This window comes from Rousettus aegyptiacus, unplaced genomic scaffold, assembly GCF_014176215.1.
Source record: "Rousettus aegyptiacus isolate mRouAeg1 unplaced genomic scaffold, mRouAeg1.p scaffold_m13_p_1, whole genome shotgun sequence".
NCBI lineage: Eukaryota > Metazoa > Chordata > Mammalia > Chiroptera > Pteropodidae > Rousettus > Rousettus aegyptiacus.
Window position 1 is genome coordinate 16,750,345 of NW_023416284.1, and position 67,920 is coordinate 16,818,264.

The following is a 67,920-nucleotide window of genomic DNA, read 5'->3' on the forward strand; positions in this document are numbered from 1 at the left end:
TGGGAACTTCTTTGGAAAGGAGGTTAAAAGGCTGGAGCAGCTTCTCTTCATCAGATGTGGGAACAGCAGTACCTCCACCAGTCTCAGATATATCTTGTCTCTCCCATCAGCCTGAGGGTTGCCAGCGTATGTGTGGCTGGCTCCCCTCCAGGCCACTCCGTGTAGAATCGATTCCCTTTTATTCTCTTCCTTCAGGCCCAGTAGACAAGAATGAGGAATGTGCAACCTCCCAGAGCAGGAAGGAGTAAGCTGAGCCTGGCTCTGGGGGGCCCTGGGACTCCATTCTGAGGGTCCAACAATTCTGGAGCTCCGAGGAAGTTATGAGAAGGCTCTTAGGAGACTGTGTTGGGCTCTGGAGGGGGCAACGAGTGAGTGCGAGGTTTCTTCCAGGTAAAATGTGAGAGAGCATTTACGTGGATGAAGGGTGAGAGGTGCCTCTGGTTAACTAGTGACAACTGGGTGGGGTGGGCCCACGCTACAGGATCTCTTCGACGGAGAAAAACTACGACTCCCAGGATGCCCCAGAGCTTAGCCCAGCTCTCCCGCCTGCCCACTGGTTGCGGGTCTAGCGAGCGGAGAAGCGGATTGGTTGCGCCGGTGCGGGACTCCCCCACTAGCAGGTTAGTGGGCGCCGCCAGCAGCAGACGTTGACCGGGCGCGAGGGGTTGGGGGGGGGGCCGGCTCGCCATTCTGGAAACGGCCGGGCGCTCTCTCCGTAGCTTAGCCGCGGGCTGGGAAGCGCGGGGCGGGGGCGGAGACTGCGTGGCGCAGGCGCGGTACTGGGCTTCTCCTGGGTCCCCAGACAGCTGGAGGAGATAAACAGAGCAGGAGGAGGGAGGGGAGTGCGTGTGTGAGAGCGCGCGAGGGAGTGTGAGTGTGTGTGAGCGCGGGTGTGAGGCTGTGCGCAGGGGCGGGCGGAGGCGCTGTCCGGCCCCGGCCAGGCGCCAGGCGGGGAGCATGGGAAGGGGCTAGAGCAGCCCGGGCCCCCCAGCCCCCTCCCCGGGATCCGCGCCCCCCCTCCCGGGAGAGGGGCCGGGCCCCCCGACGGACATGGGCTCCTGAAGTTACGCCGCCGCCGGTCCTGGGAAGAGGCCTGACAGGTACGGGGAGCCTCCCCCCGCTGCTCTCCGCGGGCGCGGAGGCGAGCGCTGGCGCCTGCAGCCCGGGCACACGGGCCGCTCGCTCCGGGCCGGCCCCAGCCCTGCCGGCCCGGGGGCCTGCGCTCGCCCGCCTCGGGGCTCCGGGCTGTCCCAGAGCGGATCAGGCCTCGCCGGGGTGGAGGGCAGAGTGGGCCGGGGGCGGGGTGGGCGCGGGGGGCTGGCGGAGACGTCGGGGGAAGGCTCTGCGAGTCCAGGGAGGCTCTGCGGCGGGAGAGGTGGAAGTCTTCCTATCCCGGGACTTTTCTGCGGACTTTTCTTTCTTTCTTTTTATTTTATTTTTTTTTTTGACATCTGATGTGGCGCGGGTGTCAGGAAGAAGAGGGCAGGTGGAAGTGCGGGGAGGGCAACGTTGATCTGATCTGTTCTCTTAGTTTCCTTCTCTCTCTTTCTCACTCTTTCACTCTGTACGCGCGCGCGCGCGCGTGTATGTGTCCGTCCGTGTCCAGGCTTCTGGCAGCCGCAGATGCCTTCCGTGACCCATGCTGGCACCAAACGGAACTCTGCCGAGGTGCTTCCACCAGGCGATTGTAGCGCCCGTACAAAGGGCCTTTACTTGGGACCGGGATATTTGGTACCAGTTTCAAAGGGTAAATAGGAAGTGTAGAGTAGAAGAGAGACTGCGAACCAGCAGGATCCAATTCTTGTTACCGAAAGCCAGTGGGACGCCCCCTTGCCAGCCAGGTTCATTTTGCCTGGTGCCCTCTGTGTCTCCTCTGCAGGTGTGCCACCAGGGTCTCTAGAAAAGAAGTATCAGAACTTATGACTAATGTCTAACAGTCTTATTTGACTCGTTCCCCCAAAGTCTGTTTCTTCTATGACTTTTAAAAAACTTCGAGGTAGTGGGTGAGCAACTTTAAAGTTTTCTTCCCAAGTTTGTGAGTTCAGAAGCTCGGTAGGATGGCTGTAGCTTCCCCATTCTTCCCAAGGGTGAAAAAGTTAAGCGTTTCCTTTTAACAAAGCCTGAAATAGTTTTTGAGAAGAAAACTGTTCTCAGGGCACGTCTTGACTCAGAGACGTTTTGAAATCCACACGTAGGGCACAGGTATGCCCAGTGGCCTGCACTAAGCTTTTCTGTACCCTACAGCCCTCCTTGAGTGTTGTTTCTGTTCACTAAGGTGAAGGAACTACTTGAGGCTATTTCTGGTTTGAGTTTTGGCTTATTCTTCCTTGTAATTCTTAGATTTTAAGAGATTGGATCAAATCTTGGCTGTTGCTAGATCCTCTGTCACAGACCAAGGAGTAACTAGTAGAGGTCCTTAGAGCTGAGTCTGAGACTAACAATGGATTTCTTCGTTGTGAATTGTTGTATTTCATTGGCAGGTGAGAAACATCCTTTTCTACTACGTTTGTGATCATGCTGCTTTAATTCTGGGGTCCTGCTATCCTTCCTTCTTTTGACCTATGTGGGGCACTTCTGTTCAAGTCAGCTCTATAGAATAGTTGAAAAACAATATGTATTTCTATCCAAGGCGCCTACCTTTGGGGTTGCTGAAGGAAAGAGAATGTGTGTAATGATTATGGTGATGGAGTTAAACATTTACAGTTTGCCAGTTTTGAGTTTTAGAATTGTCACACAGCTGACAATTTTTCTGGCTAGAAGGAACTCAGTATTGACTCATGGGACATCCTGTGTAAGGTATTTTCACACACCTTTTAGCATCTGGAAGGATACAACTGGAAATTTCGAAGCCCCTGCCTAAACGTGTATGGATCTTGAGGAGCAAACTGCTTGGAAAGACCCCACACTGTGGCTTTAATTATTTTTATTTTCTTCTCTCCTTTTTGAATTAGGAAATGTGGCCCACATGTGGAGCCCTGGGTGTCAGGAAGGGAATCGTAGACAACATGTAATACAGTGATACTTAACCTTTCCTTTTGGGTCACTGGTTTAAGGACACATCCTGTTTTCTTCTTTCATCCTCACCTTTTCAGATGCTCCACTGCATCTTTGGGCTGCCGTTGCAGATGGCCCACATAACTCCTAGGCTGTGCTTTCTTCTTAGCTGTCTAAGAAGAAAGCGCTTCAAAAACCTAAGCCCTGGAAGTTGCCATCAGAAACCCATCCCTTGGTATTACTTTTAATTCTGACTAATTTACTTTGAGAGAGATATACTAATTGGCATACATGCTCAAAAGTGACTGATATTTATTGGGGGCCTGGTATATGTTAGGCCCCTGTCCTGGGTTGTGTTTTTACTTTAACCCTCATGATTTCCCTGTGAGGTAAAAATCATTTTCCCTATTATATGTATGAAGATACAGATATCAAAGATGTTAAATAACTTGCTTAAGGTCACACAGCTAGTAAGGAAAAGGATCAGGATTCGAACCCAGGTCTGTCTCCTCTGGGGCTGTGACACGTGAGGAAGAGCTTAAAGGACCAAAGCTAAGAGCGGGGGTGGGGGAACATGATACTTGCCTGTAGATACCTGAAGAATTGTCATGTGGAAAGGGAACTGGACTTTCTCTGTGTGATTCTGGAAGGCAAACTAGGATCAAAGGATGGAAATTCCAAGAGGGTAGACAGCTTGATAGGAGAGAATTTGGCTCTCTACAAACAAAATGAGCTGCCTTGTAAGGGAGTGAGTTACCCATTTTTGGAGGTATTCAAGCAGAGGCTTTGCACTTTTTATAAAGGATGTGGTGGAGCATTTCGTACTTTTGTAATTGGACTAAGCGATCTTTTAGTATTTTAAGTTCTGTCATTATGTAAAAATTATATCAAACTCCTATCATTTCGATCTGCAAAAAACTAAAATATTTAATACGTTGTGCTAGGCACTTGCTAGACACTTTTCCTGTAATATCTCATTTAATCCTCAGAAATCTCCTATGAGATAGGTATTATCATTATGCCACTTTACAGATGAGGAAACAGAGGTTCCAGAAAGTTAAAAAAAAATATATGTCATAGGTTACACAGCTAGTAGTAGTAGGGCTGACATTTGAACCTGTCTGTACTTTCTTAGCTCTGTGACCTAGGGCAAATGATGTGTCCTCTTGGAGCTACAGCTTCCTCTATGAAATGAAACTTATGACAACAGCTACCTTACAGTGGGTTTTTGAAGACTAAATGATGTCATATACGCTTTTCCTCGACCTCACCGATTGCCCTCACAGGTTCATATTTGAGGGTAAAGGGGGACCACTTTGGTTTTTTCAGGATGAATTCAGACCTCACTGAAACTCTGAGAGTTCTGGGTTCATTCTTTATGCTATTAGTAATGGCTGCTGACTCCTCACGGGGCTTTGTGGCCTTAGTGACTAATACCTTAAAAACTTGAGGCCTGAATAAGAGGAGGATTCAGCCAACAGGTTGGAGTATAGGAGGCAGTGCCAGAGGCCTTGTGGAAAGAAAATTCTCACCCTACTGTAGAGTCAGATTCAGGGATCACTGTTTGCATTTTTATATTTAATGTCTTATTTTAGGATGAACAAGGTCATAACTGCTAGAGCTGTGACAGAGCTGGATGCCAATAATAATAACCCTTAATCCTCCCTGTAGCCATCTGGGGAGGTATTAACCCCATTTTCTTGGGGGGCGGGCAGAACAGGATCAGGCCTTGCCTAGGTAGCTGTACAGGGGCTTTTCGGCGGCAGTGTTAGGATCAGGAGAACCCTGGTAAAATTTTATTCTTGTTTATAACCTCCAGATTCTGTTTTCGGAAAGCATAAAACTGTGCTTATCCCTGAATCTTTTAGGGAGACTTTCTCAGAGTGGGAACCAGGCATTTCTGGTCGGGTAACTTCATCAGTCGAGGTCTGAGTGCTGATGACTTACCTGTTCCCTCTTGAGTCATACATCTATATGTACACAGCTGCAATTGAATTAGAAGGAAGCATTTCCAATGGATTGACTTAGTTTTCCTTGACCTTTCTACTAGAAGTAAAGTTACAGGGCGAAACTTCCAAGGCTTCCTTATGAGAGATACTTTAAAGTGTGGCAGGATTTGGACAGATGCAAGTTAAAGACAAAATCCAAGACTGTGGATGCTCTTAAATATAGTGAGAAAGGACAGCATTATTAAAATGTGCTCACTTTTCTCTCTTCATTCCCTTTCTTTACCAAAAGATAATTATGGCCCTAGGAGAAGGAAGGTAAATTAGCTATGATCACTAAAAAGGAAAATTCCGAAAACATCAAGGAAATTAATTTCACAAAGCTCAAATGGCAAAACAGAAGTCGTTCAGGCAGAGAAAACATCAAGGTGAGTTTTCCATCCAGAGTCTCCCACAAAGTGAAGGATTTCTTAGGATGGAATTCCACGGAGAAAGCTTCAGTCAGCCCCATATGGACTCATTTTAACCCAGAGCCTCAAAGATGACAAAGAACTTTTCCAAAGATGTTTAGCTGATGGGCCTGTCCTACCAACCGTACCTTTGCCAGATGCCGCCCTTTTGCCATCTTAGTCCATGACCCCGAAAAGAACTCTTTAAATTTGTGTTTGAGACCAGCAGAGCCAAAATGATTGTGATTCCTTAGCCTAACTCTAAGGAATGATAAGGGGCAAAATTTCTTTTAGGCAAAGCTACTTTGGCATAGTCTGATTAAAGGTAATATTAAAGTAATGTTAAAGATAGTAACTATTTTTTAATGGTCAACAGCCTGGATCCTGGACTTTATCTAATTTGACCCTCCATTTAATAACTCTAACTTTGGGCAAGTAAACTTCTCCATGCTTCAGATCTTTCATCTGTTAAATGGAGATAATAATAGTACCTGTCTTGAAGGGTTGTTATGAGGAGTCTTGTCAGATAACACTTGTAGAATGCTTAGAATGTTCAGTAAATGGTATTTGTCAGGCATTTTGCATGTGTGGCTCTTCCATTCCTCATCACTCCTCAAAGGTAGGCTTTACCATCCCCGTTTTATAGATTAGGAAACGGGGGTTTAGAAATACTGTCACGTAGAAAGTAGGTGGCAGAACTGGGATTTGGACCTCCACAGCCCAGTTCTTTTTATTTTATTATGTTAGTTCCAATGACTTTTATGCATTGGAAGTACATTTTTTTTCCTTTTCTATAGGATTGCTCCAATAGGAAAACCACCACAAATAGAGTGAAAGGAAACCCGCCTATATATTTTTGCATAATTCAGATGTTGAAAAGGGGTCAGTTGTCTCTCCTACTCGGGGCAGCTCCCTGCAGTGGGAGGCAGCATAGCCAGAGGAAAGAGAATACAGATGACTTGGGGCCCATCCCCACTCTGCTGCTACCTAGCAGTGTGTCCTTAGAATCGTAGGATAGTGGCATTGGAAAGGGTTTCGTAGCTCATCTCGGAATCGACCTCTCATTTTACAGATGGGGAAATGGGCTGAGAGAGTGAAATTCTCCACTCAGGGTCATACAGCTAGTGAGGGGCAGTGAGAGGCTGAGCCTGGCCTGGCCTGGCCTGAGGCGTGAGACCCTAGATCCCAGTCCAGTTCTTCTTCCTCAGTACCACACAGTGTTGCGCTTCAGCTCTCCTTTGTTAAATGGGGATGATAACAGCTTTCAAACTTCCTCACAGAGTTGTTGCGAAGTTCAAATAAAAAGCTTGTACAAAAGCACTCTCACAGGTATAAAACACTATGTATGGAAGGTAGTCAGTCATGTTAGTGTTCATTCTTCAAGTATTTACTGGCACATGTTAAGCCCACATTACTCCTCAGAGACGTGGGAGGATCAGTAGATAAATCAGATGAAGAGCTAGCCCTCAGGATGCTTTTAGTCTTTTAAGAAAGAGGAGTCACACAAATAACTACAGCTCAAGGTAGGAGACAGACAAAGGAAAGGGGAGAAACTAAATTTTCATAAGTTGTGATTGTGAGGTAGAAAAGAAGAAAAGGTTTGGGAACTTTTCTTTTTTATATCGAGATATAATTCACCATACCATAAAACCTAGCCTTTTAATTTATACAATTCTGCAATTTTAAATTTATTCACAAAGTAGTGCAACCATCACCATTATCTAATTCCAGAACATTTTCATCCTCTCCTCAGAGAAACCCATACTCTTTAGCTATCACTACCCATCCCAATCACTCCCATCTTCTCCCTCAGCCCTAGGGGCAACCAGTGATCTACTTTCTGTCTCTGTAATTTTTCTTGTTCTTGACAGCTTATATAAATTGATTCTAAAGTATGTATCCATTTGTGACTGGCTTCTTTCACTTAACATAATCTTTTCAAGTTCCATTGATATTGTAGCATGAATCAGTACTTCGTTCCTTTTTATGGCTGAATAATATTCCACCGTATAGCTATATACGACATTTTATTTACCCATCGATGGACATTTGGGGGCTATTACAAGCAATGCTGCTATGAACATTCATGTACAAAGTTTCATGTGGACATATGTTTTCATCCTCTTGGTTATCTATGTAGGAGTGGAATTTCTGGATCATACGGTAACTCTGTGTTTAACTTTTTAAGGGGAGGCTTTTCTTTAACTTTTTTTTTCTTATCGGAAATAATACTGTCACACTTAGTAAGTATTTACAGTGTGCCAATTATCCCGTGTAATTCTCACAACAGCACTGAGGTCGGTACTGTTATCTCTGTGGAACAGGCGAAGAAATAGCCAGTATTTCTTGAGCATTTACCCCATGCCAGGTATTGTGCTAAGTGTTTTACAATTCATTATCTCATAAAGGATCCCAGTGATCCTATGAGATAGATAGTAAGACCTATTCCTACATTGAGGTTTAAAAAAAAAAAAAAACAGTAATAGTTTTGCCCAAGATCACACAACCTATTGTGTAGTAGAGCCAGATTCAAAGTCAAGTTTCTTTCTGTCTAAAGCTGTTTCCTAATGGCTATTTCTATATTATTATAAAAGCAGTAAATGTTTACAATAGAAACTTAGAAAATACAGAGGAACAGAAAGAGAAAAAATCTCCTTTTGTCTTACCAGAGAGATGACCACTGGCTAACATTTTTGGTGTGTATCCTTTTTGTTACAGCGTTATAGATATGTGCACTTTCTGGTTTGTCTTTTTTTTACCCCCAAGGCTGAGATGGCTGTATGTATATGTCTTAAACCTGATTTTTAAACTATATATAATTGTTTTCCATTTCATTAATCAGTCTTCCATGTTTTGAATGACTCTATAATAGGAAAAAAAGATCTTCAAGAGGACTTTATTAGAGAGAAGTCCAAATATATACAAAGAAAACAGAATAGAACAGAATAATGAACGCTCGTGCACCCATATCTTATTTCAATAACTGTTAACATTCTGCCATGCTTGTTTCATCTGTACCTCCCCTGCTTTTCACTCGCCCCATTACATTTTTTAGGCAAAATTTACAAACATTAAAATACACTAATCTTGACTGTACAATTTTGACAAATGGAAATACCCATATAACCCATAGCTTCAATCCCCATGTAACCATACTCCCATCAATTTCTGGAACATTTCTTTTACTCTAGAAAGTTCTCAAGGTGTCTTTTCCTCATCAATCTCCATGCCCCTAGACCACATTTCTGATTTTTTTTTTTTTTACTATAGTTTTGCCTGTTCTAGAACTTCATATAAATGGAATCATACAGTATGTACTTTTTTATGTCTGGCTTCTGTTGCTCAGCATCTGTGAGATTCGTCCACATTTTTGTCTGTATCAGTAGTTCCTTTTTAAAAAATGTAATAACTTCATGGGGATATAATTCACATATACAATTCACCAATTCAAAATATACAATTCAGTTTTTAGTATTCTCACAGATATGTGCAACAATCATCATAGTCATTTTAGGACATATTTATCACCTCAAAAAAAATCCCGAACCATAATGAAATACTATTTCATGCTCACTAGAATGGCTATAATTTTTTTAAAAAGCAAGTGTGGATGAGCATGTGGAGAAATTGGAAACCTTATACACTGCTAGCGAGATTGTAAAATGGTGCAGCTGCTGTGGAAACCAGTTTGGCTATTCCTCAAAAAGCTAAACATAAGATTGTCATGTGACCCAGTGGTTCTCCTCCTATATATACCCACAAGAATGAAAACAGGTACTCAAACAGATACCTGTGCACGAATGTTCATAGCAGCACTATTCACAACAGCCAAGGATGGATAAACACAGGCATAGCAGTACTAACTCAGCCATAAAAAGGAATGAGGTGCTGATACACGCTAGGACATGGATGAACCTCAAAACATCATGCTAAGTGAAAGAAGTCAGACACAAAAGGTCACATATTGTAGAATTCCATTCATATGAAAAATCTAGAATAGGTAAATCCATAGATACAGAAAATAAATTGGTGGTTGCCAGGTGCTGGGGGGAGGAGGGAATGGGGATTGACCATTTAATGGGTATGGGGTTTTCTTCTGGGGTTTGGAAATGTTTTGGAACTAGCTAGAGTTGGTGGTTGCACAACATTGTGAATGTACTAAATACCACTAGATTTTACACTTTAAAAGGATTAATTTTGTGCTATATGAATTTCACTTCACTTTTTTAAAAAAAGGAAATATATATCCTTTAGCTATGACTTCTCTATCCTCTATCCCCCTCCAGCCCTAAGAAACCAGAAATCTTTCTATTTCTATAGATTTGCCTATTCTGGACAGTTTATGTAAATGGAATTATATGATAATGTGGGCTTCTTTCACTTAACTTAATGTCTTCAGGGTTCATCCATGTCGTAGCATGTATCTGTACTTCATACCTTTTTATGGCCGAATAACATTCCGTTGTATGGATATACCACATTTTGTTTATCTCTTCATCAGTTAATGGACATTTGGGGTTTCCATCTTTTAGCTATTATGAATAATGCTGCTATAAATATTCTTGTACGTATTTTTGTATGGAGTTCCTTTGTTTTCGACAGAGTTACTTTTTTTTCCTCCTGATCTCGCATTTCAAAGCAGCCAGAGGTGATTAAGACATCCTACACTCTGTGCCCCACCATCCTTCAATGGATCCCAATGTCAGCTTTGTCTCTCTGGTAGGGAGAAATGTTGCCATTGAGCATAGATAACAAGAGTTATCAGGTCTTAGTGGAATTCAGGTTTAGCTAACATCTATTGAGCACCTACTATGATCCAGGTACTATTTTGTACTTTACGTATCTATTTCATCATTTATTCCTCAAAACATTCCATTGAAATAGGTTGGCATCCCCATTTTACAAATAAGGAAATTAAAACTCAGGTTAAGTAACTTGTCTGAGTAGGTACTAATTGGTACAACGAGGGGTTGGAATTCAAGCCAAAGTATTTTAAGTCTGTTTCTCTTTTCTGCCACATTATCCAGAGCCCAAACAAGGACTATGGCACACCTGAAATGGGTGGTTCCCGATGTTTGTTTGGATATTACCGTTCAATCCTTGGTTCCAGATGAGTAATCTTTGCCAAGTATACTTTATTCTCGGGCTGATTGACCTCAGGCTATTATATTACTGGTACCCTTTGTGTTGTAAAGTAGATTAATTCCTCCAAATTGAGCTGTTAATTGAACTTTATTGTCTTATTAGCTTCCTTTATAATGGCAGAGTTCATGGAAGACTGTTTCCCAGTAGCCAAAGTTAAATGTTTGTGGAAAGGATGGGGTTAAGGGTGACATATTAGGCCTTGTAGGACTGCAGGAATAGATTACCTTTTGGGAGGTATGACATCTGCGTGGCAGCTTGCATTTTCTTTATAACATTATGTCACATGTTTTCCTCTGTGCCTCAGGTACTTTTATATTTTTCACATACTCAGCTCCCAGAAACTGGCTTCCTTTTTCCTCCTTTTCACTGAGTATCAACTAGAGCTGGCCTGCAATATCCTAAGTTACAGTAGACGTCATTCTTAAACCTTTGTACTCTAGTTAGAGAAAATTTTTATTGAGCTTTCATGTTCTGCAAAAAGATTACCCCTCAATGTTATTAGAGCTTTAAGTATGAAAATAAGTGTGTATCCAGTTAACTGTGCTCCCTTAGAATGAAGAATATACATTAGAAGTTGCTTGTGGTTAAAGTCCTCATTTTTCATTAGAGATTTCCAAGTCGTTTTTCTTTCTTTACTGTAATATGTTTAGTTGGTTTCCCCCACTGTCATTTTTATGCTTTCTTCTGAGATGTATGAATGAGTATAAACAATATTTATTTTTCCATGTTGTTCCTTCTGAATTTACTGTCCTAGATATTAATTTTGGTCATTCAGTTAAATTAGCCTTTTTCAGTCCCTTTATGGAGCTCTGATTACAATAGCCTTGGTGCCATTAATATTCAATCAATGACAACTATACTGTATGCTCTTGAAGACAAGGGTCTGTGTTTGGCTCATTCTTTGCCATATTTTCAAAGTGTAGCACAGTACCTAGCAAATAGGCATTGAAAATTTTATCTTATGGATTCTCGGAGTCACTTAAGTCTCTTTGCCTCTCAGCAGAACTGAACAGTATGTACTTGGCTGCACCAGAGGCTGAAATCTCCTTTATCTAGTCTTTTTTAGTGCTTAACCATATGTATAACTTCCTTTTGTTAATTCCAAATCATTCGTATGATTCCATACCTATTGCGTTCTTTACTCTGTAGAATTGACTGTTTCAGAGCCCTCCTTAAAATAATGATTTTAAAGTTTAACCATAATTAAATCTTCTCATATTCCAATAATAATATCCAAATAATCATTCATTGATCCGATTATATTTGAGAGACTTTTGGACTGAACTATGAAACTAGTTAAGCCTCTTGGTAGATGTGAGGGTATTTCTCTCCTAGTGTTTACCTTTTAAATAATCTCTATGTAGACGTGTTTCCAGTTCTGATCATCTGCCTATGAAAGTTTGCAGAAAGGCACTAAATTGCTGTTTTCCTTGAGAGAAGAGAAGGTGGGCTGTGCTCCAGAATGAGCTATCTGCCGTTATGCTATCACTTCTCAGGATGGGAACAGAAATGTCCACCAAAATGCCAACCGAGTTATATTAAATTTGATGTTTGGTTTTCTAAACCATCTCTATACTAGCCTGATACTGCTTTGAATCCCAGTTTCCATTTTGCCATTTGCCTGCATTATAGTGGTCTTTTGCTTGTCTGATTTCTCTGATTTTTCCTCCTCTCATTCCTTTTAGTACTTCCAAGCCACACACCAGCCTTAGTTAAAGCCCCTTGCCTTTTACTCTGTGCTCTTAGTATAGGTACTTAGTGTAAGTACTGTGTCTTTTATCTCAGTATTCCCCCATGTCTAGCACAGTGCTTGATACTTGGTAAATCCTCAGTCGATGTCTTAAGAAAATTAACGAACAAGAAGTAACAATTTAGTTGGCTCCGTTGGTCGATTCTCATAGTGATCATTACTCTAGAAAATTACCTACCATGGTAATTAAGAGTGCATACAGCACTGGGTTTGAATCTCTGCCCCAGCTGCAGTATTAGCTGTGTGACCTTGTGAAATTTGTTGTGAAAATTGTCTCTATGACTCTATACTTCCTCATCCATAAAGCGATAGTTATAGCATCTACCATACAAGCTCTTTGAGCCAGTTTTTCTCTATGGTCTTAGCTCTGGTCTCTCTCCTCAAAGGCATCCTTCCCTAGTTCTTTGTGATTTCTTGTCACTCATGTTTCAGCTTAAATGTCACCTTCTCAGGGAGCCCCTCTGTTACTGGGCGGCATTTGTGGTTGTAAGCAACGAAAACCAACTTTGGCTGATAATTGAAAGGATATTAGAGAAATTCACAAAATATCATGGAAGGCCGCAAAGCCAGGTTTAAAGAATGGTCTGGAACAAAGAAAACTGAGTAGCATCCAGGACCCACAGCCAGAATCATTCACAGAACCAGTCCATGAGGTCACTGCTGCTGCCACTTAGACAGTTTACACCACCACTACCAGCCGACTGGACCTTATAGCCGCCCCTTGCTGCCAGCATGGACTCTCTGTGTCCTCCGATTCTTCGATACCAGATCCCAGTTGAGTTCTGGGGACGATGTGTCCAGTTGGCATAGCCGGGGCCACCGGGGCCATAGACACACAGTTTAGCTTCAAGGGAGCCTCAGAAAGAAAATCGTAGTCTCCACCACTCTCACTTCGTATTGGAGGGTGCTCTGCCTCCCGCCAGACTTTTTAGATGGAGGACTTCCAGAATATATAAAGGTTTCAAATTCTGAGCAGTCAGGAAACTCCACAAATGTGCACTACATCTGATTTGACCTCAAGTCTAGCCCGTCAGTCACTCTCATGTCAGCTTGTTTTCATCATAGCGCTTTTCACTACTGGATATATTCTTATTTTATTTGTATTATTGTTTGTTATCTATCTCCTGCTAGAATGTAAATACCGTGAGAGTAAGGAACTCGCGTGTTTCGTTCACCGCTGTATTCCCCGGGCTTAGAATAGTACCTGACATACAACAGAAGCTTCTTTTGCTCATGTCTTGAATAAATAAATGAATGAATAAATGTAAAGCATTTAGCACAATTCCTGGTGTATAATAAGTGCATTACATTAGCCAATTTCCTATTTCTTAGCAGATAAATTATATTATTTTTCAAATAAAATTTTAAAATGTTGTACTACGTTATTTAATTTGACCCTCCCAGCAGTCTTCCAAAGAAAAGGGTGTTGGGGGGTGGGGGGAATGAGCCTTTTTCTGCCGAAGTGTACATGGCCCCTTCACTGTTTGTTCCTGTGCTTCCTGTATCTGTGAGTCACAGGAATGAGTGCTTACTTGGGGAAATTAAGAGACTTGATCAAAGCCACATAACTGGTCTTACTTAGTACCAGATATACTTGCTGAGTTCGGTGTTCTTTCCATTATGATAAGCCTCACCTATATTCTTGGTAATTGTGGGGAAAATTACTGCTGTTTTGGTTTTGATCATTATGTCACGAACCAGGGCCATAAACACAGTTGCAGGCCAGTGTTTAGTTTCTATCAGTTTGTTCAAATTCACATTTTTAATTTGCTGGCCAGAGGCCCCGACAAAAGCCCTTGTGAAAATGGCATTGTTCTCAGTTGATATCTCTGAATATTCTTCATGCTCACAGGTTTTGTGATCTTAAATAGTGCCAGTGACTTCCATCCTTGGCGATGCTCAGTGAGATGCAATGCTGGATGGCTTCCACATCGTAAGGAAAGTTCTTATCCTTTTAAGAGCTTGTGATCCCAAAATAGATCATGGAGGCATGAGCTCCAAAGAACTCTGGCTAAATGGGAATAGCAAATCAGGAAGCAAGGGTTTTCATTGTCCTACTATGTGCCTGCCACTAAAGAAAAAAATATATATCTGCAGTAACATAGTGTATATATAGTTTCCATTCGTGGTTAAATGCCAAAGGAAAGAAAAGAGTACACGCACAGATCAGATGGAGAAGGTGTGATTTCAAGAGCGTGTGTTAGGAATCTGCAAAACATTGAATTACCATATGATCCAGCAAAAAAACTTGAAAACATCTGCAAAGATAAATGCACTCCGATGTTCATAACAGTGTATTCACGGTGGCCAGGACATGGAAGCAACCGAAGTGTCCTGTGATAGATGATTGGATAAAGAAGATGTGGTACATACATACTATAGAATATTACTTAGCCATAAGAAAAGATGGAATACTGCCATTTGCAACAACATGGATGGACCTCAAGATAATCATGCTAAGTGAAATAAGCCAGGCAGAAAAAGTTGAAAACCACATGATATCACTCATGGGAGATATAAAACTGAAAGTAACAAACAAACATGACAAGCAAACAGAGACTCATGGACAACAGACAGTGGATTAGTGGTTACCAGAGGGAAGGGGGAGGGAGGAGGTAAATTAGGGGTAAAAAGAGTCAAATAATTTGGTGACAGAAGGAAATCTGACTCTGGGTGGTGAACATACAGTGCAATATATATACACACACACACACACACACACACACACACATACATATACATACATATATATATACACACACAACTTTCTGTTGAATGATATACTTGAAACATTTGATTTCATTAATGTCACCCCAATAATTTTTAATTAAAAATTTCACAAAAAAGATTTAGGTGGAAAATAATAAGGGGTTGGGAAGAAAGAGACCTCCTGTGTGGCTCCAGTGGTGGAACGAGGACCAAAAGGTAAAAATAACAGGAAGCAGAACTTTGTTTTAAAACCTAGGGCTTCATTTTTTCTCTAGCGTTTGTTTTACTTACAAATCGAATGTGCTTTTGTGGAAAAAATTTGAAAATGTCAAAAAGTAGAAGAAAAAAAACTATTATACAAAGGTAGCTATTATTATTATTATTATTATTATTATTATGGTAATGCTGGTTAATGAAATCCAGTAAGTTTCAGGTGTACAAATAATCAGCGAGGCATATATATATATTGCATTGTGTGCTATTATTATTTTTAATATTTCCTTTTTAAATGTAACTGTGATGTTTATTGAAAGAACATGTTATATAAACATTTGATGTAATATAAACATTTTTCCTTCATAAGTAGCATTTCTAATGCTACATAATTTCACTTGGCTATACATTATTTAACTTTTCTTTCACTTGAGTGGCTTTAACTTTTTTGCTTTTACAAAATCTGTGATGAATCTATTTGGGCATGGAACTCTTTTATTTTTTATATTTTGTGTTTTCTTATGGTAAATTATCAGAAACGAGATTACTAGGTCTTCCTAGCCATCAATTGTATTACAGGAATAGGTTACTTCAAGAGGTAGTAAGATCGAAAGCCTACCTATCAGGATGTTGAAGAGGGAGTTCTTTTTCAGATTGGATCTTGGACAGCATTACATCTCCTGTCCACTCTTCGATTCTCTGAATCTGTTTGGGGGTTGTATGTGCTGTCTGTGATACTGATTTGGTTTGGAGGCAAGCCAAGCTGAGGGTCAGGGATTTGAAACATAATTAAAAGCTTCAGACCGGTTGTCACAGTTGCATACTGAGCAAGTGAAACATGATCTCCTTCTTGCTGTGTGCCCTGTTCTTACTTTCAGGATACGCTTCCATCTTCCTTCATACTCGTATCCAACTCCCCATTTTCTGGTGAAGCATACACAACTCCTTCAATGTTTGTTCCAGTACTTGTGTGGTTGTGAGTCATTGTCTCCCTACCACCACCCTTTCCACCCTCCAGAGGTTCTTCATCACTGTAGAGCAGGGGCAGCCCACCATGTTGTAAATCAGAGGCAATATAGCCAGTTCACTGATTAGGCTGGTGGGCTATTTTAGGGTTGGAATCAGGGTTCCGAAGCCACCTTACTCCATCCCATAAGCTTTGATGATTTTTCCCCCCAGGTAATTAAATGTGTGTCGTGTGGACCTGGGCTTGGCTGGAATGCTCAAGGGTCCCGAAGACCCTTCTATAGCTTCCTTCTTTTGAATCCATTAAGAGAAGATGGCAAAAGTCAACATAACTAGAGACCTCATCCGTAGGCAGATCAAGGTAAGCAGCCCAAACCGTCTGAACTAGAGCATGATCATGGTCTTTTCTTCTCCACAGGTTCAGTTTATAGCCAGAGACACAAGTCTAGAGTCAATGAGTTACCTAAAGTTACATAGCTAATTAGTGGCAACTCCAGACTAGAATCAAGCAAGGCCTCTTGACTCCCATATTCCTTTACCCAAGAACATGGAATTCATGGAGATTCCTCTAGCCAAGTGCTTGTACCTGGGCCGCTGAGGTCAATGGAGGCTGGTGAAAGAGGAGTCATCCATGAGTTGTGTATGTGTGTGGGCGGGGGGAGAGCAGCGGGAGTAAATATAGTTTCTTCCTGTTGCTCCAGCTGCTAAATTAAACATGTAACAGAACCTGGGAGTCTTAGTCCCAGTTCAGCTTAGGCTCCCTTTTCTTTGAGTGTCTTTTATACTAAAGCCTGCACCTGACCTCTGCAGGATATACACAGAAGACACTCCAATACTGTGAGACGAATGGATGACTGGGCAGTCAAGTTCGTTCAGTGAAGTAGCCCAGGCTTTGTTGCAGAAACCCTCCACTAAGGAGCACAGGGGTTTAATGCAAGAGGTTCATCCAAGACATGATACACTTCTCTAGTAAGAACCCCAAGCTGGGGTCAGGAGCTTAATCTCACCATTACCCTAATTAACTACCAGTAGGACTTGACTTATTTTATCTCGTGTGCCTCCATTTTCTGTTAAGTGATGTTGTTAAGTGATGTTAAGATAATAACGTCTGTCTGCCTGCAGACAGATCTTGAGAACGAAATCCAAAAGAACATGAGAAAGTTCTTTGAAAAGGTTAAGTGCTAAAAAAAATTTTAATTAAAAATCTTTTAAAATTGAAATGGCATGCAGCATAAGCTGTGGTCACCATCCAGAACGCCTGAGTGTATGCCTCCGTGTGCACCAGGTCCTTGGTGCACGTTAGTCTGTTTCGCATATTTTTCTCTGCGTCCCTGAATCTTTTTGGAACTTTGTCTGTGTATGGGATTTTTTGTGATTTCATTAGACTGGTGGCCCTCAAGGGCAAGGACTGTTTCCTTGAAGCACAGAATTACAGAGTTGGAGGGACTATGCAAATTATTTTTTTTCCTTCGTATATCCCTCACCCTACGATTCCTAAATATTATGCCCACCCTTTCCAACCTAAGTATGGAAACATTCTCTATTTTTTGTTTCCAATTTTTTATTTCCCTTTTGTCAATTTTTATTTTTTATTTTTTTTTTTTTTTGTGACTCAACAGGCTCAACTTAGTGTTTAATTATATACCGTTCTGTTATTCTCTAATTCCTGCCCAAGAATAGTGTAAGCTCCGGCAGGCCAAGGCCAATTTCTTGTTATCGCTCCCGTGGTGCCTGGCTCAGTGCTGGGTCTATAATAGGCACATAGTAAATCATTTTGAATTAAATCAATGAAACTGCGCCATTTGTTTCTGTTCCCCAGGAGCGCGGTGCCCTGAGCTTTGAGCGGCGCTACCACGTCACTGACCCCTTTATCAGACGGCTGGGCCTGGAGGCAGAGCTGCAGGTAAGAGATCCAGGTCTCCCTAGATGCAGGTAGCCAGCTCTCCATTCTCTGTCTGCAGACTCCCATTGGCATTCTTCAGATCATAAACAAGTTTTTCTCTGCAGGCCAGAGCTGAAAGTTAGCTCTCCTTTCCAGCAGTTTTATTAGGCGGGTAAATCTGAATCAAGATTAGTGATTGATACGGTCACACAGGAATTATTTCGTGGTGATATTATTTGCTTTTTGCTTGGAAAAAGTTGTTGAATTACATACCACTGTTTTTACTATTGGCTTGGACAATAATAATTCTTAACTTTATACAAGAATTTAGTTTCCAACATATTTTCTTACACATACACACATTTTCTCATTTGAGCTTCAGAGAAAGGCTATGGGGAGGTAGATAGGGAGTAGATATTACGAAAACAACAGTAACAACAAAGCAGGTTTTGAAAAACCAGGCACCTTGTCCAATGTCGTCCTTTCTAGTCCATGGAGAGCTAGACTTTCAGTCCAGAAGTTCCACTTCTTCACTGTTTGACACAGAGACACTCTGTTAGTTCCGTCTCTTTTTCTTCCTCAAGATCATGTTTTGAATCCAACTTTTAGCCCTCCTTTACAACTTAACGTTATCTGCTTGTTGAGTAAGAATTCTCTTTGCTTCCTTCAGGTTAGTGTTTTTAAATGCTTGTGTAGGTCTTAGAAAAAGGCTAGAAGGAAATTTAGTGAATGTTAACAGTGTTATTTCAAGGTAGTGAGATTATACGTGATTGTTATAGCTTTCTTTTAAATACAAACTTATCTATTATAAAATATAACTACATTGATAGTAATATGGAAATGATAAGTAAAAATTACTCCTTAGTGCCACCTCCCTAATAAAATTACTCTTAGCATTTTGCATACTTCCTTTTATTTCCTGCACATTTTTACATAAATATAATCATAATTAATAATTGAATTTTGTATCTTTTTTAAGTTAATGCATAATAATCCTTTTCTCCATATTACTAAGTAGCCTCCACAACTTTTACTTAAAATTTTTTTCTGATTATAGAAGTAATAAATACCATAGTAGAAAATATGGAATAGACAGAAAAATATAAAGAAGAAAACAAAAGCACTTTTAATTCTATCATCTAGAGATAAGAATTGTTAATGTTCGATGCACTACCTTTATATATTATGAAGCAGAATGCCTGTTAAGAGGTAGACATTGGAACTTGGTAAATTTGCTTTCAAGTCCTGTCTTCTCCGCAGCTCTGTAGCCTTGTGCAAGTTACCGCTCGTTTCCTGATCAGTAAAATAGAGCAATAACTGAGAATTGTTGTGATGATTAAATGAGAAGATTTATTTGAAGCACTTAATACCGTGGCTGGATCATAGCAAGCTAATTCAATAAAATAACAATTATGATTGTTAAGTCTTCCAGTTTTTTTTTCCCCATTGTTATATAAAATTTTTCCCTATAAAATGGGACTCATAACATTTGCACCAGTTGTCCCTAACCATTTTGGCACCAGGGACCGGTGCTCCTACAAGAATCTAATGCTCGACGATCTGAGGTGGAGCTGAGGCGGTGATGCTAGCACTGGGGAGCGGCTGCAAATACAGATGAAGCTTCGCTCCCTGGCCCGCTGCTCACCTCCTGCTCTGCAGCCTGGTTCCTAACAGGACACAGACTGGTCCATGGCATGGGGGTTGGAGAACCTTGATTTCCACAGTTCGGTAAACTCTTTTATACTTTTATATCTTGATGATTTTTCCATATCTCTAAAAATTCTTTGAAAACATGATTTTTTGATATATTTTTATTATTATTATTATTATTATTATTATTATTTGAGTTTTTCTCCATATTTCCTTCAGAACATAACTCAGAGTACTTCCCTGTAAGTGCAGTTGGATCTGGGGCCTGGAAGATTTTACCTCCAAGGGGATATTCGGTAATGTCCAGAAACAATTTTGGTAGTCAAAAACTGGAAGGGTACAACTGGCACATAGTGGGTAGAGGCTAGGGATGCTGTTAACCATCCTCCAATGCATGGGACAACAAAGAATGTGCCACAGAGAATTATGCAGCCCCAAATGGCAGTCATGCCGAGGTTGAGAAGCCCTGTGCTGGTGGGTGCTGAGTAGACACTGACCCCTGGCCGGCAGGGCTTCTTTTGCCTGTGCCTCCACCCAGCCCATATTATCTTTACCATCTCTTCCTGGTTTGATAACTTTGTCCAGAATGGACTTGGAAACTCTATGAATACAAAACAGGATCCCATGTATTGTTTCCCAAGGTCTGGAACTTGAAAACAATTATGTGAAGGTGAACTGTTCCTAAAGGCCACCTTGCCAGGACCTGCAGGAGCAGTGTGGAATATAAAGGGATGTACACAGGTTTAGCTGTTAAAAGAGAGAGAGAGACAGAGAGAGACAGAGAGAGACAGAGAGAGAGAGAGAGAGAGAGAGAGAGAGAGAGAGAGAGAGAGAGAGAGAGAGAGAAACCTAGTTTAAATCTCAGCTTTGCCTCTTATGAGACTTAGAGAAGTGAGAGCAGATGGAAAGAAGACTGAGAGAAAAAATAGGTTTAGAAGAGAAACAGGTTAGACATGTTAAGTTTGGGCACCTGTTGGATAGCTCTGTGGAGATGTCAGGGAGGCAGTTGGTGGTAGTAATCGGGAGAGAGCTCTGGACCATAAGGAGAACTCTGGAGACTTCCAGTGTCCATGGAGCCTTCAGGAATAGAGTCCAAGACCTAGCTCTGAGGCACTCCAGCTTTCAGAAGTTGTTTACAAGTTAAGGAGATTTAAAAAAAAAATGATCAAGAAAGAGCAGTCAGTGAAATAGAAAGGAAACAAAATGAGCAGAGTGTAAAGGCAAAGTAATGAAAGTATTTCAAGAAAGAAAGAATGGTTAGTTGTACTCAGTGCTTCTGAAGCTGTGTAAGATGAGGACAAAACATGGACTGTGGGCTTGAACAGAGCAGTTTTATTGGAGTGGTGGCAAGAGATGCTAGATTGGAGGGTTGAAGAGTGAGTTGGAGGTGAAGAAGCAAGGGTAAACAACTCTCTCTTTTTCTTTGTTTTTGTTTTTTTTAAGGGGGTGACGGAAATAAATTTATTGCAGATTTTTTTCCCCAGATGAAAGGAAAGATAGACTATAAGCAGTAAAAAGAGTAAACCACAAGAGTTCCCTTCTCTTGCCCCTCTACCTCTGCTCTTTACCTTTCTTCTGCTCACTACCTGGGCAGCCGAACCTGCATGGATACATCAGTATTCTCTCTTGTCCTTTGTCTTCTGGTTGGCTTTAACCACTGGGGAGTCATTATAGGAGATTGGAGAAATAACGACTTTTTTAAATTATTATTCTTTTTGCTTCCTCCCTTCAAAGTCATTTTGTTTTGTTTTGTTTTCCAGCTTTATTGAGTTATGTAGACAATTCTTGAAGAACTTTGTTTGCAAAAGGAAGCAGAGAAATGGCACAGTAGCTGGAGGGGTCTGTGAGCCCAAAGGAGGATTTATGAGAATGAGAAGAAATGCTAGAGCATGTTTGCATGTTGATGAGAGAGGAAGGGGATTGCTGATATAGGAGAACAGACTAGTCGAAGGAGCAAAGACCTGGGGGAAGCTGGCAGGAATGGAATTCAGAGTTCAAGCAGGGGGCTTGGCCTTTGATGCGGGCAAAGACATCTGTCATTGTTACAGGGTTCAGGAGGTCTGGGATCAGGAGAGAGGCATAGACTGGGATCAAAACTAGAGAGTCATTGATGTGAAGATAGTCTGTAATAGCAGTTCTCAAAATGTGGTCTGCAGACTCCTGGGGATCTCCATGACCTTCTCAAAGGAGTCCAAAGGATCAAACTACTTTCATAGTAATACTAAGACGTTATTTGGGGGAAAAAATATTTAATTCCTTTAAAAATTTGCCAAAAAAAAAAAAAAGTAGCAAGTAAAACTACCGTCACCTTAGCATGAATCAAGGCAAATAGCATCAAACTGTCAATGAATTATTCACCCATGCACATGAAAGTATTTAAAAAGCCAGTTTTACTTAAAGTAACGTTGATATGAAGCAATAAAAATTATTAATTTTATTAGACTTCAACCCTTAAGTACACATCTCTTTAGTAATCCATATTTTGGGATGGGAAGTACCTATAAAGTACTGCTGCTTCATGTTGAACTAGGATGGTTGTCTTGAGGAAAAGCACTTGTTTGAGTTGCAAGCTCAACTAGCCACTTTTTTCACGGAACACCATCTGAAAGAATGACTAGCAGATGAAAACTGTGGTTATTCAAATGTGGGTATTTGGCACACATTTTCATAAAAAATGAATGAAATGATCTATCACTGCAAGAAAAACAACTGACAGTATTTGTTGCCAAGGATAAAATTTGAGCTTTTAAGTAAAAAAAATACACACACACACACACACACACACACACACACACACATAAATGAAAATGTGTCTCTGCTACCATAAGCTTGGTAGATTCTCAATACTTAAGCTTTTCTGTGGTGATGTTAACATATGTCAACAATATTATAAATGAACATTACCAATGGAAGATCTTCAAATTCAGTGAGCAGCTGTTGAAAATAACCAATGTATGATATAACAAAATCATATATGTAAAAGAGCCATCTATAATGCAAAACAGACCAATGTGTTTTTATGTAGCAAGGTAACAATAGTTAGTTCATTTATGTGGTTTCAGATTCTACATTGTCATTTTAAGAAACCATTGTTTCTCCAAGTTTCTGTGTAGTATCAAAGAAAGATATCTACAATTATCTGAAAAGGCTATTGAAATACTCTTCCTTATTCCAGTTACTTATTTTTGTGAGGCTGGATTTTATTTATATATTTCAATCACAATAACGTATTGTAACAGACTGACTATAAAAATACATATGAGAAACCACTTGTCTTCTATTAAGCTAGATATTAAAGAGATTTGCATAAAAGCAGTGCCACTCTTTTAATTAAATTCTTTTGTCTTGGAAAATATATTTATTTTTCATTTCAAATGTGTTAACTTATCATTTTATTAATATTTGAAATGAAAATAATGCGGAATATTTCAGTTTTAATTTCTAATATGATAAATAGCAGTTGATATGATCCATATAAATAAAAGTTCTTTAGGGATCCTCAGTAATTTTTAATAGTGTAAAAGGGTGTCGAGACTAAAAAGTTTGAGACCCACTGGTCCCTAGAGCTATAAAATGGATGATTGGATAATATCACCTGAGGAGAAAGTAGAGAGAGGATAGGGCACAGGACCAAGAACCGAGGTGTTTTAGCATTTGGAGATTACCTATTTCTTCTCTTCTTCTGTCCACAGGAGACAGAAATAATAGGCATAGAGGTGGGAGAACCCGAGGAGAGCATGGTATCATGAAAGCCAAGCTCAACTGTACTGATTTTTACAATCTTAACCCCCAAAAGGCTATCTTATTTCCCACTTTCCTAGTTTGGGGATGGAGGGGGTAAAACTTTTTGTAACTTCCTCCTCTCAAAAATAGTAACAAAAATGGCATATAAATGCCATTATAAGCCATATGACCTTGGATAAGTATTTAACTTCTAGCACCTATTTCTCTAACTGTAAAATTACACACACACACACACACATCCTGTTTGTCTTTTAGGTTTACGAAGAGGGATAAATAAGTACTTAACACAGTACCCAGCATACTGTAAAATTCGTGGTATGTAGTTCTCAAATATTGGCCGTTATTGTTATTTAGAAAGCTTTTAAAGTTTTCAGTTTCTTATTTGATGGCATCTAACTTTTTAAAACACTTCAGCGCATTTCCTTCCCTTGTTTTATTTCCTAACCATTGTGGACCCCATGTTGGTTAACAGTTGATCTTTGGCATTAAAGTGTTATTAATAGGAGTTGGGAGCAGCATAGTAGAACTAAAGTCAACAGTGAAAGCTCTTTTCTTTCTGTGGTTATTGATTGTAATATTTTCTTCTTTATTATTCGGGGGAAACTTTTTTCCTGGATTTCCTAATTTACTACTTTGTATGCTTTTGAAAAATGCAAAGGGAAACTCGAGGAGAACTTGTAGGTCACAGTGCTGAATATTTAGTAGATGCTCACTAAAAACTCGTCAGTTGGGTTGGCTTTTTAAAAAATTTTCTGCACTAGAGTTAACTTTCTTAACCTTGTTCAACCATACTGTTTCTCTGCCTCCCATCTTAATAATCTGGCCAGATTTTTACTTTTTGACTATCTAGTTTCCATTTTGAGTTACTCTAAAATTCAGAATTTAGCCAGTCTGGTATCTTGCTACCTTTCCTGTATATTGGTAGAATGTATACCCACAGAGAAGCCTATTTAAAAAGCATCCAAGTTAATTTGGAAAACTTTATATGTTCTTTCCATTGTATTTATCCTACCAGTTCTCCACACCTCTGAAAAATCTACTTTTCTGAGCTAATGTTCTTTAATTTTCATATATCTTTCCTAAAAGTCGCTGTCTTCCGGTTTTCTATGACCAATTTCTGTTCACCTTAATTCTTTAATTGTTGTGTTCCTAGTTCTTTCTTCCTAAGGAAGATCCGAATCAAGAAGTACATCATCCCAATGCATTCTTCCCCCTTTTATATTAGAAAATTGCCCTTTGTATTCTCAAATCTTGGCACTTCAGATTTTTTAACTAAATAATGATCTAAAACCACTCATTGTACCAGAATCAAAAAGGCTCCACTAGCATCTCTTTTTTGACCTGGAGGTTTAGATGGATGACATGAATGATACCTCTTAAACATTTTTTCCCTTAACCTAGCATCTGACTGTTAGAGCCTTTCCTTTTTTACTTACTTTTTTTTGATGAGGTAAACATTCATCGTTCTAATTTTAAAAGTTTAAAGGATGGCCTCCTTCCTATTCTTTTTTTCAGCCACTTACTTCCCTGGAATCAACTAATATAATTAATTTGAGTATCCTTCTAGAGGAATTTTATGCATAAAATTCTCACCTTTCCTCACAAATGTTAGCCTATCATATTAATTGCTTTATACCTTACTTTTTGAATTCAGAAATGTGCTTTTATGATTTTACTGTATCCGTAGATAAAGATATTTCTAATTTCCAATTCTTTCATAGTTTCAGAGTATTCTGTTATGTGAATGTACCATAATTTATTTAAACTGCCCTAGTGATGAACATGTAAATTACTTACAGTCTTTTATATGTACAGCATTATTTCTTGCAACATCATTTGGCACTGTGTGTATATATCTATAGAATAAATACCTATGAGTGGAATTAGTGGGTTACAGTGGGTCTGTGATTTTGACAAATATTACCAAAATTGCCTTTCATAAAGTTCATACCAGTTTATACTCCTGTCACACTACTTCGCTCTCATATCAAACAAAATGCTCAAGAAACACTTGTTCTCTCCCCAAACTCAATCTCTTGTCTCCCATGTGTCTGTCATTCTGAGAAATTTCACAGATTAGTGAAACATGATGCGCTGGAGTGATCTCAGCTCAGTTTCCTAAGAAAAATGTAGTCTAGGTTGATATCTGAACAATGGATGGAAGGAGCTAGCTAGATATGGGGCCGGGTCGGGGGGGGGGTGTTACATAGAGAGAAAAAGTTGTAGGCTGAGGAAATAGCATGTAAATGAAACAAGAGAGAGTAAAGGGTACTCAGTTCAAGAGAACAGATGGTCACAGAATACAAGTGGAAGGGTGACAGATGAGGGTGGTAAGGTGAGTGTGGGTGGGATGTTCATAATAAAGAACATTGTGACTATGTTGATGACTATGGACTTTATTATCATAAGGGCAGTAGGAAGCCAATGAGTGGTTTTTATCATGGGAGCAATATGATCAAGTAAAGCTTTTTTTTTTTTTTTTAATTAATCTTGGCTTCAAAATGAAGACTGCCAAGATTTAAACTAGGGAGAGGCAGACCAATTCAAGACACTATGGCAGTGACTTAGGAAGAGGTGATGGGTTGACTAAACTAAAATAATGGTAATTTGGATGGAGAGAAGTCAGTAAACTTGAAAGGCATTTAAGCAGTAGAATTAACAGAATTCTTGGTGACCAGATGTGGAAAGTTAGGAAAAGAGAGTGGTCAAGGATAAAGGCCACATTTCTGGCTTGAATGAAGGAGTAAATGGTTGTGTCATTCACTGAATTGGGGAGCACTGGGGAAGGACTCGGTTTAAGGCGGGGAACGACGAACTTGGTTGTGGCTGTTCTGGAGCTGCAGGCCGTGTGTTATCTAGCACTGTCTAGACAGATAGTTGGAATACTTGGGTCTGAGCTTAGGATAGAGGTACACATTGAAGATGTTGATTTGGGAGCAGCGAGCAGCATATAGATTGGAATAGTGAAAGTGAGTCGTGATTGCCTTTGGTGAGTGGGGAAAAAAGTGCCTAGGATAGAGTTATAAAGAAGACCAACATAAGAGCCAGGTGGACAAAGAAGAGTATGCCAAGAGCATCGAGAAAGCAGCTAGAGGAATAGGAAGGAAAACAGGGCAATGCCGCAGAACCCAGATGAAGAAAGTTTCATTGAGGAGGAAGTGGTCAGTTCTACTGCTGGGGCAAAGTAAGATAAGGACTAAGAAGTGTTCATTGATTTAAGGCAAGGAAGCTACAATGGTAACCTTGGCAGGAAACATTTTTGTGGTGTGTGGTATAGATAAATTAAGTGGGTTATGGAATTATAGTCATGTGCCACATAACGAAGTTTCAGTCAACGACAGACCATGGATACGACAGTGACATGTACCATATAGCCTAGGCTGTACCATCTAGGTTTGTGTAAGCACACTCTGTGATGTTGCACAAAGACACAGTCACCTACTGATGCCTTTCTTAGAATGTATCCCCATCAGTAAGCAGCGCATGACTGTACTGGGAAGTGAGGATGTGAAAATAGCAAGTATTGGCTTCTCTTTCAGCCTGGCTATGAAAGGGAAGAGAAATGGAAGCCTACAACTAGAGGTGGGTTTGGCATCAAGAAAAGACTTTCTTAGGTTGAAGACACTTGAGCATATTTAATCACACGGGGGAAAAATCAGCAGAGAAAGGGAAAGCTGAAGATACAGAAAAGCTAGAAGATCATCTGGGGTTGGGGTTTTGTCAAATGAATTGTTGCAAGAGAATGATTGTAATAATGAGTCATGGATTCTTAGCGGGGATAGAGAAGGAAGTTAATATATGAGGATAGCATGTAAGTAGAGAGTAGAGGGGTTTACTAGACTTGGAGAGGACTTGTTAAGAATGAAGATGAGGTGTGGTGAGTGTGTGTGTGTGTGTACTCTTTTTTCACTTACCAGTATATCTTGGAAATCACTCATATCAGTTCATAGAGTCCTTTTTCACTGCATACTACTTTATTATATAAATGAACCAAGATCCATTCAATGAATTTCCCATGTATGGATCCTTAGAGTTGTTTCTAGTAGTTTGTAATTACAACATAATGCATAACCTTGTGCACATGTGCTTTAGTATTGCTGAAGATGTGTATTCTGGGTAAGAAACCTAAAACTGGGGGTGCCGGCCAAAGATAAATGGACGTGTGGTTTTGTTAGATGTTGCCAAACTTCCCCTCGTGGGAGTTGCGCCATTTTGCCTCTCCAGTGTGCGAGAGTGCCTGTTTCTCCACCATTCACCAGCAGCCTGTGTGCTTAAGGCTTTTTTTTGTTTGTTTAAATTAAGTTGATTGAGGTAACATTGGTTAATACAATCATATAATTTTCAGGTGTACATTATCATTTGACGTCTGTACATTCTATTGTGTGTTCACCACCCAAAGTACAGTTTCCTTCAGCTACCATACATTTGATCCCCTTTACCCACTTCACCCTCCCCGTAACCCCCTATATTTGACCCCCTTTACCCCATCTACCTTCCCCCTCCTCCCCCACCCCACTAGTAACCACTACTCTATAGTCCTCTGGTAATATGTGGTTAAGTTTTTTAATTTTCTACCATTCAAACAGATGAAAAATTATATCTCAACATAGTTTTAAGTTACATATCTCTTATGAGTGAAATTGGATATGTTTAAGGGTTATTTATATATATTTATACACACACACACACCCCAATTTTAGTGTGACAAAGGAGGGGGAATAAGAATTTCTGTATGTATCTGCATATTTTTGCAAACACAAACACAGACTGGGTAAGCAAAAACTAGTGAAGTTGGTCACCTCCAGGGGGTGGAAGGTAGAGAAGGTGGATAACCCTTCTCTGGACCTTTTTGTAGAGTTTTTACCATATTGAGGTTTTGTATATTCAAAAAGTAAAGTTAAATCAACAGAGGTGGGGAAGGAATGCCAATTAACTCAAGTAATTTTGGAACACAGTACTTTGACTATATGTGTATATTCTTCGTATATATTTTAAAGATAAAATAAACTTTCGGAAAATCTTGATTAAACTCTAGTTAGATTTGTCTTTTGTAGTGATATTGCTGTAGCAATCCCATAACTATTTTGTGTGTGTTGTAAAATTGAGCAAATGAGTAACTCATTTTTGTTGATAAATATATCAGTGTTATTATATCATAAGTGTGTAATATTGTTATATTAATGTTGTTCCCTTGTCACTATGGGAGAAGGGAAATTCAAATACGGCATAGGGAAAGGCAAAGAAGAACTCTGAGGTATTGGATTGGAATTAGTAGTATCAGTATGAACTCATGGTTTTAAAAATATTAATGAATATTTATATATTATTTCCAGCTCTGTCTTCTGAAAGGGTCCAGAAGCAATGATGCTTCAATAGATATGAGTTACTGGTTTCTAACTACTAAAAAGAATCAGGGGTCCTTGGAGAATTAACTGATTCCAGGTCTGGGACAGGGAGTGTACAAGATGAGCCTTCAACATCTTTTGGCAGAAGATAAACAGAAAGTAAAGAAATATATGGAAAACGATAGGAACATATCATAAGGACATGGGAGCCGGCTGAAGGGCATATGTTGGCCAAATAATGACAATTTGAGCATCAGGACAAATAATGACAGTAACGAGTTAAAACCCACTAAACATCTGAGTTTGCACTGATAAGAGAGTAAGAAGAGAAAGAGGGGAAAAAACTCTTGATTCTGATAGACTGCTAATCACTAAAAGAAGAAACGCTAGAGTTGGAAAAATCACCGTTTTATAACCATTATACCATATCAGGCAAGAATAACCAGGGAGTGATTAAAACCATTGAGTGGAAATTTGATGGAGGACAGGATATTTGCACAATGGGAAAATATTTCTTCACAGATAACGAAGGGAAAAATAGTAACATTATAGTGGAGAAACTTGGTAGATACCACCTTAACCAAGACAAATAGGCATCATATGCTGCCTGAGGAGGACACAAGGTCACTTAGGTAGTATTTCTGTCAAAATGCATTACCTAAAACTAATTATGAGGAAATAATAAGACAAATCCAAACTGAGAGACATTTTTCCAGAGCAGCTGATGTATTCCTCAGAAATGTCAATGTCATAGAAACAAAGAAGGGCTAAGGAGCTATCCCAGATTAAAGGAGACTAAAAAGGAAATGACAGCTAAATGCAGTGTGTGGTCCTGGATTGGATCCTGGATCAGGAAAGTCAAAGGGACATTACTGAGACAGTTGGTGAAATTTGAATATGGACTCTATTAAAATAGCATTGTATCAGTGTCAAATTTCCAGATTTTGATAAATGTGTTCTGATTAAATAAAAGAATGAACTAGTTCTTAGTTAAGTATGTCCAGGGTCCTTACGTCTGCAACTTATTTTCAAATGTTTCAGGAAAAAAATTTTGTGTGTGTGTGTGTGTGTGTGTGTGTGTGTGTGTGTGTGTGTGTGTATGGAGAGAGAGAGAGAGGAAAAGAAAGCAAATGAGGCAATGTTAACTATTAATGAACTAGGGGAAAGGTATATGTGTGTGTTTTTACTATTCTTGTACCTTTTTATATGTTTGAAATTGTTTCAAAATAGAAAGTTAAAAATGTCCATTAAGAAAATACAAAAAACTGTTGTGGTGGTCGCAACTGAGTAAGAGAGCCAGAGGGAGTTCGAGGTTAAGAGATTTTAAATTTAACATTTGTTAGGATTAATTCTAAGATGTTCCGGTATATAGACCAAACCACTTCTATGTATTATTTGGACATCTTTGCTGAGTGTCCCACGTCCACTTTTAGTTACATGTGCTAGCTCGTCTCGTCTCAGTGAGTTTTATTGTTATAACTGGACAGGAGCCAGCTATCCTGGGCTTCCAGTTTGTGACTCGCAGTCCTGACTTTTGTGCGGGACACTTGCTTTCATTTTCAGTTGCATCAGCAGGATCTTCCAAGTCTGCCTTAAAGTCCTGATCACACGTTGATTCATTCTGTTTCTTTCACTTATGGGGATTTCTTTCACTTAGCAAGGTAGAGAGAGAGAGAGGAAAGAAACCTCACTTTATAAGTAAGAGTAAAACTGAGCATTTCCAAGGTCACATGAGTGTAGAAATAAGATTATATCAGCCTGTCTGGCCCCACAGTTCATATTGTTTCCACCTCAACCATGTGTCTACTTTTTTAAAGGACTTAATAGTTCTTGGCTTGATGGACTTATTCTCTTGCTTTATTGGTTTTCTTAATATTTTCTTTAAACAAGCGGCCGACATGATGTATCTCACCTTCACAATCTGGCTTGATCGCTTTTGTTTCTATTTTGTTTCTTGTATAATTTGAACATAAATTCACTGGAAACAAGTCATATCAAACTAGATTGGTTTTCTTTTTGAATATAGTTGGAAGACTAGGGCATTTTCATAGTGTAACCTGATTCTAACAGGTATAGAATAATTTGATTCTAGCAAAGACTTGTCAGAGTTTTTATTATAATATCAGTTTAGAGAAGTAAATTAGATACCATGTCACCCTCAAAGAAAAAGATAGAGGGGAGATCCGACTTTGTGATAGATTTCAAGGACTGTCCTTTAGATCAGGGGGTCAGTAAATTGTGGCCTGCAGGCCAAATCCTGCTTGCCACCTCTTTGTTGGCTTGTTTTTCAAGTTTCTCTTTTATTTTGTTTAAGTGTACAATTCAGTGAGTTTTAGTATATTCACAAAGTTGTGCAACCATCACCACTAATTCTATACATTTTCATCACCTCAAAAAGAATTCCTTTACCCATGTTAGCAGTTACTCCTCATCCCTTATCTCTGTCTACACCCCTAGCAACCACTAAGCTACGTTTTTGTCTCTCTGGATTTTCCTGTTCTGGACATCTCATGTAAGTGGAATCATGCGACATATAGTTTTTTTGTACCTGCATTCACTTAGCATGATGTTTTCAAGATTCATGTGTGATGTAACATGGATCGGTACTTCATTCCTTTTTTGGCCAAATGCCATTACATTATATGGATATACCGCATGTTATTTATCCACTCATCAGTTGATGGACATTTTGGTTGTTTCCACTTTCTGGCTATTGTGAATAATGCTGCAATGAACATTTGTGTACAAATTTTTATATAGACATAAATTTCCAGTTCTCTTGGGTATATACCTAAGAATGGAATTGCTGGGTCATATGGTAACTCTATGTTTAGTTTTTTGAGGAACCGCCAAACTGTTTTTCAAAATGACAGTGCCATTTTGTATTCCTACTAGGAATGTGTGAGAGCTCCAATTTCTCCATATCCTCACTTATTATCTGTCTTTTTGATTATAGCCATCTTAGTGAGTATGATGTGGTATTGTGGTTTTGATTGCATTTCCCTAATGACTAATAAGCATTAAGCATCGTTTTATGTGCTTATTGGCCATTTGGTATCTTCTTTGGAGAAATGTCTATTCAGATCCTTTGCCTATTTTTATATATCTTTTTTATTGTTGAGTTATAAGTGTTCCTTATGAATTGTAGACATTTGACCCTTATCAAATGTGATTTGAAATTTTTTTCTCCCTATGTGCGGGTTCTCTTTTCACTTTCTTCCTTAATATACAAAACTTTTTAATTTCAATAGAATCCAAATTATCTTTTTTTTTTCTTTTGTCACTTATGTTTTTGGTGTCATATTTAAGAAACAGTTGCTGAATCCAGGGGCACAAAAATTTTCACTTATGTTTTCTTCTAAAAGTTTTATAGTTTTGGATCTTATATGTAGATCTTCGATCTATTTCGAGCTGATTTCTATACATGGTGTGAGGTAGCGGTCCAACTTCATTCTTCTGTGTGTGGATATTCAGTTGTCCAGCAACATTTGTCGAAAAGACTACTCTTTCCCACATTGAACTCTTAGCACTCTTGTTGTAAATCAGTTGACCATAAATGTAAGGATTTATTTATGAACTCTCAACTTTATTTAATTTATCTAAATGTCTGTCCTTGTGTTAGTACCATGATGTTTTGATTACTGTGACTTTGTAGTAAGTTTTAAAATTGGGCAGTATGAGTCTTTCATCTTTCAACTTTTTGTTTTTCAAGATTGTTTTGGCTGTCCTGCTCCCTTGCATTTATATATGAGTTTTAGGGTCAGCTTGTGAATTTCTGCAGAGGAACTAGATGGAATTTTGATAGGAAATAGGTTGAATCTATTGCCACCTATTTCTATGAATAAAATTTTGTTGGAACACAGCTACATTCATTCATTCGTGTATTATCTATGACTGTCTTGATGATTCAACAGCAAAATTGAGTGGTTGTAATACAGTTCATATGCCTGCAAAGCATAAAATATTTACTATCTGGATCTTTACAGAAAAAATGCCAACCTCTACTTGAGATGATGGAGTAAATTTACGCTCTGAAGCACCAGAGGGCAAACTAAGAGTCGTTTATTAATTCAGTCATATGTTCAAGCAAATACTGAGTGCCTACAATTTGCCAGGAATGTCCTAAACTCTGGGAGATGAATACAGCAGTGAATAAGACCAACACAGTTCCTCGCCTCATGAAGCTTCTTGCCTATAAGACACCCTTAGCATCTGGCCTCCGCTCACCTCCCTGAGCTCTCGCCACATTGGCCTTCATTCTGTTTCTTCATTTCAAGCCCGTCCCTGCCTTTGTACTTGTTCTTCCCCATGCCTGGCATGCTTGTCCTTCCAGTCTCTGCTACTTAGTTTTCTGATTTTACCTCAAATATCGCTTCATCAGAGAGGCTTTCCCCGACCACTATATCTAAAGAATATCCCATCTCCATGTCTTTTTTTTTTTTCTGAGCTCATCTTACTGACTCGTGTGTATATTTTTTCTTTGTCACCACCACTAGCGTTCTGTCTTATTTGCCACAATAGCTTGTGCGTGCGTGAGTGCCTAGCATACAGTATGTGCTCAGATAAAAAGACCGAATAAATAAAAACGGAATGAAGAAAGAGGATTTTCAGGGCTAGATAGCAGGTATAGGCTCAGTATATGGAAAAACTTCCTAATATGAATTATGTTGACTTGCCCCACTATACTTATACTTAGATTCTTAGGTAAAACATATTGAAGTTGAAATATATTTTAAATCACTCCTTTTTATGACTTCTAGGAGGATTTTTCCTTCCCCAGTAATCATAGTTCACATCATGCTGTACCATAAATCTTGAATTATCATGGTGCAATGGAAAGAACATATTTAGATTTGATTTCCAATTCCTCTACTCAACAAAAGTGACCAAAGCCCTTTGCAAATATTGATTCATTTCTCAACAACAGCCCTATATGAGATTATATATAATTATTATCTCCTCTTTCACAGATGTAAAGCCTGAGACACAGAGAGGTTAAAGAACTTACTCAAGGAAACACAGCTTGTACACATGAAACCACAGTTGCTGTACTTTATGGACACTTTAACAGATTTTCAAGGGTAACTATGTAAAGCACTTAGGACAGGGCCTGACATATAGTAAGCTAAGTTTTAGTTATTCTTAGCTATTACTATTCCATGTGGTAATTATTAGGCACATTAAAACTTGAGAAACCATTGAACTAGATTAAAGAAGCAACAAAAGGAAAGATTTTTATGGTGATTTCTGGATATTCAGATCATTCTGCCTTTAAGATAACTATCACATTGTTAAGTGAACGGAGGGTAAATTCTCAGGAGTTTTGTTTGCCTTCAGGACTTGCTCCATTCTGTTATATGACACCTGTGTAAATCCAATACAGGGTAATAAACATATATTGTAAAGTTTAAGTGAATTGATATAAGTGAAAGCTTAGCACTTAACTCTGACATTTAATAGGTGCTCAATTAATGTTTTCTAGATTTTAATCTAAACCTTGCTTGCTCAGACTCATTCACACTGTTAAGGAGTTATAGAGAAGCACATGGCCATCTGCTTCCCATATTTCCTAGCTGGCATTTCTTGTGCAGGCTCCACTGAACATCTCTATAACTTTCATGCTCTTGACACTGACCTTTTAAGTTTGTTTAGTCTAAAGCCTGAAATTCCTATCTTCTAGGATACCTCTCTCCTTCCTCTGTTTTGGTAGAACTTCATCTCATGTTGCCATAGACATGGACCTGTCTTTGTTTATCCTACTATTTATTCCCTTTTCTCCCAGTACCTTATATATAAAATGGGTGTTGAATAAGTGATTGTCCGTTTGGTCAGAACTTAGGGTAGCAATTTAATAGCTGCAGAAATAACCCTTTTGAAAAAGTACATAAATAGAAAGGGATCCAGTTGTTTAAGATGTGTACCCTTCGTGAGTATCCTAGCCATGTGGAAGGGTCTTTGAGAGCAGCTTCTGTAAAGAGCACATAGGTTGGCAAAAGAAGATAATCAGGGGGCCAGCATTTACCAAAGTGTGCTGGGCACCCTGCATAAATTAACATCATTTGATCTTCACGGGGATCTTATCAGGTTGACATTACCACCATCCCCATTTCCCAATGAAAAAAACCTGAGACTCTGGGAATCTTAGGTGACCTCCCGTACACCCAGGAGGAGGCCAAGCCAGAGTTGGACCCTGACAGCTCTTTCATTGTACCGTTCTGCTTCTCATTGACCAGCCTCATATCCTCTTGAAAAAGTAAACTTGGACAAAAGGGTCTCTAGTCCTTTTGGTTATACCAGGGTGCGCAACGATTCGCAGACGCCCTAGCTGTTTCCTTCGCTTTTTTTATCCCCTTAATGCAGTGGGTCCCAACTTTTTCCCCAGCAAGAATGACTTTTATTATTTTACCGCTGTGGATCCTACGTTTGATAAAGTGCTGTCTACCAAATTGTATTTATTAATAATGTTTTCCATTTTGATACACTTTTCCACATCATGACTATTAATCCGAGGTTCCTGAGTAACATGGGCTATACCTAAGGTTACAACATAGATTTTATGTATTTTCAGTCAAGTGCAAAAAAACCATGGCATTGTGCCTAGTCCGGGCTGCCAAGTCACCTTAAATGTTTTTTTCCCCCACTGGACTTTTAAAACACATCAACTCACCAAAATTGGAACTAACCTAAATGTACAACACTACAGCTGATTAATACAGTTAATTAATTAATGGAGGAGTATTCTGTAGCCATTTGAAGTGATGTTTATAAGGAGATTGTGATCACATGGAGAAAGGCTAATGCTATAGGTTTGGAAAAGAGGAAGAAAAAACCATATCAGCTCTGCGAGGACAGTAGATGTGTCTGTCAGACTCACTCTCTGAGCCCAGTACAATACTGGCAGGCACATAGCAGAGATTTTAAGTTTTAAAAAAGACAGCCTGGAATTTAAAAAGGCAGTGTGACATCATGGTTAAGAGCCAAGCTCTAGAATCTGTCAGACACGGGTTCACATTCTGGCTATACTGTTTACACAATATGGGGTGTTAACCTTCTCCTCATCTAAAAAATGAGGATAGTAATGGTGTTTCCGTCACCAGGCAGTTGTAAAGATTGACTAAAAGCATGTATGAAGAGCACAATTTTGTCCCTGGTCCCTGGTAAGATAGCACTTAGTATATGTTAGCTACTACCATTGTTGTTACCTTTTTCTCTTTTTTTATTGAGGCATGATTTACATGAAGTGCATAAGTCTCAAGTACTGAGTGAGATGAGTTTTGACGCTTGTGTAACTATTACCCACAAGATAGAAAATACTGCCATCACCCTAGAAAGTTCGCGTGATGCCCTGACAGTCAACCCTCCCACCTCAGAGCAAACACTTTCTGCCTTCTGTCTCCATAGATTAGTTTTGCCTGTACTTATACTCCGTGTAAATAGAACTGTATAGTATATATTTTTGTGTGTTTGGCTTCTTTTGCTTAGCATGTATTTTGAGTTTCATCTGTGTTTTTGCCCATATCTATAGTTCTTTCCTTTTTATTACTGAGTGGTGATACACTCTATGGACGTATTACATTTTGTTTGTCCATTCTGTTGACGACCATTTAGGTTATTTCCAGTTTGGGGCTTTTAAAACTAAAGCATCTATGGATATTCTTATACCAGTTTTTTTTTGTATGAACAAATGTTTTCATTTCCCTCGAGCAAATACCTAGGAATAGAATTACTGGGTCATAGGGTCGGTACAAGCTTACCTTATGAAATGGCCAAATAGTTCTCCAAGGTGATGGTAGCAATGAGATCTTTTTTTAATATAGACGGGAACAAGGTGGCATTTGTGGTAGTCCAGAATAGCCAGACTTTGGAGTCATATTAACCTGGGTTCCTATCTGGGTTCTGGTGTTTACTATTTGTGTGACCCAGGGTAAGTTACTTAATATCTGAGATTTGGTCTTACCTGTAAAAAGGGAGTGATAATGAGATCATGTCTATTAATATCTAGTATTCGACCTGGCAGTGGAATGCTAAGGTGGGGTCAGTAGTGCAGGCTAAAGGAGGTACATAGTCTGTAAAGAATTAAGAAGCAGTAATAAAACCAACTGAAAGTTCGCTTGCTTTTTATCATTATTATAATCCTACACAGTGTCAGAGATAAAATGCTCCTCTTTGCCTCCTCCCCCTATACACCATGCTACCTAGCAATTTAAAGGGACCTACAATACGTAGTAATTACAATGAATATTCAGTGGAATAAAGCAGGAACCCAGAGTTAGGTTGTAACTCGGACCTGCAGTGAGATTTGGAGCTTTTATCGCAGCCTCTCCCTGCGCGCTTCGCTCCCTCCAGGTCCCCGGTGCGCGAGGCTCACTCGAGGTGGAAACGTTCCCAGGACTCCAGGAAGGCACATGGAGGTCTGTCCCCTCCAGGAGCCGTCTCTAAACAGTCGCTCCTCTCGATTCCTTAAAAGTTTGAGGTTTTCTCTCCTTTTTCACGCACTTTTAAATTCTGATATGTCATAGGCATGTTTTCTTCCATTATGTTCTTCAACCTAATTGTAAATCACGTACCTATATCTAAGCCAGCCTTACTTATCAAAGCCAAAATCACTCCTCTTAAACATTCTGTTCCTTGTAAAGTAGCTTCCCAAACATGTGTTCTAAATCATAAAGCCTTTTATTAATATTTTTTCAACACAGTTGACCCCTGAATAAAATGACAATAGTAATGGTGTTAAGGGTGCCAACCCCTCACACAGTCAAAAACCTGTATATAACTTTTGACTCTCCCCAAAATTAACTACCCTCGGTATCTGTGGGAGGTTAGTTCCAGGACCCCTCACAGAGACCAAAATCCACAGATATTCAAGTCCCCGACATAAAATGGCATAGATCAGTGCATACAGTCGGCCCTCCCCATCCATGGACTCCCAACCACAGATCGAAAGCAGGATGGGTATTTATTGATTTTACTTACTAGATTACCAGCTTATTATAAAAGGATATAATTCAGAGACATCCATATAGAAGAGATACAGAGGGCAAGGTGTGTGAGAAGGGGGCGCCTAGAGCCTCCATGCCCTCTCCGAGCATGCCACTCTCCCCAAATCTTCCTGAGTTTACCAACCCAGAAGCTCTCTGAACCCCATCCTTTTGGGTTTTTATGGAAGCTTCATTACATAGGCACGATTCATTAAATCATTGGCCATTGGTGATCTGTTCAACCTCCCCAGAGGTCAGGCGGCCCTCCGATGATGCAGTGGGCTCCTCTGGCAGCCAGCCCCCGTCCGTAGGTTCTTTCCCAAAATCACTTCATTGATAAACTCAGGTGTGGTTGAAAGGTTTTTGCTATGAATAGCAAGATGCTTTTATCATTCTTATCACTTAGGAAATAAGGCTGTTAGGAGCTCTGTGCCAGAAACAGGGATGAGGACCAAATATATATATATATGTGTATCTTATTATAAATCATAATATCACAGCAGGTTACCTAACCTCTCTGGGCATTGTTTTCCTTATCAGTGACATGAGTAATGATACCTGTTTCTTAAACAAGATAATAGATACACAGTGCTATATTAGTTTCCTATTGCTGCCATAACAAGTTACCACAAACCTAGTAGCTTAAAACAACGCAAATTTATTACCTGACAGTTCTGTAGATAAGAAGTCTAACAGGGGTCTCACCAGGCTGAAAGCAAGGTCTTGACAGGGCTGTGTTGCCGTTCCCAGCTTCTAGAAACTGCTGCATTTCTTGGCTCATTACCCGCTTCCACCTTCAGAGCCAGCAGATCAAGTCTCTTTCACACCTACATCTCTCTGTTCTCTGCAGCCAAGAAAGCTCTGATTTTAGGGATGTGTGTGATTATATTGCACCCACCTGGATAATCTGGGATAATAATCTTCCCATCTCAAGGACCTTAACCGTAATCATATCTGCAAAGTCTCTTTTGCCACTTAACAACACAACATATTCATAGATTGCAAAGGACCAGGACATAGACGTCTGCAGGGGTCATTGTTCTGCCTGCCACAAGTGCTTAGCACTGTGCCTGGCTCTTAGTAAGCCCTCAGCAAGCAGCAGCAGTTCAAGGCCCTTGGTACTATGGAAAACTGCACACTGCAGATGTGACCCCTAGGCACACGTAACTTGCAGCCTGGTAAGAAAATGAGAGGGCTGAGGACAGAAATGATTCTGACCCAGGAAGAGTGACCAAAGCCATGAGTGAGTCAGCAAGTGATCTGACAAGTCTGAACAGAGTAAATGTGTCAGTAGTGTATATGATTGCAGAACCTGGAAGGAAACGAGGTGTGACCCAGGTGAGAATCTTTGTAGGACAAAAGGTAAGAGGGAAGAAGGCAGAGGAAAGGCCTTTGCCGACTAGACAGGTCGCGGAATTAAATTTATTCATATCTCTCGATTCTTCCCATTAGTCCCACTAGACTCATTTGTTCACTTATGCAACAGATATGTGCCTCGGGGATACAATGAACACAATACACGCAGCCCGCTTTCTCAGAGCTCAGTCTGGTAAAGCAAATGACCATGTCAACACCAAGACATAATACAGCGTGACAGTAGGAGCCTGAAGGAAGGGTATGCTTTCCTCCCAAATGTACATGACAGCAAAGGCGCCTTCAAGTGCCTTTAAACTGATTGGCTCACTTAAGTGGAAGTCCAGAAGTAGAGGAGGCTTCTCGGTTGGTCACTCTGGTCACCCTGGCTCCATTTTTCTATGACTCCCTCGGCTAGGCTTTCCTCTCTATGGCGATTTCACTCTCGGGTTGGCTTCCCTCACGGTGGTAATTCAGGTGTCATGTCAGTACACTCAACATCCAGAGGAAGAAGGACATCTTCTTCACAGACTATCTCCCGAGGATGAGAAAACTCCTTTTCTGGAATCTCCCAGCAACTCTCCCCCTTGCATCTAACTGGGGTCACTGGCTCATTTTTGAGCCAATCCCTGAGCCCAAGTGAATGTCATGTCCAGTTTGGCTTAGGCTAAGTTTCTGAACCTGTCACTGTGGAAAGAACAATGGATTTATACTTGCTGAAAAACATGATCTGATTTGAGGCAAGGAGATAATTAAATAAAAATCAAAGTGCCGTTAGGACTGGGAAAGGGCGAGGGAACAGAAAGGACAGTATGTAGGGATGTCTGCTGCCCCGTTTTCTCCTCCTCCCATGTCAGACTCATTTCTGCCACCTCATACCTGCCACTTTTCATGGATGGTTTCCTCGTAACTCAGGCTTTGCCAGGATTTCTCTCTGTGTGTCTTTTGAAATTTATCTGTTAACTGCCTCACTCTCTCCATGTTTCTCAATTCAAATCCCCAAGCTCAAGACTCTGGCCCAATTTTCCTTACTAGCCCAGGCTTCACCTACTGAAAGTACCTGGGACTTTGATTTGGACACTGCTGTACCCCCAGCGTCTGAACAGTACCTGGCATGCAGTGAGTGCTCAATAAGTTAAATATATGCCAAATGAATGAAAGATCAGCCTCTAGTTAATTAGCTGCCCTCGGGTCAGATGCTCCTCTGGGCAGATTTTCTGTGGCCGAGGGGGGATGTTCCTTACAGAGATCACTGACATGTCCCTTCTACTGGTAGAAGTAGAAATTTGTTTGGATCTCACTTCTGTTACTTACTATTTTCTGAACTTCGGTTTACTTTTCCGTAAAATGGAATCAATGGAACCTGCCCTTTATGACTCAGGGGCGTTCGATATCAAGTGAGATCATGAGTATAAAAGTACTTTATATATTGCCAGATTCCAGGCAGTTTAATTCAATTCTGGTCACTCACATGCACCCAGAAACATTGAATGAGGGAAAGGTGAGTTTACCTGTTCAGTTTCACTTCTTGGTGTTGAATGCCCCAGGAGAACCTCTAATGGCTGTTTTCTTGTCTCTTTCCATTTGTTCCCTCAGGGTCACTCAGGATGTGTCAACTGTCTGGAGTGGAACGAGAAAGGAGAGTAAGTATGAGCTAGAGCACTTAGGAGGTCCTGGAGGAGGGAGGAGGGAGGCCGAGAGGAGAGGACTTTCCTTCTTCTTCATAGATCTTGGGAAAAGAGTGGGCCCACGGGAAAAGCGACTGCCACTCTCTGCTATGACCTTACATTTAGTGCATCGTTATCAACACACAGTTAAACAGTGAAGCCCAAATAGATGGAAGGTTGGATGACCATCCAGATCTTGTTTGTTTGTTTTTGATAAGCTAATGCAAAGTTCAGGAATAGTGGGAAATTCTCAGGACAAAATAGAAGAGAATCAACTAACATTTACAAGATAGCCTTAATTTCTATGACATCTATGGTTTTTCTTTTTCTTTTTTTAGGCAAGGCAACCCTTGGTTGACCTCACAGATTGTAAGGACCTTGTCAGCTTACAATCCCTTATTTTTTATTTTTTACAGCACCTGGTCTTCCTAGGCAGTCTCCCATCCAAGTGCTAACCAGGCCCAACCCTGCTTAGCTTCCGAGATCAGACGGGATCGGGCTTGTTCAGGGTGACATGGCCGTAGACTAACATCTACTGTTTTTCAAGTTCTGTGTGGCCTAATTCCTTATCATCTGGGAATGCGGGTAGGAGAAAGGGGCGCACAAACTTGAGTGGTCTGAACCCCTCACTCTGCTTGCAGCTTGCTGGCCTCTGGTTCCGATGACCAGCACACAATCGTGTGGGACCCGCTGCACCACAAGAAGCTGCTCTCCATGCATACGGGACACACTGCAAACATCTTCTCTGTCAAGGTGAGCAGGACGAGCCACAGAGCCAGTGAACAGGGTGATCGGGCTGTGCCTGTGGTCGTGTTTGCATGCGTGTGTCCCGTGTACTCCTTGGAGTCACAGACAGCTTTGTGATCTGAGCATCTAGTGGTGATTCCTGAAACCCCATCTCTTTTCTATACTCTCCTTACTCTCTCAGAGCCAAGAGGCCAGCTCTAGGTGAGTTATATTTATGTGAGTGGTGGTGGAGGGAGGTATGGTTCTGAGCAGGAATTTAGATAGCAGGCATACCTGTGTGACACCCGTGTCTGCCTCTTGGAACTGCGTGAACTAGGCAAATCACCTGATCTCTCTGACCCTGTTCGCTCATCTATAAAATAAAAGCAGCTAAGGAAAATCCCTCAGATTCATGAATAAATGAATAAATACATCATTTTAAAAAGGAAGTAGCAATCCGCAGGGTTGATGTTACAGTTCAATAAGGTGATTGATTTAAAAAGCACCTAGCACAGGTGCTTGTAGCTGTTCTACCTTTTATAGGAAATGGGTCTGCTGATTTGTTGGTGGAGGGGAGTTGAGCTGAGGAGAGGTGGGAAGGGGACTTACAAGTGTCTTCAGACCTCCGAAGACCTATTATGTGAAAGTGACATGAAACTTGTCCTTTTTGGTCCCAGGTAACAGACCTAGGACTAGCGGCTGTAAGTCCACAGAAGCAAATATGGTCCTGATGAAGGAAAGAATTTTCTAATGCTTAGAGCAATTTGGAAAAGGTAGAATGGGCCCTCTGAGGATGTAGTAAGTGAACTAGCTCTGAGGTATTCTGCTTGCTGGGAACTTTATCTGCCAGGTTTAAGGTTGGAGGAAATGACCTTTAAGGACCTTTCCAGCTCTGAAATCCTATAATGGATGGATGTGAGAGTGAGGCTGTCCTTTAGAAAGCCTCACTAATCTAAGAAATACTTTCCTAATTAATATCAAGAGGAATTACAAGATACCTGAAGAAGAAAGCAGATTCAGGAGCTCAAAATTACTTATTTCCCTAAACCCTGCTTTTTCCCCAAACTTCGATTCTCATCTCCCGTCCCAGGAACCTGGATGAATTTTTGTGAGTTTAGAGACAGAACAATGCTGATTTGTCTCCTGGGTGGCGAACAGAGACCTCTTTCTACCCCTGAAAATTGCTAGATCCAGTTTGAGTCTGTGGGGTCAGATCTGGGGAAGGGACCTAAGCCATCAGTTTGGTATCATAGAGCTCAAAACATTGAGTTCAGAGACCAGAATTTAACAATGGCCTTGCTACTCCCTAGTAGTAAGACCTTCAGCAAGGCACCTTTATTCACAGACCTTCAGCCTCTTCTTCTGTTAAAAAAAATATATATGGAAAAGGATTCCTCTCTTTTGGTAGTAAAACACCAGATATACTTATTTAGCCCGCGAGCTCCCCCTGGTGGCAGCCACAAGCTCTTCCCAAGGGTTTGCCTGTTTATTTCTTTTGTGCATGGAGTTACATGCTGTCTCCAGACAGGTTTAAGACAACTAATTGTCCCTAAAAATTATTAAATGACATCCGTTTCATCTATCCCTTGTTCTGGTGGGCCATTAGAGAAATATATATATGTGGGAAGAGTGAATTGTGGCTCTTGCATGAACATTTAAGTCAAGTGGATCTTTGGGGGTTTAAGTGCAGCCCCTACTCCCAGCCCCTATTCAGCCTTGTCGTGAGTTGGGAGAAACTTTCGAATGAAGAAAAAAAGGTAATTCAATCTTGAACTCAAGGAAGAAAATTAGAACTCAACACCACACCCAAATATATTTCTTCTTCTAACTAGATGATAGAACACCATACTTTCAAAAAATTATTATTCAAAGCTATGTTTGTGGTTGTTTTGTTCCCATCGTATGTCATCTGGAGTGTCTTGTTCTTGACCTCATCAGAGACGTAACCTCTTGGTGATCAGCCCTTCCCATGGTCTGACATTTGAGCCATTTCCGGTCTTTGTCATCAAAACGAGTGCTGCTCTGAGGATTTATGCACAGGTCCTTTTTTTCTTTCAGAATTTTTCTCAGAGTAGAAGTTTTGGGTCAAAAGATAGAAATAGTTTTGAACTTGACTACCTATTGCCAGATTGTTTTCTGGAAATACATGAGCCAATTTAAAACACCCACTCCCTTAAAACACTGAAAGTCCTTGTTACTTTAAGACTAATTTATTACTTAACCCCCAGGCTGTTAAATAGTGGTCATGACGCAGTGTGGCATGTGGTAGTCAGACTGTCGAGTTTGAACACAGTCCTCCTGAATATTAGTGCTGAACCTCCATTTTTAATGGGGTTATTTCAAGTACAGGTACTCTATCTTACTGATACATCCACATGGTGGATGCTTAGTAAATGGTAGCAGCTGTGATTATCATCCACTCAGCTCTTACCTGGGGAAGAATCAAAGAAGAAGGTTTCCTTAGGTCGTCCAACCCGGTGTAGGTCGGGACTGCTCTGGCAAAGTAAATGTGTAAGTCCCGATTTTGGCCTTTAGACCTGTGGGCTGATGCGCAAAAGCCAAAGTTTTCTTGGTGGGCTGTCTTGGGTGGGCTCATTTTCTTATCTGATATAGAGAGGAAAAAGGATGCTGAGGTCCAGGCCAGTCTCCTTCCGTGGCCAACCTGACCCCCAGCACCCACCAATCTCTTCTTCTTCAATCTCTCCGGAGCAGTTCCTGCCTCATGCCGGGGACCGAATCTTGATCACGGGGGCAGCCGACTCCAAGGTGCATGTTCATGACCTGACAGTAAAAGAGACGATCCACATGTTCGGAGACCACACAAACCGGGTGAAACGCATCGCCACGGCGCCCATGTGGCCCAACACATTCTGGAGTGCTGCCGAGGATGGGCTTATCCGGTAAGAGCCTGAGGCATCCGTGGGACCTATGTCTCCTGCTGCATGTCGGCTCCCCCTCCCATCGCCCGCACCGCTGCCTTTCACAGGCCTGGCTCTTTCCCTCCGGCAGCGTTCCGGCCTCACTGGCGTGCGCAGGGCGGTGGCCTGTGGACAGGCTCAGCGGGGAGCAGGTGCTTACCCTGCTCTCCCTGCCCACTCTTCACCTCCCCAGGCCAGCCCTCTCTCACTGCCTCAGATGCGCAGCCCGCCTCCTCTGGGCTCACACCGCTGTTTCCCCACCTGGTTTTCTCTCTCCCCAGTGCTCTGCGTCCGCTTCTTTCTCACCCTAAGGAGACCTGTTTAAGAGTCACTTTCTTTGACCATCCTGTCCTCCTCCGTTACTCTTCGCCTCAGTGCTCGATTGTATCCTCTGTCACTCTAATCGTCATCTGTAGTTATTTTATTTACTTGTTGGTTTACTTTTTTGTCTGTGTCCGTCGCCGAATAGTAAACTCTCTCAGAGCACCTCCCTGTCTGTCTTGTCCTTGGGTCGTGTCCCTAGAGCCCACCCGGCGCCTGGCATGGAGAAGCACTTGATAGATTCCTCTGGAACAGTTTATCAGTGGACATACGCCTGTAAGGGGGAGAGGCAGCCAGAAATGGCAAAGTGGGCTGTCCGCTTTTCCAATGGCCAGTGTTGTCACACCTTTGCCTCTACTTTTCTTCATTCTAAAATGGTCTCTTTGCCCTTTTTTAACTCCTCTCATCAGATGTGACCTTTTTCCTTGTCTTCCCAACCTGCTTTAACTGCCTCCCTTAAGGGTCTATAGGACTTTGTGTCCTCTTCCCTGTTACAAAGGAGAGGTATCTAAGTCATGTGTGAACTACATGTGACAGTGGTTAGAAGCAGGGCACTGAGTCAGACAGACCTGGGGTCAGGTCCTACCTGTCACTCAGTGTTTGACTGGGGCAAATCACTTCAGCCCCAAATCTCAGTTTCCTCATCTATAAAATGGGAATGATAGTGTCTCCATTGTTGGCTTGAGCATTGAAATTGAGATAGTGCCTGTAAAACTTAGCATAATACAGTAAGTCCTCACTTAACATCATTGATAGGTTCTGCAAATTTAAGTGAAACATATAATGAAAACAGTTTTACCATGGGCTGATATAAACAAGAGTTAAGTTCCTGTGGCATCTCACCAACGTCATGATGAAACAATGTTGAATGACGAGAAGACATTATTTGAGGAGCTGCTGTCCTTAGAAGACAGAAAGCACCGAGCTGTAGTCGTTTAACCTTAGGAAGCTGTCCCAGCTCTGCACTGACTAGCCGTGTCGTTCCAGGCAGGTTATTTAGCTTCTTTGAGTGTCAGTTTTCTAATGGCACCTAGGGATGGTGTGAGGGTTTAATTGGCCAACACTCAGGAACAGTACTGGACACAAAGCAATTTCTCACTAAGTGTTAGTAATCACTAGTAATAGTACTGCAGCAATAATACTGACATCCGTTTTTTGTTTTTTTTTTTTTAAGGGTACAGTAGTATCTACCTTAAGGAATTGTGTTAGAATAAAACTGAATGTGAATGTGTGAGAAGCCTGCTCACAAGGGGCCTGGCACACAGTGGGCACTAAAGAAATGGGAGTGGTTTTAGACATTCTTATTATTTACAGGTCCAAAGCCCCTCCCAGTCCCCCAGTGCATAACAAGGCCTTGGCTTCTCCCGGCTTCCACAACCCGGCCCAGGCTCCTTACTCTGTCCTCTCTCACAGCCAGTATGACCTTCGGGAGAACAGCAAACACTCGGAGGTGCTGATCGACCTGACAGAGTACTGCGGCCAGCTGGTGGAGGCCAAGTGCCTCACGGTCAACCCCCAGGACAACAACTGCCTGGCGGTAGGGGCCAGTGGGCCCTTCGTGAGGCTCTATGACATTCGCATGATCCATAACCACAGGTATGAGCAGCTTGGCCTCCTGTGGGCAAGTCCCTGGGACTCTGCTGCCCTTTCCCTCATTGCCATGCCCTCTTCTTTTTGAGGTGGGTTTTTTAATTTTTCTGATTAAAAAAAAAAAAACTTTAATTCATCCTTATTTTAGAAATATGAAAAAAGTGCAATTTAAAAATTACCCATAATCCATCACCAAAAAGATATCACTGTATAATATTTTCCGCGTATTCTTTTACTATGAGTGTTAGTATAGAGTTTTAATGTTGTATGTATAATTTCTTTCCTGTACATGTAATTTGATTTCATTCTTTTCTTTTTTAAACAAAAGTATAATTAATATACTTAGAACCTCCACAAAAGTCCCAGACCTCAGTGGCATCACCAGCCTGGGTTTTAAATGGACTCCTTGGACAGGTGCAGGAACGTCTGGCCTGCTTTACTTGCATTCACGGGCTTGGCCGACCACTGCTGCTCCTCACATACTGCGTGACTTGGATTAGTCCTTGAGCCTTGAGCCAAGTAAAATGAGGATAGTGGGATGGTCATGAGGACCAAGACAGTTGGCAGGACCTACGTGTAAAGCCCTGTAATATTTGTATCCACAGCTGCCTAGTTGGTGGACCTTTGGGGTCACCAAGAAGAAGAAAGGTACCTGCTGTATCTCTCAGGGAAACAAACTTAGGTTTTCCTCTAGGGAGTGTGGTTGGGCTACCCAGGGGTCGTGCCACGTGCTTTAACCTATATGGTTTGCCTTCCCACCAGAAAAAGCATGAAGCAGAGCCCTTCGGCAGGTGTGCACACCTTCTGTGACCGGCAGAAGCCCCTTCCGGATGGTGCAGCCCAGTATTACGTAGCAGGTAGGGCTCAGCCGGGCTCTGGCCCCAAACTCTTGGCTGGGTGCTGGCTCTCTCTGGGGCAGTGCAGGGAGGCAGTGCAGCCCAGCGGTCAAGAGCAAGGGTTTTAGAGCCAAACAGATCTAGGCTTTCATCTTGACTGCCATTAACCAGCCATCATGGGACCTTTGGCAAATGACTTGCCCTTGATGAGTCTGAATTTCTTTTCTGTAAAATGGGGTTGTAATGACTGACTGAGATAAAGCATATAAAGCAGTTGACCCAGCACATACAGTAAGGGTTCAATACTTGTAGCTGTTTTTATGATGAAGATGATTGCTGTCATCATTGATATGGCTGATCTCACAACTCCCTGCCCCTTTCGGGGGTTACCAGGAGCCTCACACTAGGGTGACTGGGCTGTTCCCTGCAGGTCACCTGCCAGTAAAGCTGCCTGACTACAACAACCGCCTGAGAGTGCTGGTTGCCACCTATGTGACCTTCAGCCCCAATGGCACAGAGCTGCTGGTCAACATGGGAGGGGAGCAGGTATGTATGGCTCCCCAAGTCGGCTCTGCCCACCCCCCTACCCTGTTATCCAGCAACCAGTGTACTTCATGTCCACTGCCATGAGGCAGACAAGAAGCCTATTGTAAATGACGTTATAGTGAAATGTGGGAGTGGCCTGGCATCATTGGCCTTCCCAAAGAGATGCCCTGGCCTGGTCTTTTTCGGGAGCATAAGAACAGATGTGTCTTCAAATGCTAACCTTCTGTTTACTAGCTGTGCACTGTGACTTTGAACAAGTCTCTTCATTTTTCTGAGCCTTGGTCTCCTCATCTGCTATTTCCCTAGGAGCAGATCCTGAGGCTCAGAGCACACAGCCAGGCTTTGGGATGTGTTCTCTGAGAATGGCAGGTTGCTAAACCTTCTGTTTGCGTGTTCTCAGTCAGGAGATTTATTAAGTCTGGCATAAATTAATTCTACAAACACTCACTGAGCACGTACTTTGGGACTAGCATTATCATAAACATGAGGGAGACAAATGCAAAATATAATCTGTCTCAGGCTAATGGGGAAAACATGACAAGTGGAACGGTTGATGGCATTACAAGGTAAGGTGTAATTTTTGTACAAAAGAAATCGAATGGAGACTAGGTGAGCACCTGAGATCGAAACAGGGCTCTGGCTTCAGACTGCTGAGCTGTCGCCTGGCCCGAAGTGGAGAGGCGGCCTAGCAGAGTGGCTCAGAGCCAGACAGACCGGGTTTTGGGTCCTGGCTGTGCCACATGCTGCTTTTACGGCCCCAGGTAAATTAAATTAAACGCCGAACGTACACTTCTTCATCTTTAAAAGGGGCGATGATAGTGATACCTCTTCATGGGGTGTTCTCTAGGATGAAATGAGATAAGTCACATAAAACGCTAAGGAGAATTCCTGGAGCAAAGAATTTAATAAGTGTTAAGTAATAGTAATGTTTACTGAGGGAAGTAACCAGCTGTGTTATTTTAGGCAGATTGCTTCTCTTCGAGGCCTCAGTTTTCCCACCTTTAAAATGAGACGTTTTACTTTGTGACCTCTGAGGACCTTTTCAACTAATCATGTGATTCTGACTCATGACAGTATTTCGGGCGGTCCACCCTGAGGGTCAGGAACTGGGAATGTTTTCCTGCCTGAGGTTTGTGCCATAGAAACCTTTCCTGGCCTCACTCAGTAGTTCCCTGCTCAGCTGTTCCTGAGAGCCAGCCAGGCCTTGCTCAGCCACATTCTTACCTCACAGCCTCCATCTCTTTTCTTGACCCCTCCACTCCAGGTCTATTTGTTTGATCTGACTTATAAGCAGCGGCCGTACACCTTCCTCTTGCCTAGAAAATGCCACTCCTCAGGGGGTAAGTTCTCCCGTAGGGTGTCTCTGCTGGGGAGCTTGGGTGTGTGCCACCTCTGCTGAGAAACCTGCCCCTTCCCTTGGGCTGAGGCTGTAATCTAGAGAAGGAATAGGTTCTCTGAAACACACTGTACAGTAAGGACGACGGCAATAGGTCACAGCCCTTTTCACTCCGCTCTGAAGAAGCGGGTTCTTTCCAGGGCTTGGCTCTTGAGTGCCTGAAGTAGTTGCCCTTACTGTCCCGCACCAGTCTCTTCATCGACTTCTTCCCGGGGCCTCAAGTTGATTTCACACCTCCTCACCCCCTACTCCCACTTCCACCCTCAGCCCTAGCTAAAGGTAAAGCCGAGTTGAAACTGTGTCCCTCTTCAGCCAGCAGAGGGCGCACGGGCTTTTCTTTATGCCCTTGGCTGCTGGTCTGCCAGAACTTGCTTTCTGGGTATGGATCTCACCCTGGGTGGAGGGCCCCACAGTGGAACCATCAGACCCTGTAATGGAAGCCAGAGGGCTGCCGAGGAGAAGTGAGGACGTCTTCCTGAGTTGTTGCTGTTCCTTTCTTCCCATTTCCTGCCAGAAGTTCAGAATGGCAAGATGTCCACCAACGGTGTGTCCAATGGTGTATCCAACGGCCTGCACCTTCACAGCAATGGCTTCCGGCTGCCAGAAAGCAGGGCACACGTCAGGTGAGGCCCGCCTCACTTGTCCAGCCCTCCCGAACTCAGTTACACCTTGTGGACTGGAGGGAGGGCATGTCTTACAGACCTTGTTCCTGACCCCACCCATGCACACACCCCAGAGTCAGGGGGCAAAGGGGTTTCTGGAAGGGTGGCTAGTGGTCACAGTGTCACTCCTACCTGGCATGACTCTAGTCCAGGAGAGCTTCATGTCCACCTCTCTGTTGCTTCACTGGCTCAGAGTATCTGCAGCTGTACCCATTACTTATTGTGGTAAACTAGGCCAAGGATAGGAGTGGTCCCCTCTTCTAGATGACAGTGCAGATCCCAGGGGCCAAGAAAACCTGGGCAACCCTCAGGCAGGGCCACAGACCTCCTGAGGGGCTCCTCTGACCTTCGGCTGGCCTGACTTGGCTCTGCTTCCTCCATAGCCCCCAGGTAGAGCTGCCCCCATACCTGGAGCGTGTGAAACAGCAAGCCAATGAGGCTTTTGCCTGCCAGCAGTGGACCCAGGCCATTCAGCTCTACAGCAAGGCCGTGCAGAGAGCCCCTCACAACGCCATGCTCTATGGGAACCGAGCTGCTGCCTACATGAAGCGCAAGTGGTAAGTGGGCCTGGGCGAGGGATGAAGTCGTTGGGCTGGATGGAGCCAGGTTGCTGAGGCATCCAGGGAGGGTGGCAGTAACATTCTGCAGCCTCTTAGGGCCTCTTCCTCCCAGGCCTCTCTTACCCGCCTCCAGGCTGGTGGTGGGCAGGCGCTTGGCCCATGAGTCAGGAAGCCTCAAGCACCAAGGAAGTTCACAGTTACCTGGAACATGGTCCTAGTTCCCCCGGGGAACTAGGAATTGAGAGAATGGTTAATCCCAGCTGTTAGAGAATTGGGCCTTCAATTGGATTTTGAAGGTGCAGCAGAATCTTGCTAGATGGAAACAAGGCATTTGGTGAATTCAGTTAGTATTTGTTTGAAATGTTCCTGCAGCTCCTCGACCTAGGGGAGTGCTTTCCTGTGTTCTTAGACCCTTTGGGCCAAGCACAAACAAGCTCCCAAAGATCTGACGCCAGCTGCATGTCATGCTGGGTTGCAGTGACTGGTGGTAAAGGAGTGGGTTCATATCCTGAAGAACACTTTATCTTCGGGGAACATCAGGGCCCCCAGCCCTTCTGCCTGCAGCACCAGCAGGCAGGCAGACAGGCAGACCCCATCCCCCAGCTAGGGCCAGGACTAGAGATGGATAGAGCTGGGCCCACAGCCATTTCTGCTCCGTCTGGCATCCGTCGGCTCTGCCCAGACAGACAGGCCAGCTGGTGTGCCATCGTCTGGCTGCAACTAGGCAGGCCAGAGAGGGAAGCTTAAGAAAGCCACCCAAGTCAGCAGGATGGTGGATGGGGGTTTGGAAAGATGCTGCCCCCACAGACCTTAACTCAGGCATCAAGAGTTTGCCAAGGTCTCAGATGGCAGCCCAACCCGGGAGATGACCGTTTGGGGGCCATCCTGAGATCTTTCCCCTCTCCGTCCCAGCAGTTGTGTGGGTCCTTGTCCAGGCTCTAGGCTGAGAGCTGTTTCACTTAGCATTCTTGCTAAGAGAGGCTGATGAATTCTCATAGAATGCCGTCGACATATTCTCTGAGGTCCTACTATGCGCCAAGTACTAGGGAAATGAAGTTCTTCACTCTTGAGTTCCTGTGCTCCAGAGCGCCCAGCCTCTGGACAAGGGATAGAGACATAGACATGGTTCATCATCAGAGGAGCAGGAAGCACAGTAGGTCTTTGAATGGTAAGGTGAAGTGCCAACCATTCAAAGAAAAGTTAGGTTGCTGTCGCTTGGGATCAGTCACAGAAGCATCAGGAAGATGTGGTTCTGAATGGGCTTTAAGTGTGGGCAGGCCTAGACAAGGAGATGAAAAAGAGGAGGGGACTGTGGGGGAAGGACATTCCCAGGGAGATGAAATGGTGTGAACAAAGGCGTGGGGGTGGGGGAGCGACTGAAGAGCTTGTTTGCAGAACAACAAATCCATTTGGCTGGAGCAGGGGGTTCGGGAAGGGACTGGCAGGAGATGAGTCTGTGAGGTAGCCTGGGGCCGGCCTGGGAAGGACTTGGAATGCAGAGCGGTGGCAGCGTTTTGGCCTCGATTCAGCGGATGATGGGCAGCTACTGAGGAGTTTTGAGCAGGAGAGGGATGTGCTCGGGGCTGTCCTTTCAGGGAGATTGATCTGGCAGTGAGTCTGGATGGGTGAGCCCTGGGGCCAGCCTGCTCCCTCCTCTTCTCCACATGCCTGCCAGTGACCCCTAGAATGTCACATTCTGTCCCAGGCCAGTCTCCCCAGGGCTGCCATCTGCTCCTGGCTGCAGTGGGAGCTGTCACCCTCTGGCTCCTGGCTGGTCTCTGGTCTGGCTCCCCCAGGAGCTCTGAGGGGCACCTTGCAGGCGGTAATTGGGTGTCCAAACGGCGCCTACTCCCTCGTCACAGCCGCTCGTTCTGACACAGGCCACGCCATGGAAGCGCTCTGTCTCCTGCCTGTCCCCGCACTGGCTGAGCTGCTTGTTCCTGGTCTGAGCATGGCTGCTCCAAGGGCTGGATGCTCCCTCTGAGTGCTGTAGGCGAGAAAGGAGGGTCAGTAGGACATTTTTCATGTCGGACCTTCTTTGGCCCTGTGCAGGAGGGGTGTGAGCTGTGTCCTGGCGGAGGGGCCACTAGCTCTGGGGAGTGCTGCTTGGCACAGTGGGTCTTAACCCAGCAGGAAAAGAAAAAAAAAAAAGACATTTCCCAAAGGAGAAGTAGCTCCTGCGGCCAATCTGGCTCTCCATACGAGAGGTGGGAAGCGGTCCGTGGGTGCTGGGCAAGTGTGTACCTTATACTCTGGCACAGGGTGGGAGAAGGAGGGGCTCCCCCTTTGACCCCGTCCCCACTTACTCCCCCACAGGAAAACATTCCCACTTCCCTTCATCCCTGCTTCAGGAGGTTGGAGAAGTAAGTGGGGACGATTTGGAGCTCCTGGCGTGCATGCCCCCCCTTCACCAGCAGCTTCCAGAGAGCTGACTCGCCAGTCTGTCAGGCCCCATCCTCCAGCCCCGGGAGGTAGAGGCCACAGCTGCTGTGGATCAGTCAGCCAGGACAGAGGGGGGTCTGGCTGAGGGCTTGCTGCCTGCTGGTCAGACCCCGAGTCCCCAGCCTGGCACTTCTGGCTTCCCCAGACCACAGAACTGTCCTTGAGGGCCCCCTGCCTCGGAAATGGCTTTGAAGGCCAGTCAGGGGGATTTGAGGAGGTGGATGGAGAAAGAGAGAAGGAAGGCTCGGGGAGCCTGAGGCGGGCAAGATGCCAGGCCTTCTGCTGCAGAGCTGCGGGTGCTTGGGGTGAGCGCATACACAGTTGCACTCTGTGTCCAGCAGAGGGCAGCCTGACACTGGTTTTTGCCACGCACCCACCTCCTACCCCACACCCAAGACCTCAGGGTTCCTAGCCTGCCTCCTTAACATACTCTACCTCCTGGGGAGCGAGGCCTGGGTTGAGCCAAGAGTCTCCTTACCCCCAAGTACCCTGATTCTGATTTCTGTCGGAGGCGGGCTGGGGTGGCCACAGGAAGTGGAGACGGAGTGGGGGACTCCTTGCTTGCCATGTGGCCCCACCTCCAAGCCATACTCTCCTGTCTTCTCAGGGACGGTGACCACTACGATGCCCTGAGGGACTGCCTCAAGGCCATCTCCCTAAACCCTTGCCACCTGAAGGCACATTTCCGCTTGGCCCGCTGCCTCTTTGAGCTCAAGTATGTGGCCGAGGCCTTGGAGTGCCTGGATGACTTCAAAGGGAAGTTTCCGGAGCAGGCCCACAGCAGCGCTTGCGATGCGTTGGGCCGTGACATCACGGCCGCCCTCTTCTCCAAAAACGATGGTGGTGAGTAGGCACTGAGAAGGAGACGCCGCCGCTCTTTCTGTTTGAGGTGCTTACGTGACGCTCTGGAGAGAACATGGTTCTGGGATCGGAGAGGCCTGGGTTCCAGGGCTGATTCCGAATCACGTGACCCTGATACAGTCCCATGGTCTCTCTGAGGCTCAGTTTTCTGATCTGAGAAGGAGAAATGATAGCACCTCACCTTCAGAGTTTCTGTTGAGGATTATCCGTAGCCTGTGTCCCCGGGACTCAGGGCAAAAATAAGCAGAACCCGCCCAGTCAGGCCGCGTGGCTCGCGGGGTGTTCTCGCCCCTCGCAGACAGGGCCCTGGCCTCTCCATGCAGCATGTCAGTGGGGAGCAGCCAGCGAGAGAGGTGCTCGTTCCCATTGGCATGCTTGCAGCACAGAGCAGTAGAAGGCCTTGGGTACTGGGTGTGGAGCCTCTGGTTCCAATCTCAGCTCTGCCATGTGGTGACCATGCGACTTTGGGCAAAGCACAGCCTCTCTGAACCCACTGCCTTACCTGTGCAGAGAGCATTCAGAGCCCTGCCCAGCTCACCTCAGTAGCTTTTGAGAGCAAGCTGAGTGATGATCGTGCGGTCTATAAGCTGGAGGCACACGTGGGCTCCCACCTCTCTCCTTTGCAATTTACCACCCATGCGATTGATTCATTTGTTCAAAGTATCAAGCACCTACCATGCGCCAGGTCTGTGCCGAGTCCTGGGAATATAGCTGTGAACAAGTCAGATGGAGGTCCACGGGGACCTCGTATGGTGTAGGTTTCTGGGGGAGGGCTTGACGGCAGCCTGGGGTTCTTGAGGAAGACACATTTAAGCTGAGATCTCAAGGATGAGGGGGGAGAGTTAACTAAATACAAAGTGTAGCTGTGGGAGGTGGAGTCCCTGGCATAGGGACCGGTGCGAAGGCTGGAAGCAGGCAGGAACAAGGCGCTTTTAAGGTGCTGAGAAAGCTGGTTTGGTTTTACGTGAGGCCCTTAACCTGTCAGGGCCTCGGCTGGGATCCACGGCAACTGGTCTTCCAGAGAGGAAGGGCCTGGGCCTTATTACTGCCTCCAGAGCTGGATCCCTTGGTGGTGCTTTGCCGTCCCCTGCCTTCCTCTCACCTCGACGGAGACAGACCTTGGGTCTGCGCATCCTTGGGGCTTCCAGATGTTATTCAAGGACCTGAGCCAAGGCCCTCGGGGCATGGAGGGTTTCCTCTTGAATATCCTCATGGGCGGGGTCCAAAGATTCTTCTCTCCCACAGCCATTCCCAGCTCTCCAGGGTAGCAGTAGAGGCAAGTAGCCATGCGTGGCTAGTACTTGGGCTGAAAACAGGGCCAGGGGTGGCGGGGAGATGGGGGAGGGGAAAGAGAGACCGGACCCTCACCTCTCCTTGCTCTCCGCCCCCAGAGGAGAAGAAGGGAGCTGGTGGTGGCGGCGGCCCGGTCCGCCTTCGCAGCACGAGCCGCAAGGATTCCATCTCAGAGGATGAGATGGTGCTGCGGGAGCGAAGCTACGACTACCAGTTCCGCTACTGCGGCCACTGCAACACCACCACGGACATCAAGGAGGCCAATTTCTTTGGCAGGTCCGAGGCCCCGAAGAGGAGGGCGCGCAGCCTGGTTGGCAGCAGGAGGTTGGGGGGCGCGGGGGCATAATGCTTTTAGAGAAGTCTCAGATCCCAGCTCTGCCTCTGTACCCTTGGGCAAACGGCTTCACTTCTGGGGGCCTCAGTTTTTCCATCTCTGAAATGAAACCAGCCACCCCCACTCATGGAGCCATAACGAGGACTAATGAGGTGATCCATAAAAGCCTCCAGTGCAGTACCTGGACTGTTTCATCATCCCCGCCCCACCCCCATCCCGCCCCCACCTCCTCGGACCCTGTGTCTCCACGCGCCGGAGCTTTCCTCTGCTGGGCGTATGAGGCAAGGGTCCTCAGAAGCCGGCAGTCTTGGCACACCTAGTGTGTGTACAGAACTGTGCCCTACGTACTAAGGGACAGGGCCCGTGTCTCCGACACCATCACCCCTCCCACCCCACCCCCCGCCCAATCCTCCCTTACAGATGTTGACTTTCTTTGAGTCAGTAAGACACATGAACGTGGATTGAGAATCTCTCCACCAAGATCCCCCTAAATGTCATCGGTGTGTGAGGGCAGACATGCTGTAGGATTTGGGGGTCTGGATCCAGGAAGGCTAGGACTACTGACAAAGGCTTAGACAAGGGTGTTCCCAGAGACCTGAGAGAGACGAGAGCCGATCTGGCACCCAGGGAGCTCAGGGTGTGCTTTGGGGGCAAGTGTCTTAGAGGGACCCAGGCAGCACCTGACCCGGAGTTTAAGAGAACTGTCAAACAGTGACCATGGCTCTGCAGCGTGAAGACCACATGTGCTGAGTTAACTGGAGACCCCTGAGTTGGGGGGCTGAGTGGCTCCAGATTTTTCTGCTCCCCCTTGCCCTAAGCCACACAGCCTCTGCTTGAGGCTATCGGGCAGTACCCCACCTGACCTCCCTGCCCTTTGCCCCCCTGCCAGCAACGCTCAGTACATCGTCAGTGGCTCTGACGATGGCTCCTTCTTCATCTGGGAAAAGGAGACCACCAACCTGGTCCGCGTGCTCCAGGGGGACGAGTCCATCGTCAACTGCCTGCAGCCGCACCCCAGCTACTGCTTCCTCGCCACCAGCGGCATCGACCCAGTTGTGCGGCTCTGGAATCCCCGGCCGGAGGTGAGGGGTGCAGACGAGGCAGCGGAAGCCAGCAGGGAGGAGGGTAGGGGCGGACCCTGCTCAGGGCCTCCAGCCCAGCCTGTGAGCATCTGGAAGGGACATGAGTCTCACGGAGGGTAGAAGCTGCTAACGTGAGTGAGCTCTCACTTGAGGGCCCGAGGCCATGTCAAGGCTGGAGCCGTCAAGTTCTAAAGTTCCAACTGCAGTGGGCCATTTTGGGGACAAGAGTTGGCTTCTGCCTTCAAGGGGCTTCTTTTAAGCAAACTGTGAAGATGCGTCTCATGCAGGACACAATAACCAAGGACGGGTGCTGGAAGGCAAGCAGGGAACCAGACCAGCCCCAGCACACCAAACGAGAACAGGGCCTCAGGCTCCCTAGGTCCCCTGCCCCTCTGTGGCGTGCACCCCAGAAGCTGTGCAGAGGCTGGTCCCTCTGTCACATGGAAACTATGTAGGCTTTGGAGTCTGATGGGCTGAAATTTGAATCTGGTCCCTTCACTCACTGCCTAAGGGACTTACCCATCTCCAACTCAGGTTTTTATCATCTCTACATTGGATTATAAAAGGTTTTGCTTTGAGGATCAAAGTGATACCTGTGAAGTGTTTGGTCCACAGGGACGTTTAGGACAGTGGAGTCCCTTCCTCTCCCAGGGTGGGTAACCAGGTGGGCCAGCCCCAGGCCTCCTGTGCCCTCTGCCCCACCTCCTCCCTCTTCCCAGATGGCAAAACAGAAGGCAAGAGGTGTATCTAATTCCAAAGGCAATTTGCTGCAAATTTTAAAGAGAGCGCCTACAGGGCCCTTCCTTGAGGGGTGAGGGAAAGGATAAAGGAAGGACTGTTGGGAGCGGCAGCTCACCGTGGGGTGGGGGGAGTGGTGTCTGCACCCCCCCCCCAGCTCAGGTATCCAGTATGTGTGCCCCACGTAGGCTGACGTGTGTCCTCTGTCACATATGTGCATGTATGTATCCCCTATGTACAGGCCCTGATGACCTGGTCTATCCCCATCATTTTTCAAGTGTGGGTCCCCCCCTAATATACCCTGGTGTGTGGATCCCCCCAATATCCTAGCGTGTGCAAGTATGTTTCCCAATACGTTGTGTCCCCTCCTGATGCGTATCACCGCATAGGGCCCCCCACGTATAGAACCCACGCGGCATGTGGTTCCCGTCACGTGTCACGTGCGCGCGCCCCGCACATACCCCAGTACGTATTCCCTCCGCCCACGTACACACCTGGACGAACCGGTACCGACCCCCACCCGTTCTGTGTGCACAGCCCCCTCCACGTGTGTGGGTCCGTCCGTGCGTGTCCCCTGCACACGTGTCCCTCCCCCCACAGAGCGAAGACCTCACGGGCCGAGTCGTGGAAGACATGGAGGGCGCGTCGCAGGCCAACCAGCGGCGCATGAACGCAGACCCACTGGAGGTGATGCTGCTCAACATGGGCTACCGGATCACGGGCCTGAGCAGCGGGGGTGCGGGGGCCTCCGACGACGAGGACAGCTCCGAGGGCCAGGTGCAGTGCCGGCCCAGCTAGACGCTCCTGGCCTCGTCCCCAGCCCCTCGTACTGGCCGGACCCTCCGCCCTGGGCAGGAGGTCAGGGGGTTCTGTTTTGGTTTGTCTTCCCCCCACCTCATTTTTTTTTTTTTCATTTCCCGTTTTGTTTGTTAGTTTGGCATTGGGGGTGGGGGTTGCTACAACTTGCTGGCTTTCAGACTTTTAGGCAGATCGCCCCTTGACTGACCCCAGCCCTGAGCAGAAGAACAGGAGGGGAAGCCCCTCCGCATGCCCCCCACCTCCTGCTTCCAGGTCCCTGAAGGGCTCTGGCCTGCCCCGGTGGGGAGGCAAGGGTTGAAGCTGTCCTCAAGGACTGCCCCACCCTTCAGTTTGCAGCAGGAGGGCGAGTGGAACTCCCAGTCCAAAGGGCTAGCCTTGACCTGTGGCTACTCTTGACCTGCGACTGGCAAGGCTAGCTCCCCTGTGGTCTTCAGGGAAGGTTCTGAAAAAGGCTGGAGTCCCACCCTCCCTCCAAAGCCACTGTGTCGGGGTGGAAGCAGAAGGAAGGATGGGAGCCCTGCAGTGGGCAGGCCAGGCCACCGCCTGGTTCAGTGGAGCATCCTCTCCCTGAGCCTGCTCTCCCTGGTCACCTCTGGGGGCTCAGCCTCTCCCAAGGGTGCTGGCAGAAGGTGGGGCACTGCACCGTGCCCCACCCACCCATGCCAGCCCTTCCGGACTACGGCCACTCTCCTTTCTCAGGCGCTCCTGGCCTCACTGTGACCTTTCTGCCAGAGCTCCCAGCCAGGCCTGCTCTTGCTGAGGTGGCGCTCCCTGCTAAGGGCCCTTCTCGCCCTTTCTGCCCTCCTACTCACCCACATGCAGAGCCGCCACAAAGACCAAAGAAGTGATGGCTTTTCTCTGTCCCCTGCTGCTCTGGGGGGAGGAGGGTGAGTCTCCTGAGCCACTTAGATGGGAAAGTCCCTAACTCAGCCCCCTCCCTCCTCAGCAGCCCCAAGCTTTACACTGGATGCAGCGGTCACCCCACCAGTCACCAAGCCTCCCCCTCTGTGCCCCCGTGACTCTCAGCTCAGGAGCTGCTCCTGGTAGTTGGTTCATCCTTCTCCCCCCTCCCTCTTCCTTCCCCTCAGTGCTTACTGGGCTCCAGCTCTCCAGCTGCAGCCTCCGGAGAGAAGCAGCCTCCCTTCTTCTTTTTCTCCCTCCCTCACTCCCTCCCTCCTTCCTTCCGCCCCTGTCTCTGCCAGGTGCCTCCTCTCAGTCAGGCTTCGGAGCAGCCCTGGAGACACGAGGGCCATGTTAAAAGCTTTTTCACAGTTTTAAGAAGAAGGGGGGGTGAGGACAGTGGTGGGGGGTCTGGCACCATCTCTTCATTGCTTTAATCCCAGCAACACAGGTGGCAGCTTCTCCCCCTCCCTCCCCGCCCCAGTCCCTCTCCCCACCCCCCTCTAGCTTGGTAATGAAGTATATTTATTGGTGAAGGAAACAGCTGCTGCTGCTTCCCCTGCTGCTGGGACTTGCTCCCCTGTCTCTTCTCCATGACCTTTCTCCAGCCAGGGAGGGGAGAGCCGGAGTATTGGGGCTGGGCCCTGGGGCCCGAGAACCAGCAGGGGCCCCTTTGCTTTCCTGTGTTCCAGCTGCCAGTCATTTCCTCCCTCCCTGCCCCCCACCCCTTGCCTGTCCAGCCGAGCCCTGCAGTGTGGAGAGACACATAAGCCTTACTGTCCTCTGGGGGCAGGAGCCGAGCCTTTTTGTTGCTCCGCTCCCAGGAGAGTGAGGGTGACGCAATTGATTAAAACCGTTTTGTTCTAGGTGTGGCTGGTGGCGTTTGTGGGGTGCTAAAGGGTCTTGGGACCAAAGCGAGGGTACCTGATCCCTGACCTCTGTAGCTGTGTCTTTGAGTAACCACATCTCTACCAGGCAGAGTAAGGCCTGCCTTAGAAGGGTCCCTGTGAGCAGCGTCCACCCAGCCCAGCCTGGCTGAGTCCAGAGCCCGGCCCTGGTGGCTGGACGTGCAAGAATCAGCTTTCACCCTCTGGGCTGTTTTCTCATCTGTAAAATAAGGAGGTTGGGGGTCTTAGTAGTTTTTCAGGGTTTCAAAACAGAACCCAAATAAGACATAGACATTTTAAATTGTGACCCAAGATACCTATGCTTATTTGTATGTATATAATGAACATAAGTTTTATACAATAATACCCTTGCTACATGCAATGTATTCTATTTACCATTCTATTTTATTAAGAAGAAAAACAATGCTGGTTATAACCCACTAAATTGATTTCACAACCTGTAGTTTTTTGATGTGTCCTAGATTAGAGGATTTCTTAGACCAAAGGTTCCCAAACTTTCTCAGCTCACAGCACTCACCCCACCGTCAGTAATTTTTTCATAGAGTCCCTACGCCAAAAGAAATACCTCATATAGTTCAATTTATTAAGTAGTTAAACCCAAATCATTTAATAAGAATTTATGTCCTACCAAGTCAGTCATCATTCAAAAAAATAATACAAATAAATTAGAAGAAACAATATTTTTATTTATTTCTTAAATAACTACAGTAACTAATGGGATCTGTGTGCTTGTTGGGCCCTGAAAAACCTGTCAGACTTTCTAATCAGATTGGAAACCAAACACCCTCATTCCCTGTTCCACATTGACTTTCATTTGCTTTTTTATCATAAGAACCACTAAAAACCTTTCTCGAAGGTGACGCAATCAAAGGAATGTAGCGCAACCTAATGGTAAAACTGTGAGGAGTTCAGTAGCCAACAGATGTTGAATATCTCAAATTTAAAATATCCTACTGTGCCCCCTGTGGATTTGCTGTGGCACCCTAGGGTGCCCTGATGTACAGTTTTGGAACTGTGGTTCAGTACTGATATATATTTTTTCCATTTTTACATACTTTATTGTAAACTTTTATTAATTTTTTCCTACTATCACTACCGATATTTTTTGATTCTCCTGTTTGTACATTTGGAAAGAACCAGGCTGGGGCAAGCAGTATATGCTCAGTTTAGTGCAGGAGACAGACAAGGAGGTCCCGCCAGCAGCTCGATACACGGTGTTCGATGCCGGTGCTGTGGGCTGCTGTCCTTCCTCTGTGCTCCCAAACCGAAGTCTGCAAAAGCTTTTTCAAAATATTTGCAGACGCGGCGAGGGAGGGACGATGTTCCAGGCCAAGAGATAGTGCAAAGTCCCAGATCCCCTCACAGAGCCTGAGCGATTCTGCTCAGCTGCACTACAGAGGGTGCGGAGGCCCCTGGACTGAAGCACTCCAAGTGGGGAGGACCCCCTGTACCTGGCGAGATTGATTCTGTCAGCAAGGAGGAGCCACTGGAAGACTTCACCAGGGGCTCCCTTTCATTTGGAGTTGGGACTCCCTTTTTGTTTTTTTAAATTAATAGACTTTATCTTTTAGAGTAGTTTTAGGCTTACAGAAAATTGAGCAGATAGTACGAAGAGTCCCAGATACTTCCTCTCGCCCTGGCTCAGTTTCCCCTATTATCTTGCTTTAGTATGGTACATGTTACAACTAATGAAACAAACTGATACATTATTATTAACTAAAGTCCATAATTTACATTAGCTATAACTCTTTGTATTATACAGTTCTATGGGTTTTAACAGAGGCATAATGTCACCTATCCACCATTACAGTATCGCACAGAATAATAGTTCACTGCCCTAAAAATCCCATGTTCCACCTATTCGGCCCTCACCAGAAAAAAGTACTTACCATTAAATCTGATGAAATATGCACAAGATCTATCTGAGGAAAGCTACAAGGCCCTGGTGGAAGAAATTACAGAAAATCAAAATAAATGAAGAGCTATTCCATGCTCATGGATAGGAAGACTCATTATTAAGATGTCATTTCTTCTCAACTTGATCTATAGCTTCAGTGACATCCCAATCAAAATCCCAGCAAGTTATGTTGTGAATACTGACAAGCTGATTTTTAAGTTTATACATAGAGGCAAAAGACTCAGAAGAGCCAACACGAAGAACAAAGTTGGAGGACTAATATTACCCAACTTCAAGACATCATAAAGCTACAATAATCAAGACAGTGTGGTCTTGGTAAGGGAATAGACAAATAGATCAATGAAATGAATAGAGAACCCAGAAGTAGATATAGTTAACTGATCTTTGACAAAGGAGCAAAGTCGACTCAATGTAAAAAGGATAATCTTTTCAACAGGTGGTGTTGGAATAACTAGACATCCACATGTTAAAAAAAAAAATGGATCCAAATACTGAATACACCATTCACAAAAATTAACTCAAAATGGATCATGGACCTAAATGTAAAACTCGAAAAGACAATACTTCTGGAAGATAAAAAGGAGAAAATCTAGGTGACCTTGGGTTTGGCAATTAGTTTTTAGATACAAAATCAAAAGCACAATCCATGAAAGAAAAAAAATAACCTGGACTTCATTGAAAACTTCTCTGTGTTTCAAAAATAAAGAGCACATCATCTAGAAAACAAACTTCTGCTCTAGGAATTCACTGCTAATGAAAAGGACTGAGAGAAATATTTACAAAATATATCAGATAAAGGACTTGTATCCAAAATATACAAAGAACTCAACAATATGAAAACAACCCAATTGAAAAATGGGCAGAAGGTCTGAATGAACATCTCACCAAAGAGGATATACAGGTGACTAATAAACATGAGAAGACGTTCAGTATTTTGTCAGGGAATTGAAATTAAATCAACAATGAAATACCACTATACACCTATTAGGATGGCTAGAATCCAGAATACTGACAGCACCAAATGCTGGCAAGGATGTGGAGCGACAGGAGCTCTCATTCACTGCTGGTGGGAATGCAAAATGGTACAGCCGCGTTAGAAGACAGTTTGGCAGTTTCTAACAAAGTGAAATGTAGTCTTACCGTTGGATCCAACAATCGCTGTCCTTAGTATTTACCCAGATGAGTTGAAAATTTAGCTCCATGCAAAAATCTGCATGAATGTTTACAGCAGCTTTATCCATAATCTCCAAAATCTAGAAGCAGCCAAGAGGTCCTTCAAAAGGTAAACAGATAAACTATGGTACGGCCATGCAATGGAATATTATTCAGTGATAAAAATAAATGAGCTCTCAAGCCACGGAGACATGGAGAAAACTTAAAATGCAGTTTGCTTAGCGAAAGAAGCCAGTCTGAAAGCCACACTGTATGATTCCAACTATATGACATTCTGGAAAAGGTAAAGCTACAGAGACAGTGAAGAGACCTGTGGTGCTCCATTTTTAATGTGCTTCCGCGTGTGACTCATCCAAAGCTCTCACCAGCCCTGCTGATAAAGAGAGCCTGAGGCTTAGATAAGCCCACACAGTGAATGTACAGCAAAACAGACATTAGAATTGGGACCCCTGTGTTTGTGGCGGGCAGGTATGACTGCTGCCAACAGTCTTTGTGCTTAGGAGCAGAAATGTGGTTGCAGAACTTAAAAGGCAATGAGAGATCATCTAGTTCAGGTTCTCAGCCCTGGCTATATGTCAGAATTACCGATGCCTCCCTCCCAGAGATTCTGTTTTTAATGGTCCGAGGTGGGGCCGTCTACCCATTATTTTAAGCATCCAAGATTCATTCTAATTACCACCAGAGCTGATAACCACTGATCTAGTCCTGTCCTCTCCATATTATACAAATAGGGATAAGTTCCAAAAGAGGGCCAGGAAAAAGGGATGAGCTGCCTGAGGACTCTAGTGAATTTGAAGCAAAACCAGGACAGGATCCCTAATCTGATTCCCAGTCTAGTTCTTTAAAAATTATTTTCTGTTATGATACTTTTTGAGCTCCTGCTATGTGCCTGGCACTGGCTTAATGAAAATGAATACAACAGACCCTGCCCTCCTGGAGCCCCCACTGTATCTGGAAGATGTAGAATAGCAAATAAGGGGGTCGTACGTGGTCTCTGCACATTGGGTTTCACTGGGAACTGTTAGTCCTCCCCCATACGTTCTGCCATTGAGTGTCCTGCCTTGTGCCAGGCTCTGTCTGGCAGGGGAGGTGGGCAGGAGGAAGGCATTCTGATGGATACGATGGCAAGCACGCGGCACTCTACTGTTTGGCCTTGTTCTTCTGCTCCCGAGCTATTTCTTTTTTATATAAAAATAGGTCTCGGTCCTAATGAGGCCATAGTTTGCATCTATTTTATGGTGATTTAAAGAATCTCAGGCTGGCCTCATCATTCTTTAATGGCCCTAAAAGAGGTCACCAGAGAGGCAGCCCACGGTCGAGGTTCAGAACCCAACTCTGTATGCTTAGACCTCAGGAAAGTTTCTGAACCTCTCTGGGCTCTTTCCTCGTTGGTAAAATGGGCGTTATGTCTGCTCTAGTTACTTTGCCGCATTGCAACGAGGCTCCAAATCATAGTGAGATGATGCACATCAAAGTGCCTTTTAAGTGGTTAAGAGTCCTACAATGGTGATGTGTGGTTTTAACTGCAATAATAGCTAACAGTGTTTATTTTGGGCCAGGAACTGTTCAGGTGTAGCCTATCAAACCTTACAAGAACCCTATAAGATATGAATTATCATTTCCCATTTTAGAGATGAAAATGATTCCCTGAAAGGTTCAGTTACTTTCCTAACGTATGACGACCACTGACAGGTTCAGACATGGCTTGCTGGCTGACTTGTGAGTTCACATATTTAACCATGCCTCTTTACTGCTGACCTGGGAGTAAGAGCCTTAGATTCTGGTCCTAGCCGTGCTTTCTATAATCTTGGGTAAGTTTGCCCATCTATAAAATGGATTGGAACAAGAACTCATTTTATAAACTCTGATGCCTAAAGGTTCAGAGGGTCTGTTCTCAAATGGTCCCCTCCTCACCAAGGAAAGGTTTGGAGCCATGCCAGAAGACAGTGTAGGGCTTCGTGGGGAGAATCCCAGTCTCCAGGAGCCAGAGGAGGTAATGAACAGAAGCAGAAAGGCTGCAGAACAGAGGACACTGCCCTCCCACACCACACACACTGCGTCACGCCCAGCAGCCTTTCCAACCTGCAGCTGTGATTGCCCTGGCTCAGCCCTGCTTCCCTGGGTTATTGATTGAGGTGATTCTTCCCCAGAGCCTTAAAGGAGACCATCTATGGTCAACGAATAGCTCCAGTGACATTCCCTAAGCACTTCCTGTCTGCCGGGTGTTGTGCTGAATACAGGGACCAATAGATCCAGTGAGTCCCCTTCTCAGGGAGTTCACCGTCTCTTGGGAGAGACAGACATGTAAACAGCTAATGCTAATGCAAGCACACATGAATATTCAATAGATAGAAACAGCCTCCGTGCTCTGGGAGCAAAGAGGGAGCATTTGCCAGAAACCTTGAAAGTGATGTAGGAGAGTAGGGGAAGGGCATGCTGCTGAAGGAACAGTGTGAGCAAAGACGTGAGGTATATAGTGCAGGGCTCCATTCTCTGAAGGACAGGCAGCCCCATGAGGTTAACTCCAAGCAAGTCCCAAGGGAGACAGTGAGAGACGAGGCTGGAAAAGAAAGTTGGGGTTTGGAGCCAGACCATGGGGGCCTTGAATGCCAAGATGAGTGAGATGGCCTGAGGGAGGTGGTGAGTCCCAGGGAATCATACATGGGGCCAACTGAGGGGGTGCCCTGACTCTCACCAAAAGAGTATGTGCCCCGAGTTCACCCTTCAAACAAATAACATCTTACCCTCAAAGCTTTCCCAGCTTGACAGTTCCAGCTCTGCCCTTCTTCCCTCCCCCAGCCAGCCCTGTAAGTGGATCCAGATGGCCATTCCTATTTTAGGTCGGTGTATGTGTTGGAGGGAGGAGTCACTATGAGCACTATCAATCCTATCCTGAGCTCTCTGTTAGAGGACTTCTTCCAGGACCCCGCTGTGATCCTGAGCCTGGAAGGAAATGTTCATCTCTGATGAGATTTCCCATCTGTCTGTGGGTGATAGGGGTGGCAGCGGCCGAAGAGGCAAGGGCACAGGCCAGGGAGGTTTTTACATTGAAGGAACCAAGGTGACGTGTGTGTGTGTGTGTGAGAGAGAGAGAGAGGGGGCCCTGTGGATGGGCTGTGGTGGGGAACAAACTTGAGAGGACCCAGAGGAGTCAGGGAGGAGCTGGCTTCTCCCTCCAGGTACCTGGCCCTTCTCATGCGCCTGCTTCTGTACCTGCCTAGGCCAAGGGTAGGATGGTGCAGGCCATAGGGAAGGGAGCTAGGGCTCTCTGGTCACACCCTACTCCTGAGCACTGTGCTCACCAATCTCCATGGGCCCCTTGAAAAAGCTTGGGGCACCAAGAGGTAGCAGGTTCCTGCCCTTAGACTATAGCCAGCTACTCTTGTAAGTATTTACCATTCATTCAATTAAGCAAATGTTGCGTGCTAGACACTGCTAGGCACTGGGTTTACAGAAGTAAACAAGACAATCACTGCCCTCAAGGAGCTTCTAGCCTAGTGGGAGAGTCCAACAATACAAAGCTACAAATATGCAATGAAAGAAAAGAACAGGGTGTTCCAAGGAAGATTCAGGGCTTTCTAATTTAGATTAGGAGGCCAGGGAAGGGCTCTCTGAGAAAGCTACATTTATTCTGAGACTTGAAGGATGAATGGAAGCTAGCCTGTTTAAGTTTTGGAGGTGGGGCGGGGAGTGAGGGGGATGAGGAGGCAGGAATTCAGTCAGAGGAGAACAGTGCATGCCAAGTTGCTGGGGTATGAAAGAGCATGGCACATGAGAGGAACTTAAAAAGGCCAGAGTGGCTATAGTATAGTGAACAAATAAGAAAAGGGTATGGTCCAGACGCAGGGCCTTGTAAACCATGGTGAGATCTTTGTGTTTTATCTGAAGTGCAATGGAAAGCCACTGAAGGTTGTCAGATTAAATGTGGTACTTGTGTTAGTAGTACCAAATTTGTGGTAGGTTGTTCATACATACAATAAGTGTTTAAAGGGTACCCGAGAGCCCTGTGCTAGAATTATGGGTTGACAGTGATGACAGAGAAATGTCTAAGGCAAAAACCTTCCTCAGAGACTGTGATTCTGAAGAAATTAGATAGCTGTAGTGATAGAATAGAGAAGTATTGTGATTTATTTATTCAACAAACATGTACTGCACACCTAATCTATTCCAAACCCTGTGCTAGATGCTGGTTGCTGCCCTTCAAGGATCACACGCTACTCATGGGTCCAGGAGAAACACAAACCCACTCAAAAGTGGGTGAGGATCATTTTCAGCTGTGATCATGAGGCCTTTATAAAACATCCATTCAGTAATTCAATACACATCTAGTGGGCATCTGCTCTGGACTAGAAACTGATACCTACTGAAATCAAGGACCTTACAATTCTATAAGAGAGACATCACCCCCTACATGCATTGAAATATTAGGTGCTTAAAAAAAGGACAGCAGCCTTTCTGTAGATGAGTGTTGAGGGAGGGTAACTCAATGCAAGAAAGACTTTCCCACAAAGACTTAGTTCCCACCTTCCTGAGTGGATTTGTCCATATCTCCCTCTGGCCTGATTTTTAGCTGCTGCCTTCCTTGTCCTCCCATTTCCCTTTTCCACCCCAGCAGATTCTATTTTCTTTGTCTATCTTGGCATCCTTTAAAAAGCCCAAAGAATCCAAGATTTGAGACTGACTTTTTCATATGGTTGTGTGATCTCAGACAAGTACTTCCCCAAGCTTCAATTTTCCCATTTGTACAATGACGGGATCAGATAACATCTAAGGCTCCTAGTTTACCCCAGCCAAGGTGATCGTCACACCCCTGTACACTGCTCTGCAAGGCCTTTCTCTGCAAGGCTGCACACGTCCCTCCACTCCCACCCTCACTCCCATGCCACCTGGAAAACATCAAGACTCAGCTCAAAATATCTTCAGGCAGATCTCTACTTCTACACGCACACCATACACCATATTTTAGTCTGCCCTTCCTTTATGCTACCAAGATCTCGTGAGAGATCACAGAATGAAAAGGACAAAGGAGACAGCCTTGGATTTGAGCCATAGTCAGTCACCTCGCCCCCTGAACCTCAATTGCTCATTAGGGAAAATGCCTAAATT

General features: G+C 44.0%; 1 protein-coding gene and 1 pseudogene across 2 annotated transcripts; one reads left to right on the forward strand and one right to left on the reverse strand.

Moving 5' to 3' along the window:
* Positions 1–685: 685 nt before the first annotated feature.
* Positions 686–59,681, forward strand: WDTC1 (WD and tetratricopeptide repeats 1). Of its 2 annotated transcripts, none has more exons than XM_016132024.2 (16): positions 686–1,100; positions 16,386–16,533; positions 17,992–18,075; positions 40,721–40,767; positions 41,433–41,544; positions 44,230–44,417; positions 46,170–46,352; positions 47,109–47,203; positions 47,613–47,728; positions 48,993–49,068; positions 49,642–49,747; positions 50,170–50,343; positions 53,396–53,631; positions 55,041–55,218; positions 56,166–56,358; positions 57,697–59,681. In XM_016132024.2, the coding sequence occupies exons 2-16, from the start codon at positions 16,486–16,488 to the stop codon at positions 57,892–57,894; spliced, it is 2,034 nt and encodes a 677-aa protein (XP_015987510.2). In that variant the 5' UTR covers positions 686–1,100; positions 16,386–16,485; the 3' UTR covers positions 57,895–59,681. The 2 variants fall into 2 exon arrangements, with proteins under 2 accessions (XP_015987510.2, XP_015987509.2); XM_016132023.2 differs by having other exon boundaries at positions 687–1,100; positions 49,639–49,747.
* Positions 41,199–41,317, reverse strand: LOC118606094 (annotated as a pseudogene).
* Positions 59,682–67,920: the final 8,239 nt, after the last annotated feature.

Excerpts from the sequence above, each read along its gene's own strand:
- WDTC1 (XM_016132023.2), top strand. The coding sequence starts at position 16,486 with ATGGCAAAAGTCAACATAACTAGAGACCTCATCCGTAGGCAGATCAAG. Across the intron at positions 41,545-44,229 it reads CAAACATCTTCTCTGTCAAG|TTCCTGCCTCATGCCGGGGA; the intron begins GTGAGCAGGACG and ends TCTCCGGAGCAG. Across the intron at positions 56,359-57,696 it reads TCTGGAATCCCCGGCCGGAG|AGCGAAGACCTCACGGGCCG; the intron begins GTGAGGGGTGCA and ends CTCCCCCCACAG.